Source organism: Culex pipiens, chromosome 3 (genome assembly GCF_016801865.2).
Source record: "Culex pipiens pallens isolate TS chromosome 3, TS_CPP_V2, whole genome shotgun sequence".
Lineage (NCBI taxonomy): Eukaryota > Metazoa > Arthropoda > Insecta > Diptera > Culicidae > Culex > Culex pipiens.
In genome coordinates, this window is record NC_068939.1 from 129,933,268 (window position 1) to 130,005,356 (window position 72,089).

The window sequence follows — 72,089 nt, forward strand, 5'->3', positions numbered from 1 at the left end:
TATTTACTGAAATGATTCAAGATGGTGTCAATTTTTCCATATGGTTCTTTAGAGCCCTCTCGTATACTTACACAGGCTGACTTTCCGGTTGGCTGTCTTCGTAGCCACACTCGCAGGACGTGGAGTGAGCAAACCGGGGTGTATCTTCATTGTTCCGAGAGTGTGGCCGAACTTGGGCCACATCAGTGCACGAGCAAATGTCCTTGATCGGGTGCAGATCGGTAGGGTTGGTCTCCTCGCAGATCTTGGTCTTGGTGAACCGACTCGGCGCAACAGTCGACGCTTTCAGAATTTTCCGCTTGCATTCGCACTCGTTTTTGTTGCAATCGGAACACTTGACCGGAGATCCGCTCACTAGCGCTAGCAGCGCAAGGCCGCATATCACCAGCAGTCCTATCCTCATTTTGTTGTTTGCGATTCTAGTTGCGCACTTTTCGATTCCTAACAAGAAGTTACCACTGGACTTAGAAGGCTGTTGAACGCTTTGACGCCTTGGCGTGTCCAGTACAAAGGCTTTATACTGGCTTAAATATGCCAGGTTCGGTTGTTTGCCCAAAACAAGACCACCAACGTGCCCATCCCGCCGATTCCTCAAATCCCCACCCCGTGATTAGGGAGGATTTTTTCCTCGCGCAATTTGTGTGCACATAGAATCACGGATGGTTTACAGTGTGACTCAGGCGGACTAGGATTGATATACTAGTTTGCGTTCTAACGAATTTGGTTTTTAGGCAATATTATTCTGTTTTGCAACGAGGTCTATGCACTTTTGTTCAAAAATGCATTGAAAAAACACCAACTGTTTACCGTAATTGAAGATCGTTGTTTGAAAACAAAACGGTCATTCACCTTAAAAATACTCAGTTGCTTAAAAAAGGCGAGTGGCTTCCACATGCATCATTGCGAAACGCAAGATATTGCGTGGTTTATTAGTCCAGGTTAATTTGATATGTGTCCACGTATTTTGTGGATGACCCCTTAGCTAAAGCTGATATTTTGTTACACCCCTCAAGTGCGACAACTAGCCAAAGGGATTTTAGTCAGAGGACGTTTTGTCACATGTCCGACCACTGTCTACACTTTTGATTGTAATTCGGGAATCCAACAACCAACTTTAACCCAATTGGGTACTAAAGCCATATGTAAATTTTTATGTACAACGGTAAAAAACACGATTAAAAACCATTTGTGATCACTTTTTATTCATTTTAATGCAATTTTTTTTGGCAAGACAACATTTTTTCGATGGATCAACTATGGTCCCCTTGGAACGAGCTGTCAAGTAGGAGCTTTTCTGTCAAGAAGGACCGCGAGGTTAATTTTTCAAAATTGATTTGAAAATCCATTTTAAACTCTTTGTGGTCGTACAAAGGGCCATTGTAAACAATAATATCAGCAATCTAAGCTTCATTTTAGGACCCAATTTGGGAAGATGCACGGACTGGCCAAAAAGGCTATTGTTTACGGAACGTCAAAAGGCGAGATAGTCGCTGCTTTCAAAAGCATCTTATAGCTAATTTTCTTAGTAATTGAATGGTTTAATGTGCAAAATGTGTAATCGAGAAATTTCTGAGGTATTGATTTTTTAGGTTTTTGTTTAGGATTCCTTTATTATTTATTGATTTTTTAAATACCAATTCAGCAAACTTATCAATGCTGTGTTTTATGTGCCAATTACTCATCAAAGTGTGCAAAATAAGACAAGAAACAACTCTGTAGAAGGTTGCGATTCGATTCATTTTAAAATAAGGCCGTTGATAGGAAGGCACGTCACCGGTTGAGTTCGTCGAAGTTTTCGAATTGAATTGAACCTTTCAATTTAAAATTAAGTTAGCATTATTTTTTGTTATGTCTCAGATTACGTTTTGGCCTAGGTTTTGACAAACTTTCTTGCGACTTATGGCCTATCTACAATCACTTAACTTAGAAAATTTCACTTAGCTTAGGAGTTTGAATCAATGGAAATGAATCTGATCTTCTACAATGAAAAGGAATAAAATTAGAAACTTGACGTATGGTTTGGAAAATTTCAAAATCTACGGTAAGTTGACGTTTCCATATCAAAGGTAAACAAACAACTGCATAGCAACGTATATCAGCCCAGCAAATTTTCTAAGTTGATTGTGGATGACGGCCGTAAGTTGTGTACATTTTCTAAGTTTTACTTTACTTAACTATTCTAAGCTAAGTGATTGTAGATAGGCCATAAGGCACTAGGTACTACTACTTAGGTATTAGATTATAACAAACCAACAAACTAAACAAGACACACATCTTATTGACTTCACTGAAAACCCAACCATGGTAATTTCAAAAACATTTCTGGAGTTTTTTTGAAAAGGTCCGATAAACCAAATTTTCAGTTTTTGCTTTTTGGGTGTTGTCAAAAACACCCCGGCGGTGTCAAAAACACCCAAAAAGCAAAACTGGAAATTTGGTTTATTGGACCTTTTCAAAAATAACTCCAGATTTACTGAAAATGCTGCTTTTTAAAATAACCATGGCGTTTTGGTAAAAGTAAACGCAAATATGGTTAAATGTAACATGCTTCAAACATGCTTCCTCAAAGTGGCAAGGTAGTTTTTAAGAAGTCATGATCATCCTCTCTTTATTGGAGGGTTAAAATTCCTATGCGTCCCTCGGCATCGTAACATTGACAACGTGAATGGATCCTAAAATGAAGCTTAAATTGCTTATATTATTGATCCAAAACGATAAAGTTTATTTTTCCTAGTACAATGAGTAAGTAAATCTTTCCCAGTTCCTGAGGGGAACACCCTTGAAGAGTATCGGGGCCGGCATTTACAAAGCGGATTCAGTGGCAGTTTCATTCTCAACATAATGTTAACATGATAAGGTTAATGTTAACATTCCATAGGGCGCCTACCTAAGGTGTCGTGATAAGGTCCAGTTTGTGACGATACACTACCTTCCCTTTACTAAGCAATCGATTCCAGAAGAGAAAAGATCACCAGTTGTGTTGGTCCAAGCCGGGACCACTGGGCTAGGTGGCTCGGTCGAGTACAATGAGTCTCAGAGTAAAATACTCTAATTATTGACGCCCGCAGTCATACATAAAAATACTAAAATTCGCAAATAAAAGTTGCTCGTAGTAAACACACTACACTTCGACAAACAAATAAACAAACTTTTTGACAATTTGCATTACATTTGGCATACATTTGGCTTTGTTTGCGAGTTAGCCGCTAACAAGTATGCGAGTTCGGCAAACTGTCAAACACAAAAAAGTGCGAGTTAGTTTGTTTGCCATAATTTTAAGGTGGCTATTACACTACGGCAAACCAACAAACTCGAACTTTTTGACAGTTTGCCTGCTGTGTTTGTTTGCCTGAATTTGTTTGTGCAACGTCAGCCTGCATACATTTTGCCTTGTTTGCGAGGTTGGCAAACTGTCAAACACGAAAAAGTGCCAATTTGTTTGTTTTGTTTGCGGTAATATAATGGCTTCTTAATAGCTCCTGAACTCCGGGACAAAAATATCGAAAAACTACTTTGGACAGTATGGGAACAGCATCTAACTCCATCGTGTCTCTTATGTTGCCATATCAGCACTTTGACGTTCAATTAAAGCTCATAAATAGCATTTTCAATTGAAATCGAGTGATAAATATCTCAATAGGAAGTGAGCAAACAAGTTTCTATAAACAACTTTACAAAATATATTGTTTGAATAGTGAAAATCAGCTGATTGGGTGGAGTTAGGAGCGAGTGCTTAACCTGCTAAACATACGAGAATTTTTCCTGCATAATTGCCTCATAAGTTTTTAAGGACGGATCTAGGCTTAATTTGTGATGATACAAAACATCATGCGTTTTCATTAGATCAAAAATAAAATGAGTTTATTTTTCATACAAAATAATTCAGTGCATAAATAACGTCCGCTGCGCTAGAAAAAGTCGGCCGCTTTCGGTCTCTTCGACGTCGAAGGAATCGCCAGCAAGTTATCAGTCAGAATAACGGAGGTCGTTGACGGTTGAGCTGCGTTTCCGCCACCTGTACTTCTCGGAGGACCAACCAATGGCGTCTTCCTTCTAACAATACTGGACGGTGACGGCGTGGGTCTCAATTTCCCTGCCGGATACGATCTTTTGGGTGTTTTCATCATCGTCGACGCCGGCGATCGCATCGGGCTGGGCGTGTTGATCAGGCCCAGTTTTGTGGACGCAAGTCTTCGAGCCGCCGGGGACATGCTGGCCAGCCGATCGATGGTGTTCCGGACCATTGGGGAACCGATGTTACGGCGAGCCGCCTCGATAGCTTTGGCCTTTTTCGAGCGGGACTGTTCGGCGGCTTTTTCAGCCAACGCAAGCGCTAGATTTTCACGCTTGGACGTTTCCGTTATTCGGAAGGAAGGACCGGACGATGCCGGATGCATTGGGGTGTCTCCGCCGTCCAGTCGGAACGGGGTTCCCTCGATCTCACCCCACGTGAAGAGCGGACTGTCTGTTACGCCGGGGCACGGGGATGGGCTTTTGACAAAGTTGAATCCGCGCACTTGCGGCGTGAAGGACGCTTCGATTAGCTTGCCGTCGACACCGATCTTGGTCGGCTGACACTTGGCTTGGTTCTTGGCGGCTTCCGTGATGGCTTGCTTGCTTTCACTCTCGTTGAACGGATTGATCTTCAGCCGGGTGTTGTTGTGCTCGATTTCTTGCCTCTTGTTGGCGAGTTCGATTTCCTCTTCCCGACTAAGCTTTACCCCGTCCGGAATGTACATGATGTAGTTCTTGTTCTTATAAGTCCACATGTCCAGCTCTTTAGGTTTCTCTTTCTGGGCGAACTGACTCTCGATGGCCGGAAGTGCCAAACTTCTACCAAGTGATTCCGCAGTACTGCTTTCAGCCTCGTACAGCACGGAAAACTTTTGTCTCAGCTTGCGATCCGCCGCTTCGATGATCTCCTGGAAGCTGTCGTTGTCCTCGCTGGTGTATTTGAAAAGGAAGCTGTCCAGCGAGTGTTTGTCTCCCAGGGTTTTGGTGCTTTTGCTGGAACTAGCCGTGCTCACCTCGGAACGCACCGACGGGGGCTCATCTGTGGCCAGCGAGGCACTCGGAAGGGGCGTTTCAAAGGTGGCAGGACTCGCTACAAACAGATTGATCAGTAATGGTTAAACAAGAACATACAGTGAGTCAAATATTTGTCCGTACCCCCCCGTACGGGAAATGTTTGTGATATAAAAGTACATAAAATTCGACTAAAGTGCCATGTTTTATACATCAATCGACGCGGCAAAATGTCCTCTTTAAGACATTGTCATTGGATTTGCAAAAAACTTTTTCTTGAAAAATACAAAAATTGTTTACTGAAAAAAGTTAAAAAAAGAGGTCAAATAATTGTCCGTACCCCCTAGTAAAAGTACAAAATCTGATCGATTTAAGTGAATTCATTTATGAAATGTTGTTTCAGTGTCAAATACTAGTACCTTTAGCCAGTTTGTGACAACTTTGAACTTCTGATAAGTTTGTTTAGTTAATTTATATTAAAAATTGGATTAAATTTAGTTTTTTAAAGTAAAACTTATCAAAACATTAGTTTATAAACAACTATTTTTATAAAATTGCTATTTTGTGTTGTAAGAGTCTCTATTGAACAAGTTTCAACAATATTTGTTCAAAATATACATTGTTTTCATCTTTTTTATTGACATTTTTCGACCAAAAATACTGTTTCGGAACAATACCGTTAAACAATCCGGATTGTCCCGGAACCGGTTCAACCCCTCGGAGGGAAATTTTGTGGTGATCAGATAGAGGACAAAAAAACCCACCTCTTGCAATTTGAAGCATCCAATTTCGTCCACTACAGCCCGATTACGAGTCCCTAGTCTGAAATTTGAAATTTTCACTTTCCGTGCTGAGAATTTCTGTACCGTTCTGGGTCAGAATGTTTTGCTTGGGGAATTTGAAAATTTCAAATTTCAGACTAGGGAATCGTAATCGGGCTGTAGTGGACGAAATTGGATGCTTCAAATTGCAAGAGGTGGGTTTTTTTGTCCTCTATCTGATCACCACAAAATTTCCCTCCGAGGGGTTGAACCGGTTCCGGGACAATCCGGATTGTTTAACGGTATTGTTCCGAAACAGTATTTTTGGTCGAAAAATGTCAATAAAAAAGATGAAATCAATGTATATTTTGAACAAATATTGTTGAAACTTGTTCAATAGAGACTCTTACAACACAAAATAGCAATTTTATAAAAATAGTTGTTTATAAACTAATGTTTTGACAAGTTTTACTTTAAAAAACTAAATTTAATCCAATTTTTAATATAAATTAACTAAACAAACTTATCAGAAGTTCAAAGTTGTCACAAACTGGCTAAAGGTACTAGTATTTGACACTGAAACAACATTTCATAAATGAATTCACTTAAATCGATCAGATTTTGTACTTTTACTAGGGGTACGGACAATTATTTGACCTCTTTTTTTGACTTTTTTCAGTAAACAATTTTTGTATTTTTCAAGAAAAAGTTTTTTGCAAATCCAATGACAGTGTCTTAAAGAGGACATTCTGCCGCGTCGATTGATGTATAAAACATGGCACTTTAGTCGAATTTTATGTACTTTTATATCACAAACATTTCCCGTACGGGGGGGTACGGACAAATATTTGACTCACTGTATAAAGTTCACTTACGTTCTCTTATCAAAGGCGATTTAGAGTTGTATTTGGAGAAAATCTGGCGCAGTTTGATGAGGTCATTGTTGGCGATCGCTTCCAGGTACTCGTTCTGGACCTTAAGTTTCTGCAGATCGGGGAAGAAGTCTCGCTCGATGATTTTGGACATTTCCTGAAAGAGCGTAAATTTATCTTACTATAAAATTCAACACTGTTGCACAATGTTTTGAACGGCCCACTCACCTCCAAGTAAGTTTCCTCGTTGAGAATAATCTTTTTCTCCTTCTTGGTTTTTGGCAGCGCTGGCTTCTTGAACATTACCACTGCCTTGTCCAGCTCCTTCATGGCTTGGAGAGCACCTTGGCCGGGTTTGGCCATTTTTTACCGATTCTAAACGACACTCAAAAACTCTGGAATGAAAACGTTTCGCGATGTGTCTGGTCTCCTATCAACAAATGATTGTTTTTGTTTTGCTTTTTTGACGGATCATCAGCAGAGTAATGACGTCACACTTTCGTTCTATTACATTTCACTAGCGCTTGGGAAGTGCTGCTCTCTGGTGACAGCTAGTGAAATTAATCTTGAGCTGCGTGTTGCATACCTCGAAGGCGTATTTTTTTCTAAAGAAAATTTGCAGTGTTGTCCAAATTATTTATTCTGAACTTCTAGCAGAGACAATGAATTTGACCAAAGAGAGCAGATCAAACAGAAGAGAAAGCGGAAGTGAGTTTTAGAATTTTAAAACTTAAGAATGTATGAATCTCAGAATTTTTCAACTTTAGAATTTAAGAAGTTAGGAATTTTAGAATTTGAGAATTTGGAGACAAACTAAGGAGTAGACAGTTTAAAGTCACATAATTTTGAATTGTAGAAGTTAAAATTTTGTGATTTTTAAATTTTAGAATTATAATTTTTGAAATTTAAAATTTTCTTTTTTTCCAATAAATCAATGCAATTTTAGACTTTTCCCTTTGGTTTACTCTGTTTTAAGCAAAAAACAACTCCAGCTTTGAATCGTTTCTATCGAAAACCATACAAAGAGAACAAAAAAATACAAAGAGAACAAAAAACTAAAGAACTCGTGAAATTGTATGGAGACTTGGATCTGGCCTACACGCCAATGATGTTTAAAATAAACGCTTCAGTGGCCAAAATGCCTCGGGTTAAATCCCATTTAAAATTCAAATGCAAAGCGCCAGCTTCTGTTACGTCCAATCAAGCTCATATTTTGGATTTGGGCTCAGTAGGCCCACCGGAACAAACCCTTGAATGCCCACCTAAATTCAAATTAAAAAAAACCCCAAAATTCAACATCTCGAAAATATTGCCAAAATTCAACAGAATTACTCATTTTACGAAATAGAAGAAGGTTTAAGCAGTATTAAAAATAATTCAACAAACTTATAAATTTTCGTGGAATTTTGAATAATCAGCATATGAAAGACATTTTCCTGATAAGTTTAGCACTTTTGAATACTTTTTGAATTATTCAGAATATTAGTAAAATTTCGATGTACGTTCAGTACTGCAAAACTAGTTTTTCGTTAAAATTGTTGATTTTATTGTTTCAATTTCAATTTCAATTAGGTTTTATTAGTGAATAATCATGTTACAATTTGTTCATTCGTAGTACATAACAGAGTTTTGGAGTTCCTTTCAGCTGTGTGTTAAATCTCAATCCATTTTGGGACGATTATTGCTTATCACTAAGAGATTAACAAGAGTAAGAAAAAAAATGGAAAAAACTTACTGAAATTGCAAGGGAATTTGGTTTATTCGTTGGGAGCACCATGCTAAGAAGGTTTGATACTCCGGGACCCTCTGGGATGGGACATTATATTTCTACGAATGCCCTGGACACTTTTGCCGTGATTAAAGCGCCACAACTCGCCCAAAAAGTGATCACAAAATTTGGGATTTGGCAAAAAATGATCAACTTTAATTTTGATATGAAACATATGTTCCGAATTTGATAAGCTTATATCGTATTTCTGAATTTGACATGTTTAAAAATTATCGTAACACTGTTTGAAAAAGGTATCGAAACAGTAAATTCCAAGCTAGACCTCCCACACTTTAGCAAGACGCAAATCGATTAGCCGCTCCTCTTCAGTTTCGTTGTAAAACAACTTTCCCTAGTCCTGTTTCGTTCACGAGTGGTGTCAAGTTTCCATGTATCATAGCTGGAGTTCGCAGCAAACCCATGTGCTTCCTAATCTATGGTGACAGCAAAAGATGCATAAATTATCCTCGAGGTCTCTCCTTGTGCACTTTCTACCTCCACGGCGAAGGGTTAGCAGAAGTGGCAGAAAGGTTATCCTTCTGGTGAAGAAAAATTACATTTTTAACACCACTTCACTTTCGTTTTTCTTGCAGATGCACTTTTTTTTTGGAAATCCAAACCGAAAACGATCCTTTTTCCTCGGGAGCGAAGAGTGGTAGCGGGTGGGTTGCACGGCTCGGGAAAATTTATTACCCATTTCCCATTTTCGATGGCATCCGGGAGTCCCGAACCCGGACTTAATATCGAATGATGATGGTTTAACGGTTCGGGTCACCCGGCGGGGCACAACCGGGTTTTTGTCGTTTTTGGGCCCCGGGAGCATGACAAATGGCCCGAATAAAAGTGTCAAAATAAACCATAAATTATGCGCGTGTTGGCTCTTTTGCGTCTTGTGGGTGAGAGCGAGTCTTGGGTCGAGTATATTTGTTTTTCTTTCTGTAAGTTTGTCATCTCAAGATTTAACTGCAACAGTTTTGTGATCTTCATTGCGGTCTTGCAGCAAGAATCTTGAGACATGCTGTCGATCGATGAGGTACCACCGGTGGTGAAAGTTATTTCCTTTTCCTGGGATTAACAAACACACGTTGTACGATTTCCAAAAAACGTACCATGGGATTTGAACACTTTATTCGTGGTTCCCATTTTCGTGATCGTTTGTTCACGATTTTGGAATTTCTTTTTTCTCCGTGTATAATGCAAATGGGTTTTCTTTAATCACATAATCAATACGGGCAACTTTCCAAAGACACCAAATCGCTATGAAAATGAGGTCCAAAAAACCTAAAAAATCTTAAAATTGCTCGCATTTCCGTAACACTTTATCAATTCCAACTCTCTTAGTTGCATTCGAAAGAACTTTTGAAGCACTTCAAAATGTGCCATAGACATCCAGGATCGGTTTGACTTTTTCTCATAGCTTTTGCAAATTACTGTTAAAAATTGATTTTTTTAAAACCTTAATATCTTTTTGCAACAGCCTTCAACACCCATACTCCCATAGGTCAAAAGTTAGAGAATTTCATGGAATATAAGCCTATGGGGTGTGCGTGTATACGGGAGTAAAGTCGTTCTCCGGACCGTTCCGCCGGTATTCGCCCAAAACTTGCGGTAAAGTGGTGATTCGCGGCGTAAAGTGACCGGATTCGTCGCAGGAACGTGCAGTGAATCCGCTACCGGTGAAATCCGATCCCGCCGGTCGTTAATTTAGGTGAATTTAGTGCGCGAAATTTCGTTCGGCCACGGGTCAAAGCAGCAGCAGCAGCAGCTGGAAAAAACAATACACCTAGCCGGGCCCCTTTGAACAGTCGTCGTCGTCGTCGTCCCTCGACCACGCTGTCCTTTTTGTGCGGCTGATAGTGTAGTGTGGAAGAAGCAAATACAACTTTGCGACACGGAAAGCGCGGACTGTGGAAAAAAATTTTAAAAGCAGTGAAGCCCAAGACCGAGTTCAGTGGCAGCGCATCTGGAGACAGCTCATGACCCGGGGGTTGTCTGAGCAGTAAAAGAAAAAAAGTAAGTAAGCCTATGGTATTAACTTTTTGGCCAATCACAGTATTTCTCATATATTTACGATTTTTCTATAACAAACTTTTTACAACGTTAGTTTTTGCCCTGTAGGCTTCCATAGCGCCACTTTTTGTCACAATTTTTACATATTCGGAATCCTCGGGAAATTTCACGTTAGCTTGAAGTATTGGAGTAGTAAATTTGATTGAAAAAAAATGCCACTTAGAATGAATTAAAATATTTTTTAACAATTTGTTGGAGAAGGGGTGAAACAGGATTTCGCCTCCTTGAAACAGCATTTGACGTATTGATCACAGGGTAAATAAGATCTTTTCTTTTTTCAAAAAATGTTTTATTTAATTTTTTTTTAAACAAATTTATAGAAAAATCGAAAAACTATGAGAAAAACTGCGATTGGCCAAAGTTAATACCATAGGCTTATAGTCCATAAAATTACATATCTTTTGACCCATGAGAGTAACTATGGGTGTTGGAGGCTGTTGCAAAAAGATATTAAGATTAAAAAAAAAAATTAAACAGTAATTTGCAAAAGCTATGAGAAAAAGCTAAACTGATCCTGGGTGTCTATGCTACATTTTGAATTGCTTCAAAAGAGCTTTCGAATGCAACTAAGAGAGTTGGAATTGATGAAGTTTTACGGAAATGCGAGAAATTTTAAGATTTTTTAGGTTTTTTGGACCTCAAACTTCGAAGCCCGTTTTACCCCGCTTCCCTTTGTCGTAGAGGGCTCATATTTGGCATGAGTTCATCTCATGAATAGACAAACAAACGCTGAAAGTTTAATCCAAATTAGAGCACCTCGATACGACCTGTTGCACATTGGTGAAAAACTCGCTGTTAAATGTACTTAACTGAAACATCATAATTGATGTTTGAAATGTTATTTTAGAATAATAAATTAATAACGGACATTTTTGAAAATAAAAATGCGTGTTTTAACTAATGGAGCAGTTCTCTCAGATTTCGGTAATTCTTTTTTTTTTCTATTTTCAATCTGACAGAAACTTTTTTGGTGCCTTCGATATGCCCAAAGAAGCCATTTTGCATCATTAGTTTGACCATATAATTTTCCATACAAATTTGGCAGCTGTCCATACAATAATTATGTGTGAAAATTCAAAAATCTGTATCTTTTGAAGGAATTTTTTGATCGATTTGGTGTCTTCGGCAAAGTTGTAGGTGGATATGGACGAAGCTGAAAAAAATGATACACGGTAAAAAAATTGTGATTTTTTATTTAACTTTTTTTACTATAACTTGATTAGCAAAAAAACACTTTTTTATTTTTTGATATGTTTTAGAGGACATAAAATGCCAACTTTTCAGAAATTTCCGGGCTGTGAAAAAAATCTTTGACCAAATGAATTTTTGAATCAATACTGATAAAAAAAATCGAAATATTGGTCGCAAAAATTTCAGCTCCTTTTTTCGTTGAAAATCAAATTTGCAACCAAAAAGTACTTCAGTGAAATTTTGATAAAGTGCACCGTTTTCAAGTTTAATCCATTTTTAGGTGACTTTTCTGAAATTAGTCGCAGTTTTTCATTTTTTTAATTAGTGCACATGTTTGCCCACTTTTGAAAAAATATTTTTGAAAAGCTGAGAAAATTCTCTATATTTTGCTTTATTGAACATTGTTGATACGACCCTTAGTTACTGAGATATTGCCATGCAAGTGTTTGAAAACAGGAAAATTGATGTTTTCTAAGCCTCACCCAAACAACCCACCATTTTCTAATGTCGTCTAGAAATAGATTTAACTTGAAAACGGTGCACTTTTTAAAAAATTCACTGAAGTACTTTTTGATTGCAAATTTGATTTTACACTGAAAAATGAAGTTGAAAAATTTTTGCGACCAATATTTCGATTTTTTGAAAAAATCAGTATTGATTCAAAAATTTATAACTCGGTCAAAGATTTTTTTCACAACCTGGAAATTTCTGAAAAGTTGGCATTTTATGTCCTCTAAAACATATAAAAAAAATATTGTTTTTTTTTTGCAAGTTTTAGTGACAAAAAGTTAAATAAAAAATCACCAATTATTTTTTACCGTGTATCTTTTTTTTTCAGTGTAGTCCATATCCATACCTACAACTTTGCCGAAGACACCGAATCGATCAAAAAATTCCTTCTAAAGATACAGATTTTTGAATTTTCATACATCATTTTTGTATGGACAGTTGCCAAATTTTTATGGAAAATTATATGGACAAACTAATGATGCAAAATGGCTTCTTTGGGCATACCGAAGGCACCAAAAATGTTTCAGTCGCATTAAAAAATACAGAAATTAAAATTCTAAAATAAAGACCGATTTCCTAGAGAATTGCTCAATAAATGTAAACAAATGTATTGTTTTGTTCAGGTGAACTATTTAAGTAATTAATATGGAAAAATTTGCATCAATTTTACTTTTTTTAAATCATTTTATGTTTACAATGGTTTTTGAAATGTTTTTTTTTTATATATTTAAGAAATAAATGTGTTTTAAAGTCTGTTAGGTTTTCATGTTGTTTCAAGCCATATCGGTCAATGAAACATATTTGTTTACTATGTAGGGTGAGCAAATGTCCTCTTTTATTCTTTATATCTATCATTAGACCCACACCATGCATCAAAACATCAGGTTAAATTTGATATAAAAATAACAGTTTTCCTATAAATGACCCGGGTCCACAATTGCATTATGATCCTGGGTCCACTATTGGAAAAGGGGGTCTATAACAAGCAAAAAGATATGTATTTGTACAAAGGGTTATGCAATAGAGCATAAAAAATTGAAAACTTGTGAAAAATGCTCGTCGCCTCTACTGGGGGGTCCACTAATGGTTAAAATATCCTATAACATATAAGATGGTCTAGCTGAGCTGATGTTATAACTGTGTAGATTTCAAATTCTTTATCAACTAATTATCGGAATTCCGTAACAGTTCAAACTTTACACAATGACTGCGGTCTCCGTCTTCATGATTGACTGACACTGATGGGGATCTTTGAAGAAGATCATCGTCGTCGGCTCGGCGGAACTAACAGCTTCCATTCCCTCAACCAGACTTGAGCTCACAGACCGTGACAGAAGGAGTAACGATGATACACTCGGCATCTGGTTACCGTCACCGAGCCGCCCCGGGTTTGCCGGTAGACGCAATCGGTTTAAATTTTGGTCCAAAAGCATAACAAACAAGCGCCCACCGGGTCGGAGTGTCTTTTTTTTGGGTTTTTAGCGGCGGCGGCCAATCAATAACAACTTGACAGCCCGTGTGGCGTGTGTTTGTGTGTGGTTCAGGTCACACACACACACGCAAAACCCACAGAAGTTCTCACGACCTCTCACGCGACTCGACACCCATCACGATCAGAGTCGGTTCTGAGTGTCACGGTTAAGGTACCGCGGTAATGAACACTAATTAGAGTTTGATCGCTGACTGTGTTCGTGTGTGTGGGTAAAACTGCAACTGTTGGGGGCTGCTGCTGCTACGGACTGAGCGATTTGTACAAGTTAGCATTGGGAAATTGTGTTGGTTGTGATCTCGCAAAACTGGTCAGAAGGGAATGCGAGGTGTGACCGGTTGTTATTATGTGATGATGGGGGGACCTGCCAAGGAAATGCCAATTACCACGTGTCATTTGGAGAGCCTGATAACGAATCCGTACATCGTGAACAAAGTAACACTCGTTACTGAAACGACAGTGCTGGATCGTGATGTTGTAGTTCAGCTAGCAGTTTTACGTGCAATAAACTTGCATCGAATTATTAATCTAAACTTGTTTTTCGTCATTTTAATTTTTAATTGAAAGTATCGTGAAATACGGGTCATACTATTTCGGCCAGGGAACCCCTCAGACAAAATATGAGTCAAAGATAAGGAATTTCATGGACTGTAAGCCTACGGTATTAAATTTTTCGCAGTTTTTCTCATAGCTTTACGATTTTGTTTACAAATTTTTTTTTAATGCTTTTATTGAATCTTTTAAGCTCGACAATCAAGCAATCGGATTTTTTTTACCAAACTTACAAAATCTTCGTAAACAAACTTTTCAAAAAAAAATAAAAAAAATGGCGGATCACTCAAGCTGTCAAACGCCAAAAAGGTGCGTGCATTGTTTATTTTTTTTGTTTATGTTTCATAGTCTTTACGAAATTCACTACTCACGATCTGCTTATGGTGAACAAAACACAATGCTAAATAGTTTGTTATAGCATTCATTTGGGTGCTGAAAACTGCAACTTTTCAGCATTTGTATTGAATGGTAATGCTTTTTCGACACTGTTTTGATTTTTGAGTTGACCAACCACATGAACACCAATCAAAGTTACGAAGTGAGGAAGTTCAGCCGAGACTTTTGCTGAAAAAATAATCATTTTACAACTAAATATCATTCGTTTAAATAAAAATAAGGCAGATATTTCGGATGTATGATTTAAAGAGCCAACAGGAATTTCTAATAAGATATTACATTTTTATGAAATTGTGATTTGGTGTATAAATAAGATGACAGAAATAAATTACATTCTACACAGTCTACACTCTAAATATGGCACTAAAATTGGCAATCCTCTCGTGAAGCCAAACTTTGGTAGATTTATTTATGGCACTGGGTTTTTTTTCTTCTTCATATTTACACTTCTCTATTCAACTCTGACTGATTAAACTTGCCGACACGGGAGTTCATCTTTGCACGTAATCAATGCAGCTGTTGGTCTGGCGCATCAGCTGGTGATGACCCGGGGTCGGAGATCCGTAAAAGCCCTGGTAGTGGCCGGTGTAGCCCGTCGTAGCCGCTGCCATCACCGCCGGGTGGCCACCACCGGACGACGTGTGGTGCGGGGGCGTCGTCGAGGCCATTTTGTACTTGTCATACTTGTCGAAGGAACTCACGTATCCGGCGTGATGCGAGCTGGACAGCGGGTTGTGGTGATGATGATGGTGGTGGTGGTGCGGGTGATGGTAGATCGGACCGAACCCGCTGGCGTCGGTGCCGTACGGTTGCGCTAGCATGGCCGGGTTGGGGACGTACGGGGACCCGAGGCCACCGGATGGGCTCATCAGGGACGGTTGGAAGGCGTTCGAGACGATCGCAGTGCTAGCGGTACTGCTGCTGCTGACGGCCGAATTGGGTGACAACGAAGGACCTGTCATCGTTCCGGGTCCCGAGCTCGACGTTGGCGTCATCGCCGAAGAAGTTGCTGCCATTTCGCCGCCGCTGCCCTCTTCTGGAAAAGACATCAAAGAGAGAACAAAACACGCACATTTGCGCACTCGTTAAATGTGTCTTCAAAAAGGGATTCACACATGCGCTACGTTTATTGGAAGGAGAAAAAAGTGATTCTTCAGAAGGTATGAGGGTAATTTTAAGTACCAGCTACCATTCATAAACGAGAAGTGCATCTTTCAATGGAACCAGGAAGGGTGAGAATGAGAAGTTTATGTTTTCATCAGTGAGGCGTGGAGTTGCAGCAAGTACAGATAAAAAAGAACTCGAGAAAGCACTTCATAAAATCCGAAGCGCATTAAACGGATTATGGTCTGTCAACAAAGTGGTATAACGTAGAATTTATTTCGCTCTTTTTTCCTCATAACGACAACAATGAAGTACTGCCAGAGGATGACTCGAAAGGTTAAAAAAATCATATTTGCCCACGCACTAATTGGAATGAGTTATTGCAGTAGTAAAACTGATTGTACGCCCTTTTTAAAGGCATTTTTGAACTAAGAATTGTTGTAATCGTATTTACAACCACATAAAAATTAAATTGGGTTCGCTAGAACCAAAACATAAAAAAACGATTTTTTATTGAATATTCCTGGTTAATATCCTCAACATTCCCTGCCTGCTCTTGTGGAATCGCTGGCGGCGGTTGGACTCGCAATCCAAAGGTCGTCAGTTCGAACCCTGGTGGAAGGTTCCTTCGAGTAAACATAGGTTTGGGTAGGAGAGCACCGTTGGACTCCTAGGTTCGAGCGGAAACTTGCAATAGGATGGTTTTTTTGATCTTCAACTTTATCCAAAAAACGCTGACAAAATTGTATGAAACTTGGAGACTGATGCAGATTAGCTTCATTGGACATGGGAAGGCTCTAACATAGATAACCCAACTTTGATATAGTACACCCAAAGTTAAAGATCGAGGGGATAGTCCTCCCGAAAAGAAACGTGAGGAAAGTACTATTTTGCGAGAGTATAGACCTCTCGCGTGTTCATTCGTTCATTGAAACAGTTCATCCTATTAAGTGGTTTATATATGGACAAATGACCGCCACTTAGTCACCGAACCATGGAAGGACTTGAGTTAATTTTACTACCGAACCGTGCTCTTTCTCCTCTCGTATGCCGATGCCCAGTTCTGGGTGTAGTTTATGCATCAAGTTGTGAAAAGAAGATTTTTTTCCAGAATGAGTTGAATTAATTTTGAAAAGTGTTACTATTCGATTTTGTTATTTTTGGTTCATAAAAGCAGGCTTTTACGTCGTTCGAGAATGACAAAAAAAGTAAGCAGTTTCACGTGATTTCACGACGGAATCGGAAAAAAATCTTTTTTGCAATTCCGTCGTGAAACTACTTACTTTTCCTGTCATTCTTGAACGACGAAATAGCCTACTTTTCTGTACCAAAAATAACAGAATCGAATAGCAACACATTTCAAAATAAATGCTGAAAAGTAACACTTTTCAGCACTCAAATGGGTGCTGAAAAGTTGAACTTTTCAGCACTTGTTTCGAAAAGTAACACTTTTCAACATTTTGTTGATTTACACGATTTATTGACAAAATACATGAAAATTTTACATAAAATTTCACTCAGTGTGTGTTTTTTGGAATTGCAAAAAATGTTGTATGGAACTCGTTGCAAAACTTGATTTTTTCAGCACTCTTCGTATTTATCCAACTCGGTGAACCTCGTTGGATAAATGCACGACTCGTGCTGAAAAAATCCTCTTTTTGCAACTTGTTGCATAAACTACTATTTTGGGATCTCGTAAAGAATTGCTTTTTTGTAAAATAGCATATTGTTTTAGAACTGTTCAGAATAGTTTTTTATCAACAAAGAAAGCAAATTAACCTTTATTTTTCTGAATAATAAATGCATCCGCGCCCCACATACAATCAGCTTTTGGACCACGTTAAGAACCTTGTCAATACCACTTGAAATTTAGATTTATTATTCAAATTTCACGTTCATTCGCCCAATTCACTGTTAACTAGCAATGCTTCTGTTTCCGCATCCAAGCTGTAAACTCCACAGAAAGCCTCATCCTCCAGCATATCCGAAATCTCGTCCTGCTCGTCGTCATCCCTACCAAGAAAGATCGCCGTTGCCCTAGGAATGACCCACTGCTCCAGGTACCGTCCAACCTCAAAGTCCTTCTTCAACTGGAACTCGTGCTTCTCGGGATCACTGGTCTCGTACTGCGTCGGGTTGAAAAAATTGAAGAAACTGTCCGCGCTCTTCCTAACCAAGTCAACACCCTCCTTCCAGTGGATGTCCTGACCAATCGCTTCATAAATCTCGGTACCACTCGTCAAATACCGCTTCTTCAATACCGAATCGCTGAAGAACTCGTTCGCCTCAAACTCAAACTCCAGCTCAAATCCGGGCGAGGGCTCCCCCAGATCCAACGACCGGACATCCACCAACTTCCGCAGCGCGTCCTCGTCCTCCTTCCGTATCATACCCGGCAGCAGATCACTCATCCGGAATACGCTCAACCAGAACTCCGGAACGCCGCCGGGCTGTTCCGACGCACTGTGGTCAACCATGCCGAGGTAGCCCTCGGGAAGGTCGGCCAGCTTTGGCACGTACGAACCGGTCACAATCTGGCGCCGTTTTTCGCAGGAATCTTCGTACAGCCGCCGTAGGTCCAGTTCCAGCTTGTTCTCCCGCCGGTCGTTATCTACCATGTCCAGGTGTAGTTTTCGGAGGGCGGCCACGTTGGTGCGGATGTTGGCCGGAAGGGACGCGATCCGCTTGAGTTGGGTGATCTTGGACTCCATGGTGTGAGATTTTTTTTTTGCAATTCCGTCGTGAAACTACTTACTTTTCCTGTCATTCTTGAACGACGAAATAGCCTACTTTTCTGTACCAAAAATAACAGAATCGAATAGCAACACTTTTCAAAATAAATGCTGAAAAGTTCTACTTTTCAGCGCTCAAATGGGTGCTGAAAAGTTGAACTTTTCAGCACTTGTTTTGAAAAGTAACACTTTTCAACATTTTTTTTTGATTTAAACGATTTATTGACAAAATACATGAAAATTTTACATAAAATTTCACTCAGTGTGTGTTTTTTGGAATTGCAAAAAATGTTGTATGGAACTCGTTGCAAAACTTGATTTTTTCAGCACTTTTCGTATTTATCCAACTCGGTGAACCTCGTTGGATAAATGTACGACTCGTGCTGAAAAAATCCTCTTTTTGCAACTTGTTGCATAAACTACTATTAATCGTTGATTAATCGCCAAAAATAACAGTACTGAAAAGTATAGTAAAAAGTCGTATTCAGCAATCTCAGTGTTTAATACTGTTAGAAAAAAGTTTAATTTAAAAATCCAATTGCAAGGGTGTTTCCCGAATTGCACAATTTTTTTTTGTCTATCTACAAAACTCAGTTAACGTTTTGACAAATTCCTGAATAATTTTGGAATCCGTTAATTTTTCACACCCAAAGCAATCATTTCTACAGTGCAATGTAATATCAAAGTGATGACAATTATATGCAGCTCTACTTCAAATGAGTGCTGAGATCATCTTGCCATCCGTGCAAGTTCCACTCTTAGAGAGATTTAAAGAGAGCGTGCAAAAGATGATAATCAGTAGGGTTGTAATCTAAAGTGCCATGGATCTAATCTGGATTTACGGATAATTTTTTTTTTTGCATTTATCAAACATTTTTATGAACTAGATCGATTGCAAATTTTGTGGGACTGGGGATTTCAGATTCGGCTTGCGTGTAGTGAAGAATTCCATCATTGACATGATTTTTGTTCAAGATTTAACAAATTGTTTACTGATTTGCTGCTTTAAAGCTTTAAAAAATGGCTGTAACTTACTTTTGTATCCCGGCCCACGATCCGATTTCATACGCTCGTTCATCGTGGAGATTCTTTCCTGGGAGCTGCAACGAGAGCGAGAGAGGCGCCACACGAAAGTGTCACGATTATTAACCTGTTTTAGTGCACGATATTCTAAGTTGAGCCCAAGTCTAAGTCAGTCAGTTACTTGGCGTATGATTACCATTGGAAACGGGTTTGATAAGCCGAGCTGCATTAACATCACGATTACATTTGATCACGGTGGTTGAGAGTGGTCATGGTATGTTTTGAATGGTTAATTTATTTTGCATTAGGATAAGGTAAAGAAGTTGAGTTGAGTTTAATTTTATAACAATTGCAACAAAATATCCATTTAAAAAAAATGTGCTTTTTTTATTAATACCCATGTGCTGTGGGTTTCCTGTGCAAATAACATTTTAAAAAGTACACTAGAAAAGAATCTTAAAATAGATTGCAGAAAGAAGTGGACAAAGGAGATCAATTCCTATAGCTTATGATATGCATAAATAAACGATCCCAAATGTTTGATTTATCTGTTGTTTACATTAATTTTTGTGGCCCAGCTTGTGGAACGTCATAGTACAAGCTGCTAGTAACTTTTTTTTGCCGGTCTAAACAGGTCCAAACCATTCACCTCCAACGCAACGGTCCAGATGAGGCAAATCATAAGTCAAGCATTGTTTGGAAAACTTGCACTCTCGTCTCGGGAAAGAGGTTCGTGGGTTTTGGTTTTTATTTGTTTACAAAGGTGGTCAAATTTTCCGAAAGAAGTGGGTCGAAGAAGGAAAAAAAGATGTTCTTGTCATTGTGTGATGGAATACGGACCCCCTTAAGAAATGGTCAAAATGTAGCAGTTTTGCTAACTGGCCTTTCAAATATCACGCGGTTGTGGTAAACAAATGCAGATGTTTTCGGTCAGATGGTTTGATAAATTGACGCTAGCGATAATGCGGGGATTCAGCAGATGTAACTTTTCCGAGATGTTAAAAGTTCAACAGAATGAGACATGAGTTTCCAAAGTCCATTTCGATGTCCTGTTTGAAATTACATTTATACGCTGCATCAATCAGTGCGTTGAATGAACTTCGATTATTTATAACCTCAGTAATTACCGATCACCTCAAAGTTATTTTGACTGCACGTCGTTATCATCAATGCAGCGAGAATACAACAAAGTCTCCACCACCTGATCAACTGTTGCTAGCAGCGGATCACCCAACAGTGGTTATCACCTGGACTACGGAAGATTACGCCCGAGCATAAAAGCCTGGCGCCGGCATCCTGGCAGCATCAGTTTCGACGATGAGATCGTTCACGGTACTAGCTCTGGCAGCAACCTTGGCGGTTGCTTCGGCCGCCTTCGTGCCGAACACCAGCCAGGTCAAGTACGCCGACAAGGAATGGCTGCACAAGCAGGAGGATCTGCTTCTGCTGTTCCGTCACGTGTACCAGAAGGACTGGAATCCGCAGCTGGTGGCGTACGCCAAGAACTTTAAGTTGCAAGGAAACTTCCAGCTGTACAACAACGTTGACGCCGCTAAGGAGTTCTGGGCGTACTACGAGCATGGATTGCTGCCCAAGGGTGAGGTGTTCTCGATCTACGACGAGGTGCACCGTGAGCAGGCAATCGCTCTGTTCCACATGTTCTACTACGCCAAGGATTGGGATACCTTCTACAAGACCGCGGCCTGGGCTCGTTACTACGTGAACGAGGGTATGTTTGTGTACGCCTTGACCGTTGCCGTGACCCACCGACCGGATATGGCTGGATTCGTTCTGCCGGCTCCGTACGAGATCTACCCGTACTACTTCATCAACACCGAGGTCATCCAGAAGGCGCAGCAGTACAAGATGCAGGGATATTACAACATGAAGAAGGTCGAGGGAGTGTACCAGTCGGTCATTACCACCAACTACACGGGTTGGTATCTGCACTCGAACCCGGAGCAGAAGATCACCTACTTCACCGAGGATATTGGTCTGAACACGTACTACTACTACTTCCACATTGACTATCCGTTCTGGATGGGAGGCAAGGAATTCGGCCTGTACAAGGACCGTCGTGGAGAGCTGTACCTGTACGAACATCAGCAAATCTTGGCCCGCTACTACCTCGAGCGTCTGTCGAACGATCTTGGTCACATTCCGGAATTCTCCTGGTACTGGCCAGTTAAGACCGGATACTATCCCGATCTGCAGTACTACAACGGTCATTCGTTCCCGAACCGCGACAACTACTACTTTGTGAACCGTGAGGAAAACTACCACGACATCCAGGAGGTAGATGATTACGAGCGTCGTATTCGTGAGGTGATTGATCGCGGCTACCTGCTGATGGCCGATGGCAAGAAGATCAACTTCACTGTGCCGGAAGCTGTTGACTATCTTGGAAACCTGATCCAGAGCAATCCCGACTCGTACGATTCCCGCTTCTACAAGTACTTGAGCATGTTCTCCCGCATCCTGATGGGTGCTGCCGTTGAGCCCGTTGAGCCCCTGCAGGTCATCCCAAGTGTCCTGGAACATTACGAATCGGCGATGCGCGATCCTGCCTTCTACCAGATCTACAAGCGTATCATCCACTATTACTACCAATTCAAGGATCACCTTACTTCCTACTCGTACGACGAGCTGTACTTCCCGGGTGTCAAGGTCGAGGACGTTTCCATTGACAAGTTGGTCACATACTTTGACCGTTTCGATGTGGACGTTACCAACGCTATCGATGTTGAGCCAGAGGCGTACGTTGAGGGCAAATACGACGGATTCGGTGAGATTGAATACAAACCAGATCCCGTGCTGATCAAGGCTCGCACCATCCGTCTGAACCACAAGCCCTTCACCTACAAGATGACCGTCGCTTCGGAGAAGGCCGTCAAGTCGGTTATCCGCGTGTTCATTGGACCCAAGTTCGACGAGTTCGGAAGCCAATACCTGCTGAACGAGAACCGCGAAAACTTCTACGAGCTGGACTACTTCCTGTACGACCTGGTCCCCGGCAAGAACGTCATCACGCGCAACTCGCTGAGCTTCAACGGATACGTCAAGGACCGCACCAGCTTCTACGAGCTGTACAAGAAGGTCATGCTCGGCTACACCACCGATGTCAAGTTCCCGCTGGACAACACCGAAGCGCACTGTGGATTCCCGAACCGTCTGATGCTGCCCAAGGGCAAGAAGGGCGGTATGCCGTTCCAGTTCTTCTTCATGGTTTCGCCGTACACCGCTCCGGAAGTCCAGCAGTACACCGGATTTGATCCGGTTCTGTCCTGTGGAGTTGGCTCCGGTGCTCGCTACTTCGACAAGCTGCCCTTCGGCTATCCGTTCGACCGCAAGATCGACGAAACTTACTTCTACGTGCCGAACATGTTCTTCGAGGATGCCATCATTTTCCACAAGAAGGAGGGCGATATCAACACGGTTGTGTAAGCCCCCAGCGCGCTCGGATTTAGACATTAAGTCTACGAACTTAGATTTTCCACATTGCGCCAGCCCCGCTGCTATCTTGGGAAATCTAGATTCGTTCATACTAATGTGATATTGGATGTAATAAAAAGAATGATCGAGTGAAACGAGAGAAAAAAAAAACATTTTCTTTCATGTGCTGCGATTTCAAACGCTGCTGCCAGTGCGTGCGCGATCCAATTATGGAATTGAAATTGTTTATTTGGGAAAGTGGTTACGGCCACAGATTCCGCACCCACATAGCGCAGCGGGACGATGTCCAGGGTTTGCGTCGTGCGTCGACGAATCGAATCGAAGCTGCTCCGGTGTTTATTTATGTTTCCAATTAAAGATTTGGAGTATTTTTGAAGTCGTTTGCTGCGTGGCGGGTTGATGGTTTCGGCATCGGGTTCGATCTAAACTTGCAGTATGGACACCATCTGTTGCTGCGAAATTTTGTGCTGGTACTTGGATAGCTGAAATGTAAACTGTATCAAAGCCCCACGATCGGACTGCATATGGTTTCTTCTGTTTGAAGATATGACTGTGGTTCTGCTGCTCAGTTGATCAAACTCTGCGTGTTTATTTACGTAGTTTGAATATTTATAGTGATAGGAATCGTGAATCAATCCTGACAGAATATCGATTTCAGATTCGATTTTCCTTTCGTGTCTTCTAAAAAAAATCATTTCGGAAATCGAATAGGTAAATTAAGAATATTTCTGCAGTTTTTCGATTTTATTTAAATAGTGCTCATGGACCCTCGGATTTTTTTTCGTTAAATGCGAAAAATTTCCTAAAATTTTATATAAGTAACATTAAAGATTAAACCTCTGGTTGCTGGGATACAGCGAATATTAAAAACAAACAGTAAAATTGAAGCTTTTAAAGTCTCATCCAAACAGCCCCCAATTTATAATGCCCATATCTCAGAAACAAATGATCCAATTTTAAATGTTAAAAAATTAAACATTTCTATATCTTTTGTGCTTTGTTATGCTACCTAGATAGGAATCCCAGCGAGCTTAGCATAAGAGAGCACAAAGACGTCAATTTAAAAAATTCTAATCTCTCAAAAAAAAAAAATATATATTTAGAAAATTTTAGAATCAAGTCTAATATTATAAAGTGATAGCCAAATCAACGCGGAATTTCAGTTCAATCCGCTGAACTTTACACTGCGGTAGTCAGGCGGCTTTTACCTACTGTCAATAAAAAAAGTGACGAACTGCCACTTTTTACACGGCGCTTACGCACACTATCAAAACAAACGTTTGGTAGAGTGTGTGAACTCCGTGTAAAAGGGGTGTCAAACTATAAAGTGACTCCGTTCGTTTGACAACAGTTGGTGTCAAATCATCGGGGTTCGAATGTACAAACATCAACAGACGTGAGCAGGATAGACTCGGTGTTTACACTATTTGCTTGATATCTTGGAACGGACATACCGTAAACGGTGCACTTTATCAAAATTTATGTTAAGAACTTTTCGAATGCAAATTTAATATTACTTTTAGTACGAGGAAAAACAGTTTTTTTTGGGAAGCATTTCTATTTTTACAGCAGCATCTTTAACACTCAAACGCTCGGGTAGTCATTTGACCCCTATTTTTTTTCTTAGAAATCCCATAACTTTTGATAGAATTGACCAATTTGGATGCTTTCGGTTGTAAAAGATCCAGATTTGTCTATATTTTGAACTGCCAGATGGGGGACAAATGTGGTCCATTTTTACCGGAGATATTCCGGATTCTGTTGGGGTACCTCGGCCCTCCTATATGGGTATTTGGCCAATATAATAAAAACTATTCAACAGAAAAATTTTGGAAATGATGCAAAACTACAAGGCATCATCCTAATACATCATCCTGCAAAAATAATTGACATGGTTAAGTCCTATGGGGCAGCGGAACCGGTTCCAGTTGGGCAACAATTGACATCAGCTCAGTGAACCGTTTCCGAATAGAACCTGTTCCGGTGCCCGAAGGTCTTCAGCATGTCATGTATCTATGCAGGATGATGTTTTAGGATGATTCCTTGAAGTTTTGCATCATTTCCGATTTTATTCTGTTGAAAAGTTTTTATTATATTGGCCAAATATCCATTTAGGAGGGCCGAGGTACCCCAACAGAATCCGGAATATCTCGGGTAAAAATGGACCACATTTGTCCTCCGTCTGACAGTTGAAAATATAGACAAATCTGGATCTTTTGCACCCGGAAGCATCCAAATTGGTCAATTCTATCAAAAGTTATGAGATTTTTAAGAAAAAAATAGGGGTCAAATGACTACCCGAGCGTTTGAGTGTTAATAAATATATAATCGACGTCAAAATTTTACCCAAAAAATTGACAATATCAAAAATTTAAAAAAAGATTGATTTTTGGAAAATTTTTGGAGTACATTTTCAAAACAACCTATTAGTCATGGGTTTCCTATGCAGATAGGACCTTTTGAAAATTTAGTCTGATTCAATCTATATGAAAAAAAAAGTTAATTTAAAAATATGAAAAATGGTAAATCAGTGTGCCCTTTTTTCTTAATTGTCCTCATCAATACTTACAACTTTGCAATACAAATTTTCGGATATTTGCTTTCCATTTTCGTATGGACAGCTGCCAAAATTGCATGAAGTGTATGCATTGCATACCAATGACATTGGCTTCATTGGTCATAGGAAAAGCCCAAACAAAGTTTGAGCCAAACAATAAAAGAAAATGCCCGATTTCGTATAAAATTTCTGAAATCGTTTTTTTTCATGATTCGATTATTCGAATTATTTTGATTTTGCAAGGACTTCAGATAATCGGTACAAGATTATCAATGTTGGTAATGGTTCATTTTCATGTTGATTTGAAAGCTGTGAAACATTTAAATCTTTTTAAAATATACATTGGAAAATTCAATATTTGAAAACAAAAAGAAACCTCAATGCTAATCGTTTCAAATAGTTTTAAATTATGAGAGGGAGTTTGTAGAATTATTGCCCCCCGTGTCTTGTCGTGTAGTCCACAAATTGAGATGCTTCCAAGTGCAACGGAAGCACTCTCATAAATACTATAAATAATATAAAGAAATTAAAATATGGCTTTTCTGCGCCACACCGTGACTGGCCGGTTCTAGTGGGAAAGAACAACGAAAAACAAGAAAAACTGCTATTCGGTGGGGAAATTTCGAATAATTTACTGCGATTCTCTCTCCCCTCCCCCCACTCCGAAAAGTATTTCGTCTGGCGCTGCAGATGCATTCTGAGCTGCATCCGAGAAGAAGTCGCACGCGTCCGCCCCGGGGTCATATTGAACGAGCCAAATTAAATCGCGTGTATACAAGACATGGGGTAGCCCCTTAATGAGTTGATCCGGAGCGGCAGAATTATTGTGTTTATTGAGTCAGCTTGGCCGTAAAAACAAACACGGTGACAGCGGCTGTCAAACAGGGCGAATTTCGCAACTCTCCCGATCACGAGATCGTGGAAATGTGCTCAAGTGGGCAACATTTTATTAGTAGGGAGGTTCGCAACCCACCATCAAGTGCAACGAATGGCGTGAGAAAATATTCCTGCTTGATGTTTTATTAAGAGAAATAAAAAAAAACAGCAAAAAATAAAAATATAAAAAATAAAATCATGTACCTCGTCGGAAGGGGCCCCCGTATAGGAAGTAAGGGAAGAACACGAGATTTTGGGCCGATCGCTCTGGTAATGAGGCCAATTAACACGCTTTATGGCCCAATTACGGCCAGAGGTTTGTTTTGATAATAAACTGTGCGGTTCGCCTGTGTAGTATAGTAAATGGGCGCTTCTGTAGTAAACAATTTTGACGAATTGGGCTTGGGCTTTATTGATATGGCACTGTTCATTCATCTACTAGTTTTTTTTGTTGGATTGAATCCGGTTTTGGGTCAACGTTCGGTCAGTTTTATGGAGTCATTTCGTCCAGGCTTCGAAAAAAGATAAGATAAATGCTACTTACTCTTCGTTGGTTTCATTGTCGCGGAATCCTTTGGCGAACGGATTGCTCACGATTTTCAACTGGGTCACCTGTAGAGAAGAAATCAAATAAATATTTCTATTTTAACAACCAATTTACCGAAAGATTTTCTCAAGAGACTTGACCAGAAAGTCAGATCTTTCGAATTTGAAAATATTGCGAAAATGATTTAAATTTTAGTACATAAGTAGGCAACAAAAAATCCCTTCTACGCCTCCAAGCTTAATTATCAAAACGTTCTGATGCTCTCTCGAGCGTAATCGTTTTCAATAAATTAAACTAATGTCCCATTCTAGCCCCCACCAACATGCATTTGAACCATGCATTCCGAATCATTTTTCATTGCATTTTTCATCTTTCTCATGATGGCTGGGGAAATTTATGACATTTCGTTTACTGCTGGTGCGACACGACAGTGTTGCCGGTGGCGCTGCACAGAAGTGGTTCTGCACGATTGACTTCACTGGCACTTGGATTGCGAGACCAGGCCAGAACTCATTAGAACAGATATATTTTACATCTTGGGCGCATGGTGTAGCTTCTCCAATTAATCTCTTTTAATCCGTAATATCTGTCATTACATTTATTTGCGGAAATCCACTTGTAATTTTTTAATCTACAATTTCCATCAGTCTTAAGCAATGTGTTGCTAAAATGCATTTTAAGATATTTTCTAGTGTATAAATACTGTCTAAACTCGACTATGCGAAGTCTCGCAAAAATTTCAACTTGGATAATCGAATCAAAGCGTCGTTAAAAAAAATCAAAAATCCTTTGAAGTGATTTGGTAAAATAGCAATTCCACGTCAAACCAGCAGATGGTGTACTACAAAAGAGCTCCGATTCGGCTCAAATTTGGTACAGGAGTTCTTTTACCAAAACAATCCAACCCGGATTTTTCTTTTGTTTGGCGATTTTGGTTCTCTTATGTGAAATAGGTTGGTCCAAAAATTGAATATTTTTAACGATTTTCGCTAAAACCACATCATATCTTCGAAACGGCTAAACCAACGAATCAGTGAAAAACCACGCTCCATACAGAAAGTAGAAATTTTGTATGGAGAAAAGGCCACTCCACGTGGGTTGAAAATTTAGAAATAACTTAATTTTGCAAGGTTGAAAAAAATAATGGTTGAATATTCTCTTTTTTCAGATGTAATTTTACCCCAATTTATATGGAATAAGTAAAATCACATTACATCATCACATGTTAATTGATGTTAATTTACACATTTCTAGAGGTAATATTTTACATTTTTTTCTGACACAAAATCTGTCATCATTCTTAGGTGTAATATGATTGTTTTTACTGTGTAATTTCAGCTATCTTTGAAGATGTTTTAACATTCCAACGCCCAAGGCTCCAAAAAAGTTGGAACGGTAACTTCAACTCAATGATTCTCGGGCATAACTCAACCAATAAAGATGATTCTTCTTTCCAGTGATTTGTTAGGATGTCTAGATGATTCTAGAACTTTGCAGAACTTAATTTGATCAAATCTGTGATTTTCGCGACCAAAAACATCGTTCCAACTTTTTTTTTCGCGTGTAAAAAAAAAATTCGCCAAAAATTCCGCGGAGGCAGTTGTTTTAAAAAAGGTGGAACGATGTTTTTGGTCGCAAAAATTACAGATTTGATCAAATTAAGTTCTGCAAAGTTCTAGAATCATCTAGACATCCTAACAAATCACTGGAAACAAGAATCGTCCCAATTGGTTGAGTAATGCCCGAGAACCAGCGAGTTGAAGTTACCGTTCCACCTTTTTTTGGAGGCTTGGGCGTCCGTGTAAGTTAAACATGCGTTGGGCGTTCCAGTGTTAATGACAGTTAATATTTGGCTTGCGCATATCTTTGGCCAGTGTTGGTATTCTCGCGCTCTTGCGAGAAACATTCCTCTCTCTCTCTCTCTCGAGTTTTCTCCGCGAGTCCCGAGCTGCCGAGAGCAACTCGCCGATTCCCTGCGCTCTCCTTTGCTCGCGAACGGGCCAGCTCGCGAGCCAGAATTGCCTGCGAGCGAGAAGTTAAAATGAGTCTACAGTCATCCCTCATATTCGGAACAGTTTACAGATCGGCAATTGTTCAACAAATCATGGAAAATCGATAATTGAACATAATGTTTTGCTTTTACCTTCATGTGAAAGCTTTTCTTACGATCTTTCGATTGATGTATAGACCGGCTATATATGTTTACGTTTTATATCAAGTTTTTAAAGAAAAAACATTGGCCCTTGAAATCCACAAATTCGGAACACTTACGATGTAAACAAACTTCTTTTTTCTCTCTCCAGGAGTACTTGTTTTGCCTTCCTCACCTTACTGAGGAAAGGCTATAAAATCACTTGGAAATTAAACTTCTTAATTTGACGTCCTAGACCTACCTTCATGTATACCTATCGACTCAGAATCAAATTCTGAGCAAAAGTATGTGTGTGTGGTGGGATGTTGATCAAAAAATTGTCACTCGATTATCTCGACATTGGCTGAACCGATTTTGTCCGTTTTGGCGTCATTCGATCCGTCTTGGGGTCCCATAAGTCGCTATTAAAAATTATGCAGTTTAGTTAAGTACTTCAAAAGTTATGCTAAAAAAACAATTTTAACAAAAGTCCGGAAGATTGTAAAAAGGGTGGTTTTTGTAAGAAAACCCGTCATGCTATACATTTTTAGAAAAGTATTTAAAAGACCTTTCCAACGCGTCCAAGACATTGAAGATCTGACAAATCTATCAAAAGTTATAAGCACTTAAGTGTTATTTATACGCTTTTTGGAGGCCGGATCTCAGATATGTTGATGAAAACGTTGTCCGGATCTCTCATGCGACCTATCGTAGGATGGGTATTCAAAAGACCTTTCTAACGCGTCCAAAACATTGAAGATCTGACAACCCTATCAAAAGTTATAAGCACTTAAGTGTTATTTACGCACTTTTTGCATTTTGGATAGCACCCTTTAAATGTGAGGAAGGCGCCAACCACCTAAGGGTGGATTCATTAACGTTTTTTACAGAATAATAACTTCACATTCTGAAACCAATAAAACTCATGCTTAGTAATGTTTTATGAATGGTCTGATAGCTTTTTTTGTGAAAATATCACTTAAATTCAGGTGTTCCACAATTGTGGGAGGCACAATAACATCCCACAATCATGGAACAGGCAATTTGGAGGCAGTATTTTGCTGCTCTGGATAAAATAGTCTTGAAAGGCAGGTTTTTGTTTGAAAAGTACTACTTTTACTAGTGAAATAGCAAGAGAATGTCCAAATAAAGGTCCTAAAAATAGTAGGGTCGACAGAAAAGTTGCATTTTGCATCCTATTGACAAATAAGCACAAAAGTGTTCCGAATATGTGGGATGACTGTACATATTTTTCTCTCGCTCAAATTCCAACACTTTTTTTTTTGCAGACTAAGTGCGAATATCATAATAATTGAAACATACTGTAAATAATAATTCTGAACGTGCAAAAGTGTTAAATTATTGAAGATGAACAGGAACCTAGTACTACGTTTTGTTCAGAAATTCATGCCAAACATTTTGCTTTAAAAAGCTCATGAAAAGATGATTTCTATAAAGAGTTATATAACAAATACTATTACGAAAATAAAAAAGGTGCAAAAAAAGTTTGTACACTTTTCGAAAAATTAACATAAATAATGTTATTTGTTGACAAATCACCATAAATCCAGTCTCCCAACTCCAAATAGGCATCCTTGACTGATTAAAAAAATAGTTTGGATTGAATATAAAGTTTACTAACTACCTAGTATAAAAGTTTATATAACTCTGGAAATTCTATATAAAACTTATCTAAACTTAATTTTGCAAACTTTTAATTCAACTAAATGTCAATATATTACCATAGAATTGCTAAATAAACATTTTGGAGTGGGTATAACACCGTTTTGGGGGTATTTGTATCGATAGAACAGATTTTTCGTTGGAATTTCGAACCAACCCGGAATTACGTCGTCGGAAAATCCGCCGGCATCTGAACCGGTCCACAATTCTTCAGTCAACCTATATACCATCGGAAAGGGCATAAAATTTCCGATCTATTGATACCCATACATCCAGGTTTTCTATTAAACCCACGTTTTTAAATACCTAAGCAAAAACGTTGTTATGGTTTCGTTTGAGCAACCTGAAATTTCGGAATTTTTGTTCTCGTGGATCAAACTTACTTTTTGCCCAGGTATTTAAAAACGTAGGTTTTAAAGAAAACCTAAATGTATGGGTATCAAAAGATCGGAAATTTTATGCCCTTTCCGATGCCACATAGGTTGACTTGTGAATCGTGGACCGGTTCGGATGCCGGCGGATTTTCCGACGACGTAATTCCGGGTTGGTACGAAATTCCAACGGAAAATCTATTCTATCGATACAAATACCCACAAAACGGTGTTATACCCACTCCAAAATGTTTATTTAGCAATTCTATGGTAATATATTGACATTTAGTTGAATTAAAAGTTTGCAAAATTAAGTTTAGATAAGTTTTATATAGAATTTCCAGAGTTATATAAACTTTTATACTAAGTAGTTAGTAAACTTTATATTCAATCCAAACTATTTTTTTAATCAGTCAAGGATGCCTATTTGGAGTTCAGAGACTGGATTTATGGTGATTTGTCTACAAATAACATTATTTATGTTAATTTTTCGAAAAGTGTACAAACTTTTTTTGCACCTTTTTTATTTTCCTAATAGAATTTGTTATATAACTTTTTATAGAAATCATCTTTTCATGAGCTTTTTGTAGCAAAATGTTTGGCATGAGTTTCTGAACAAAACGTAGTACTAGGTTCCTGTAAAACTTTTAATTTTTTACATGTTTCATCACAAAATGTGCATAGTGCCCAAGGGGTGTAAATACTTTTTTTACATACTGTAACAATCATTTACGCCTTATTTCCCCCACTTACCCGCTGGTTTTGGTAGGCCGTCACCGCCGTGAAGGACGTCTCCGGAAAGATGAACGTCCGGTGGGTCAGCGTGTTCTTCTCGTCTTTGACGGACGATCCGTGACTGGTGCCGCGCGAAAAATGGCAGACATGAAGGCGCGGCTGATACCGGTGCATCGAGTTCAGGATGATCTGTGAAGTAACAGGGGCGGTTTGGGGCGAAGGGAGAGAAAAGAGTGAGAGTGCGAACAAAATGGAGTTCGATAAGTGCGGCGCTAAGTGGTCTGTTGTGGATGGGATTGATGAAATGTGAAACATTTAGGGAAGGAGGGGGAGGGTGAGCTCTAACTTACGTGTCCGTTATCGTCAAGCTGATTGTTGGTGAGTTTGAGCTTGTCGAACGAGATGGTTTGCTTCATCCAGGTGGCACCGGTCGCTGGGGAGTCCGGGTGGACACTTATCCGGGGTGGGGAGACGGGGTCGGCTTTACCGGCGACCACCCAGCTGGATCTGTAGGGGTGAAGAATCGTTAGAATTTAATACCCTTCCAGCCAAATATTTGCATACCTAATCAGTCAATTTCCGAAAATTCTCACAATTTTCGGTAGCTGATAACACAGAAACCAACAAAAAAAAAAACTCGATAAAGAAACTTACGTGTGAAACGCGTACCGATAGCGCTTATCGTCCAGCGGGACAAAGTCCATGATCATGAGGTACTCCGCCGTCAGCTCCAGCCCGACCACCTTCACCTGGAACGTGGGAAACATCCGGCGGCCGGCCTTGGTCACAATCATTTCCGTGCCCTGCTCGTGGAACTTGTCCCACAGATGCTTCCCCTCCAGTATCACCATCACCGAGGCCAGCGACGGGTGATAAGCCTTATCGTCTTCGGCGGGGATGCACTTTTTGGTCGGTTTGCTGTTGCCGTTTGTGCTCGAGGTTTGGTCACTGTTGTGCGGACTCGAGGCGCCACCGTTGGAGCTCGCTTTGTCGGCCAAAGAGCCATGTTCACAGGAATTTATGTTTTTGTTACTGCTTAAGGTGTTGTTATTGTTTAAGGTGCTACCACTATTGTGCAAACTATCACTATCACAGTTTATGCTGAGCTGTTCGACCTGTTCCAGGGGGTTGTACTGGTGCTTGTGGGCGTTCTCTATGCAAGCTGAAATGAAGAAATATGGTGTTAATGGAAAAATAAGTTGAGAGTTGATATTCAGTTTAAATTTGAATGTATGAATCAGACGAAATTCGTCAAAAATCATTTCTAGAGTTTTTTTTCTCGAATAGGTCCTAGAAACATATGAAACACAATAGTTTATTGCAACGGTGTTCAACCTTTTCTTGGCCAGGTACCCCTTTTCGCTTTACAAAATCTGCTGGTACCCCTTAGTATTCATAAATGAAATTTTTCGTCTTAAGATATTTATAAACATTCTAAATTTCAACACATTTATTGTAAGAAATTTTAAATTAGAAAAAAATGTGTGATGTGTGCGGTAATGTGTGTTTCAATGCTCTGTTACCGTAAACTGGGGGACATTGATAGAATTTAAATTCAATATTGTTGAACCGGTAGGGCTTGTTTCTTGAGATTGGGTCCATTTTTTTTGAATCAGTTTTTTCTTCAAATGGATCTTTATAAAAAGTTGCGTTAAAATATGTTACTGAAAAAAATCTGGCCGGCAATGTGCTTCTGACAAAATTTCAGATGACGTCAAACGGATTGCAGCAAAAATGCGTTTAATGTTTTATTTGATAATCCACAATTACGTTGTTTGAAGTTTACAAGATAGCATTTTGGTAAAAAATCATAAGAAAAGGATTTTTCTTGAAAATTCAAGTTTTAATTTTATTAAACGAAGTACGAGCGAAACCGTGCCGGCAGCTGGTCATCGTACGGTTCCAGCGGACAACTCAGCGTTCCCTCCTGGATGGGGGCAATCGTTCGCCAGCGTGGTCGCTGCCGGCAGTGGCAATACGGCCCAGCAAGAAGTTACCGGAGAAGATCTCTTTACCCTGCCAGAGTTCTTTGCTCTCGCAGGGGAGATGATGACGCGGTTTCGGACCTGCCGTAACAAGGCGGAGCAATTCCTGGCCCTTGGGGAGCTGATGATCAAGAACATCTATAAAGGATAAAAAACTGTGATCTAGTTTTAAGCTTTTTCTATTTCTATCCCCTTTCCCTTGCAATTTTAGCAAGTTTTTTATTTTTATTTTTTTCTTACTCTTGGTGACACCTTTACACCCTAAACTGGCAGCGCTAGTCCGAGAGAATGATGGTCTCGAGTCGAGAGAATAGTGGTACCATTCACGGACGCAGAGAACACAGCTCGAGATGGGCGATAGAACTATTCTCTCGAGGTTCATTTGCAAAAAAAAAGTTCATCCGTCAAACAAAAAACCAAAAGTGTCGACAACGGGAATCGAACCAGAGACCTTTGACAAACCAATCCAATGACTTAGCTGCCTCGGCCACCACAGCTTGGTGACCATAGAGAAGTCAGAAGTCGATGTATGACACTTGTTGGAGATTTATTGATTCAACTAACGAATGAAGTCATTTGTTATGATGGTGTGAGTTGGTACCATTATTCTATCGATTTTGGCACTGAGCCCTCAATAAATTTTGAGAGAACGATTATCTCGACTCTGAATTTTGGATGTATGAAGAGTGACAACAATGTACGGAGTTTTTTTCGGTTTTTATTGAATATCTCAGGATCCAAAAATTATTCTTAAATATAAAAAAAATCCTGGGGAAGAAATCAAGATACACATATACATACATTTTTTTTACCACAAATCTTTCAGCATACCCAGATGTAAAATTACCATATTTTTTACTGTGTACTTAAAACATTAAAAAGCAACGACGAATTCACTAAATCTTCAGTGGTTGGAGTCGGAGACACCAGAAGCCGGAGTCGGAGTTGATTTTTGAGTCGCATTGAATTAGAAATTCTAGTTAGATACAATATCGGTTGTTATTTTTTTGCTGTCCCATATCTTATCTGATCCAAATGCTGTTTAAATATTTACTGTGGAAATAGTTTTATTCCAAACGACTCTAAATAAGATACCACAAGGCACTCGTACGTCACCAGCTCATCAATTTGGTTCCCCTTGGACAGAAAATGATTTATCAAACTATTAGTACATCAACGACTCCTACAGCAGTGACCCGATCTCACTGTGTGTAAGCTCCCAGCCGTGATTCATGCCAGTGAGAAAATAAAGATCAACGCCCATTATTCATCTATCGGGGACACTTGCTACAAATGAAGATTAATTTATTTGTTTGACAATTCTCTCGGGTATCCGGCGACGCCCTCGGACTTCCCGGGAACCTCCCAGGTTCTTCTCTTCAGGAAAACCGCGGTGGTTCCGTTCTGTACAGAAACAAAAACTCTCTCTCTCTCTCTGTTCCTCCGGAATGGAAACAATTTCGTCGAATTAGTTCTTGTCTTGCTGTCGACAATTTATCACGGAACCCAACGCGAACAGGGCAAGAGTGAAAAATATGTACTTTGGGTGCTGCGACACTCTCGAATGATTCATGGAATGTTGGGCTGCCGCGCTCGGCTCTGGAACATTAGCATTAGCATTAGCATTTGGAGGACGCCCCACCACCGGAAGGCTCCACAACGCTTATCCCACTGTTTGGTGTGGTTGTGTTAGACCCTCATCCGGAACAATAATCCAACACGGGAGATACCATGTCTTCATCTTTTGATGAGTGTGTAATACAACCCAGGGCATAAGGGGGTCCTGGCCGGGTCCAAGCTATCCTCAGGGATTGGGAAGGATCGTTAGTAAACACCTATCTAAAGTGCGCAAGGACCCCTACGTCACCTTAGTGGTATAGATGTTTGTAGGGAGGTTTTGGACTCAATGTTAGTTGGAGAGGTAGAACCCTAGGATACACCTCGAAAGGCGTTGCGGGTTGGTTGTAACAGTATTCCTAATTCCAGTCTATGCTCACCAAGTCGTCATGGCCTAGTGGTTAGCATTTTTGCTTACCAATCCAAAGGACGGGGGATCGAACCCCGCCTCGAGCGACTTTGGTTTTTCGTTCATATTCATCATTTCAAATTTTCTGTGTTCTTAACTTTCTCGTTGGGAGCAGATGGGAATCGAACCCAGAACCATTTGCTTACAAAGCAAACACCGTAACCAGTCAGCCACGGCCGCTCCCTTCGCTTGGCTCTGGAACATGTGGAAAAAATAAAAGTGTGAACCAACACGAATTCCAGCTGTGCCCATGAGCAGTCTCGTCCAGGAAAAGCAGGCAGTCCTGCCGGGACGGGCTGCGGCCCGTCGAATCCGTAGCAATTCCGCATCGAAGGAACCTGTCAGCAGGTTTCATTCAACGATCACGCTGGGAATTGGAGTAAAACAAAAAAAAAGGTACCGCGATAATTCTAAATTTACAATTGCCCCGAACTAATTTGGGCAGTAAAAAGCTGTTCAAAATGTGCGCGCGGCTCTCGTTCGTTTGGAGCGGGAAAACTGTGAATGAAAAGTGCATCCAAGTGGAAAAACATAAAAAATAAACGAAAACACAAAGCAACGCAACGAATCCAAACATTTAGAATCAAACAATTAGTTCGGCTCAATTTATGGCGGGTGTCGCGCGCAAATGAAACGGCGATAATTTTAAATTAACAAGAAATAAATCTTGTCTCATCATCGTCACCCCACATCGTGGTGCTGCGCTTTCTGCATCGGTGCATCGTCATTGGGAGACATTCGGGAGACTAATTAACTGCTGCTACTAAGGACCAACATCGCAACGGTTGCGAATTTAGTAGCGTGCATTTCTGGATCTGGTGCTGGTTCTTCGGGATGAGCGAGCTCGAAGAAGTGGTGCGGTTTTGCTAATTTAATGTAATTTTGTTTTTAACGTGTTGGTTCCATGTTAAACGCAAGTCAAAAGTCACTATAGATCATGACATCATAATTAATCCAGCTGACAAGGGGGCTGTAAATTATGTCGTACGAATTTTACAGTGATCTTTTGGAGTTTGGTAAAAGTTTTGGAAATGAGTTGCGATTCATACAGAAACGTCAATTTATTCGGTTTAAATATCTAAACAAAGGAAAAAAAGTGGTAGGGGAGTGTGGGGTAATTTGGACACCCTAAGGAAATTGCTCTGTTACGGGCTGTATGGATATTTTAAAGGAATGTGGATGACAACAGAGGATAATAGAGACCATATTTGATGGAAAAATGTCATTCATTTCGATAAATTTTGATGAAAAACCCATTTTTATCGCAAAAGTTAAAAGGTGTCCAAATTACCCCCACATTTTTGTGTGGGGGTAATATGAACACCCCTATGGGGTAATTTGGACATGCCTTGTGGGGTAATTTGGACATGCCTTGTGGGGTAATATGGACATACCTTGTGGGGTAATATGAACACCTTTTGTGGGGTAATTTGGACACATGTTGAAGAATAAGTTCAACATTTGATTTTTTGAGCATGTTTTTTATCCTTCAACCTGGTTTTGTAATTGCTTTATGTTTTGAAGTGTTGCTCACAATATTTCATCAATGGTTTAAATAATGATTTTGTGATAGAACTATAATTCAATAGGAAGATAACAAAAAGTTCAGTGTAGTATACATAATTTAATCATTAATACTGAAATGATTTAAACATTGATGCTGGATCAGGCACACTATACTTGTTTTTAGTGATTAAGGTATCATTTATGTTTATATAAATCAATCTTTATATAGAATTTATTAGCCTGAAAATATCATTTTTTAATTTTTACATTCTGTAGCCCTTCAAATTTAAATATTATTGTAAACCGGCATAGAAATTAGAAATGTCAAAGAAGTTAATTAAAAGCAATCAACATTAGAATCTTGTTGAACGCCAAATGTACAGTAATCAGATTTTCATCAATTCGAATATTGGAATAAATTTATCTAAATTAAAAAATAGGGGTTTTGTGAAAGTTCTCATTGCTCACATTCATTTTTGATTGTTTTGACATATTAAATCCCACTAAATTTATCTAAATCTCTTTAAAAACTCATCCAACCATGAAAGTTACTTTTTGTTGCCTGACAGGTAGACTTTCAGGTATGTCCAAATTACCCCACAAGCCATGTCCAAATTACCCCCATAGCATATTCTATCATAAATTGCGATTTTTGATGATAAAAATGGATAAAATGCACAATTTTTATGCGTACATATCTCAGGCATCGTCCAAGCAACCCCCTTAAACAAAAAATGTCCACTTTTTTGCCATATAACCCCTGCAAAACCTTATTTCCTAACCTTCAAATATTAGAATTTAAGGCAGTGCCAACCGGCCTTTGGAAACTTTTACACATTATACCAAAACTACTTAACCTATTCCAACTTTTTTGGTTTGTCCATACTCCTAGGCCATTACTAGTACTAGCCTTATCACTTAAATTGCCGTTTTCACTTTATATCCGAAGAAAACGTGATTTTTAAAGGGGTGTCCAAATTACCCCCACTGTCCATATTACCCCAAACTCCCCTATGAGTAAAATATAAGCATTTTTGTCATAAATTAAATTCTTCTTTTAAATATTAGCCAATTCAGTTTGCATGAGAGCAATTCTCCACCAAAACCGGAGATGGAATTTAATTATATATTTTGATTTGGTTCAAACTTTTTGGGGTCCTTGTCTATCACCAAAGAAGCCATTTAGTGTCATAAGTTCACTAATACATGGTTCATACAATTTTGGCAGCTACAAAAATAGTACACAAAAAAAAATCATGGTAATATTACATCTGGGAAGGGGTACATCTTTTATGTCAGAAAAAAGATGTAATTTTACCTCTGGAAATGTGTAATTTTACCACTTTTCTGGTGTAATGCCACTTTTTGAGTCTAAATTGAGGTAAAATTACATCATAAAAGAGGTAATATTCAACCTTAAAAAATTACAGCTTCCAAATTTACATTATTTTTTTCTGTGTACGTAAAATTTCTAAATTCTGTTATTTTTGAAGGAACTTTCTGATCGATTTGATTTCTTCGTTTTCATCATTTTTTTTTCAAAATCAATTTTGAAATCCGTATTTTGTATGTGTATTTGTATTTGTATTTGTATTTGTATTTGTATTTGTATTTGTATTTGTATTTGTATTTGTATTTGTATTTGTATTTGTATTTGTATTTGTATTTGTATTTGTATTTGTATTTGTATTTGTATTTGTATTTGTATTTGTATTTGTATTTGTATTTGTATTTGTATTTGTATTTGTATTTGTATTTGTATTTGTATTTGTATTTGTATTTGTATTTGTATTTGTATTTGTATTTGTATTTGTATTTGTATTTGTATTTGTATTTGTATTTGTATTTGTATTTGTATTTGTATTTGTATTTGTATTTGTATTTGTATTTGTATTTGTATTTGTATTTGTATTTGTATTTGTATTTGTATTTGTATTTGTATTTGTATTTGTATTTGTATTTGTATTTGTATTTGTATTTGTATTTGTATTTGTATTTGTATTTGTATTTGTATTTGTATTTGTATTTGTATTTGTATTTGTATTTGTATTTGTATTTGTATTTGTATTTCTATTTGTATTTGTATTTGTATTTGTATTTGTATTTGTATTTGTTTTTGGTTTTTGTATTTGTATTTGTATTTGTATTTGTATTTGTATTTGTATTTGTATTTGTATTTGTATTTGTATTTGTATTTGTATTTGTATTTGTATTTGTATTTGTATTTGTATTTGTATTTGTATTTGTATTTGTATTTGTATTTGTATTTGTATTTGTATAAAGATTTGTGAGAATTTTTAAGCTGGCAAAAAGTTTTTTTTCGCAAGTTCTGTCATTGAAATGTAGACATTCTGGCTTGTTATGCAATTATCATATTAATAAATTATCATATTATCACAGCGGCGAAAAATATGATGATAAATTACAACCGTAAATTTCAATTTCAAATTTGTTTTGACATTGAAAACTGAAAAAAAAATTGACTAATGTTTCGAACTTAATGGCAAAAAAATAAAGCAGTTTCTTTTCCCCATACTTTTTGACGATTTTTCCCATACAAACTTCAAGCAATTAAGACTAAAAAAATATAAAACTAAAATGTTCAAAATCGGCTGATTTTATAAAAAAAATCATGACGAAAATCGTAAAATATCGAAATTGTGTAAAAGACAGTTGCCGTCCTTATTGTGTCGACCATTGCCAACTTTGTCGAAGAACGGTAAACGATTCTAGGCACTCAAAAAACAAAAATAGTTGTTCCATCAAGGGTTATATTAAAAAATTTCGTGAACAAATCGTAATTTTATAAAAGAAATGTTGTCATCTTAATTGTGTCGAACATTGTCAACTTTGTCGAAGACCATTCATGGTAATAAAAAAAAATAGTGGTTTGAACATCACACAAAATCTACATAATTTTCTCTTAATTGTTGATTTTGACCAAGTTTACTTCGTAATTTAAAAAAAAAGTTTTTAGAGGGCAAAAAGTGTCATGAATTTTCAATTTATTTTGTAAAATTGCAAAAACGTATGATATCAAAATAATAATAAAAAAAAAACATTTCAGAGATGTAAAACCTTTTATTTATTGACTTTTTCCAATTGATTTGCCAAATTGGTTAAGGTTTAGGTCGCTATAGTCCGATAAAGTTGATGAAAAAAAATCTTTTTATACAAAAAGATCGTCTTCAAACCGCTAAAATCTCGTCAGGGTTTACTCAAATCGTTTTGCGGTCTTCGCCAAAGTTGCTTAGCATAAATTTTTTTATAAAAAAAATCACATTTGACAATGATCCGACTTATTTAACGCCACCTTCAGGTGGAATTTTGATTTTTTTGCTTTTCTCATACATTTATTTTTATTTTTCCATACAAACTTCAACGATAAATAGCGACCCTTAAACCTTAACCAAATCGGCTCAAAATTGGCACAGTTATTTATTTTTACCTGAAGAATCAAGCCTAGGGGTATCTTCCAAGTAGAGCGTCCAATTTCCCGGGGTTACAAAATTCCCGGGAACCGAAATTTATTGAAAATTGATCTTATCCTGCTTCTGATTGATATTTTGCAACAAAATTGTATAGAACTGCAACTTTAATGTTCAAAATGAGTGTAGGGGTCAATTAATGGCTTGACTGCTCATAAAAATCATACAACTTTGTAAAACAAAAATTCAATGTATCTATTGTTTTTTTTTTTTTGTTAAGAAGTATTTTTTTTAAATAAAATATTGAATCAGTGAGTAAAATCCATGCTTCTTAACCATAAAAATGCTTTTAAATTTGTCTCTGTTACCATTTCATAGGAATATGTTTAAGAATAACGTTGACTCATAAAACAAAAAAAAAAGCATGCAGAAATTATGTTTTTCATGGCAAATAACTTGTTCTAGACCGTAATTTTATCAACAAAACTCAGTTTAAGGATTTTTAGGTAAAATTTTGACTTTTTATCAATTTCACCAAAAATTTATAGGTATATTGTTAAAAAACTTATAAACTATGTTAAGTAAAATTTATACATTGGTTTTCTTTTTCTTCTTAAAAACTTATCAGCAACCTTAGTGATTGTGTAAAATTTGAACACATTAAATCTGATTTTAACAACAAATATTTTGTACAAAGTCACTCCAATATGCTAAATACAATTTTCAACGCCACTAGTTTTCAAATACTATTGAAAAACATTTTTTTCCAACAATAGTGCATGGACCTTGGGTGGCCTACCCCAGTACATGTTTTACAAATTAATAATCTTGAGACAAACCTTACCAGTTGGAAAAAAATATAAAAGCAGAATGAAATCCTATCATTGATACCCCGTTTTTCCTATAAGTTCAATATACACAGTAAATTAAAATGAATAAAATTAAGTTAGGTTCTTTCATTTATATTTTTGCAAATAAAAAAAAAAATTAGGACCAACAAGTAAGGAAAATGTATACTTCCGCTTGAATTTCGAGAATTCCCGGGAAATTTTTAAATTTAAAAAAACGGGAAATATTATTTTTTGGGAAATCTCGGGAAATTTTTTCCCGGGACGGGAAATTGGACGCTCCAAGATTTCCATTTTTTTTTAAATATTTCCTTTTCAGGAACGTAACAAAAATGTAACAGGCAAAAACATTTTTTCTGCAATAGGTACCGTAAACTGGGTTCAATCGGGACACATGGGGCGAATTGGGACAGCAGTTTTAACCATGTTGGAGCACAATATTTTGATTTTTCTAGTTGGTTTCGGTTAGAACAGACTCAGGCCAACAAAATGTGTACATCCATTTCCAAATTTAAAAGCTTTAAGTGCTCTAAAACTGCTGTCCCTATTAAGACTGTAGTCCCGGTTCACCCCAGATTACGGTACCTATGGTTGTAAAACAACTGGATTTTAAAACAATTTTTCATACAAATGATGAAACTGTGTTTGTAGAAGCATTTTACGTATAGTGATTATTTTTTCATTTCAATTTATTATATCTGGACCCTGAATTCTGAACCATCATTGACAGTCATTGCCCCAAAAAGGAAAGACACCATCTACCTCCTTAGTTGTTTCAACTTTTTTTTATTTTGAAACAAAAAGAAAACGTATTTCTGTTACTATTTGTGTTTTTTAAAACATGAAAAATGCCCAATTTCGCATATGTGTCCTTTTAAGATTATGTTTATTGCAGTATATTGTACACTTTCAAACTTTAATATTTTCAAACATGACATGATCTAAGATATTTTGCATTAAAATTATAAAAAAAATAGTTATGCTTTAGTTTATACTTGTTGACAGAAAGTACAGAGAGACAGATAGGTTAACTGAAATTAAGAAACATTCTTGGAACATTGATTATAAGCAAAGGAAAGTGCTTTCCTTTTTTCTCGATCCCATTCCGTCTTCAAACACTTCTCGGATTAGTTTTCAAAAAGCCGTAAGAGCCATTGGTAAACAAAGTTCTTTTTGCATCGGTATTCGACCTACTTACGAAAAACCAATATCAAAAATGCTCGAGATTGTTCATCTACACGTCCTTCAAGTGCCCCATACTTGAAATAAATGAAATTTTGTTTCATTTTCGAGAAAAACGAAAATTAGTGTCAGAGGTCACAGTGGCTCTTACGGCTTTTTGAAAACTCACCCGAGACTTCTTGGAACTCTCGAACCCAACCTGCGAACGATCCCCATGTGTTGTTGCATCAGCTGGACAATCAATTAGGCATTTCAAACAGCGTCTAATTAATGATTGTTTGTATCGAAATCGCAGTCCTGTGTTTAAGGCGATCCATCGCCATTCGGAAAGGTACCCTCTCTCCGGCTCCTCCCGGGCCACCGATATGGATCAACTCTATTTGGAGTTCCAGCGTATAGAGGGTGTCTCAGAGCCCGGCCCTGTCCGGGTGGATTTGTGTGATGCGCGCTGCTACTGGTCTTGGACCGGAGAAGACGACTGTTTATTTTACCGAAAGACTTCAAGATATATACAAAGTGTGAGAGCCAACGACGACCGAGACAAAATCAGTCGGAAGGCAGCGAGAGGAAAAAATCCTCTAATTACAACATAAATATTTGCCCGAGACATGACATTGTAAATTATGAGCCTTTGGCAGAAAAAGAAGAAAACGACACTAAACCACGGAGCGCTTGGTGTTCTGAACCCTTGAAGTGGTGTAGCTGATGACTTTGTGACTACGATATCGATACACTGACTGCTGCTGTGGACAGCATCGTAGAGGGTCACAGCGTGACGACTGCGCACGCAAGACTTCTGGTCTAGTGTGATATGATGGGTAAACATTGGTAATTAACACTCTACCTGGGAGGAAGCATTGTAAACATATTTTGGGTTAATTTGGGTCGTTTTATTGACTTTTATTAAGTAGATGATAATTTACTAGAAATTGACAGCAACTCGCAAATTCTTCAATAGTTTCCAATAGTTGGATTCCATTCACGAGGGTACAACATTGTACACAAATTCCTACCACTTTGGAATAATTGATGATTTGTTTCCGTTGTTGGTGCCACTAGGTATACTTTGAATTGCGGCAAAGTGCTTCCGTAAGTGCGCTGTTGATTTAATTGCAAAACAAAATAATCCAACGGGATGATGTTTGGTTAGTAGTGTCTGGTGATGAAAGTTGCAGTGATTTTAAGAAGACTACGGTGAAAATGCAATTCGATTGGAATTTTAGTGCTGGACGTACCAAATCTACTATTTTATGTTTTAAAATTTGATGATGGATTTCTAGCTAAATCTTTAGGTATTTTTAGTATTGCATGTATTTTTTTTTCGTAAAATTGAAAAAAAGAGAAGTGGGCAATTATTTGTCTACTCACAAAGGCAAGGGTATAATTCTGATCTAAAATTGAATTGGCTCAGAATCAAAAACTGATCAAATGTGAAATGTCATTAATATCCAGTTTTCTCATCACAGCTTTTCATTTTTTTTTGTAATGAGCCATAAAGTAAAATGATCTGGCAATTCCATCTCAAAATTTTGAAAGCACATACCAGTAAATTTTATGAAATTGATGTTCAATGGGATCAGCAAAGTACCTTGAAAAATTAAAAATTCTCAAAACGAGAAACGTAGAAAAAAACACTGGCAAATCGTTTGTAGGGTATCAAATTGTTCTCCTTTGGACTTATTTTGTAGACATTTCAATGCTGGTTTTACAAAATGCCATATTTTTTTGGTCTTCATTTGTAGGAATTTCAATGCTTTTTTTCAAAAATGAAAAAAGCAACATGTTTGAAACTTATTTGGAGATCTGCGAGCCACTTTTTTTTAAATGTCAAAAAAATGTGATCAAATTGCCCTAATTTTTAATTTTGTCTATGCTGGACGCTCAAATTTTTGCGCATATTATTTTGGATGAATAGCTAGCTGATAATGTCGTGTTTCAAGAATGACGGTTGCATGCTATGTTGTAAAACGACCATTCAGTACTTTTCGTAAAAATTGATTTCAAAGTTTGTTGGAAAATATTTTTAAAACTTTGAATGATGGAGTCAAACTTATAGATACAATCGGTACATTAGATTCGTTGAACTGGTTACACCAGTTCAAATATACAGTTAATAATTGGTCAATAATGTAAATAAAATCTGCAAAACACGTGTCACCAGTGTTTTTTTAAAGCGAAAAAATAACAACGCGTCAGAAGTGTGCACATAAATCACATGCTAACTAAATTAGAGTAACCAACAAAAACAATATATTTTCAAAATCAAGAGATCCCATTTCCTTAAAAAAAGTATATCAATATAAATTTGAGAAATGTTAGTATTTTTTTCTCATTTTCACGTCAAATGCTTTGAATTAACAGTTCAAAGCAATGTTTTTTTATTGTGTTGATAGTCGACTGTCTAGTTGTCAATATCGAAGAGACCATCAAGCAAGAGAAGTGTCATTTTACAAAACGAGGCAAAATGAATACTCGATTCACTTTTTCTCTAACGCCCACAGACAAAAACAACAAACAAAAAACAAGATTTAGGGGAGAGTGGGGAGACTTGATCCCCGGGACACTTGATCCCAAGCCTGTATCTCGTCAGCATGTGGGTAAAACAACTAGCTTTGTTCTAGAAAGTTGTGCGAAATTGACTAAAACTCATTGTAGAAAACAAAGAAAAAAATTAAAAAATGTTTAGATTGAGCTACACACATTTTTCTAAAAAGTGCTGCAAAAAACTTTTCTTTGTTTTGATAAGGCTGGTACAAATATTTTTAAAAGTTTTTGTCACCCCCCCCCCCCTTCAAAATTGGCCCGAAAAATCAGGGGGCAAAAAAAATATTTTTACAATAAACTTCAAAATTTCAATGAAAATTCAAGTGCAACCAGCTGAAATCAAATTAAAATACATTCTTCTGCGTTTTAAATCATTTTTAGCATGTTTGGGTTTATTAAAAAATCTTAAGATTTTTTGAAAATTTTCGATGCAAAATCTTTTTTTTCGATACAATTTTTGTTTTTGTCAGATCTTAGATTTTTTGAAAACTAATGATTGCAAAACAACTGAACAAGTGTAAAATGCATTTTAAAACACATTTTTCATTTAAATGTGTAGACTATGGCTTGTTATTTAAATTTTTATATATTTTTTTATTTTTTTGCCCCCCCCCTTGACCTCGGCCAGGGCCGAGGGACAAAAACTTTTTTAAATATTTGCATCGGCCTAAGTATAGAAAGCACTCAAAAATTGTTCAAAAAAATATTTTTTATACATGAATTGATTGATAAACATATCAACTCCAAAACCCTTACGCATTTGACGTTAAATTTATCGTCATACTATTTTTACAATCAATTGTTTAAAAAAGGGCGTTTAGGGAGACTTGATCCCTGCATTTTTATATTTACTGGAATTAGCCTCAAGTTTAAATAATTGGGCTGGGTTTTCGTACATAGTTTCCTTAAGTATAGTTGTACATAACTTACTGCAGTTTGAACCATTTTTCAAAAGTTTTGTAAACAAAAATTACCAACTTTTGTAAACATGCTCAATTTTGGTCTGAACAAGAAAATTTTAAGTTTTTAAATATTTTGCATGCAAAACTTGTTATATTTTGAACACAAACGTATAGGTTTAATCTTAACTTGCTCTAACTTATAGAAAATTAAAAGTTTGGATGAATAAAAAACATGTTGCTTAAGATTTCTTCAAAATGTTGAAAGGGGGATCAAATTACCCTCAAAATTTTGAAAATGCCGGTTTAAAATATTTGTTTAAAACGCTTGGCATGATTCGAAGAGTTTATTTGATGAAATACCCTTATCAGCCAAACAAAGTTGAATGTTTAAGCTTTCAATTCACGCAAAAAGATCCTAGTTTTGTGAGAAATTGACAGAGTTATGTACGATACAAAAAAGGGGATCAAGTCTCCCCACTCTCCCCTACCCCTGACTCAAGGAGGTTTTAAGAACGGCAAAAAAGCAAAAATTGAAAATTAGTTTAATGAACCTTTTTAAAAACAAAAAAAAATTAGACGTGCAAGTCAAATTTCTTTCAAAGCACCGCTTCGCACAGAAAAATGTATATGCAAACAATGAGTAACCTGTGTACCTATTTTTTCACAATAGTCCTCAACAATACCTACAACTTTGCTGAAGACACCAAATTGATCAGAAAATTCACTCAAAAGTTACAGCTATTTGAATATTTACGTACCATTTTTGTATGGACAGCAGCCAAAATTGTATGGAGACTTGTATGGGTGAACCAATGACACAAAATAGCTACCTTGATCATAGGAAAGGCCCCCAGAAAGTTTTTGGCCAAATCAAAAATACAAAAAATAAAAATGGTCGAAATCGGCCGATTTCGTAGAGAATTGATCATATACTGTCACTGATAAGATATCTGGAGTTTTTTTTTGAAAAGGTCGTATAAACCAAATTTTCAGTTTTTGCTTTTGGGTGATTTTTAATACCCCTGACTCAAGGCGGTTTCAAAAACACTCAAAAAGCAAAAACTGGAACTCCAGATATTAACTAAAGTCCGGGAGATTGTAAAAAGGGTAGTTTCTGGATGGAACCACATCATTTTGACTATTTTTAGAAAGGTATTTGATAAAGAAAATCTGACAACCCTATAATAAATTCAATTCTCGTAATCGTAAAATAGTTTACGAATGTGAGAACCACGAAGGAATATATTCATGAGTATGGTGAATTTGCGCTATAAACGTGAAGATATTCCTTCGTGGTTCTCTCATTCATGAATTTAATTCACGATTTCGAGAATTGGTTTTTCAGTGTTCTATTTTCCTTTGGTGCCGATCTCATAATTTTTTAGAGATATGATGCCCGGATCCATCTTGCGACACGTCGTTGGATGAATAAAGAAAGATTGAAGATCTGGAAACCCCAAGAGAAACCCCTTTTAATCGACCTTCCGTGTGCAGATCGCCATAAAAATCCTTTATTTCCTATCACCAAGTATGCGCCCAAAATTTGGTGTTGTATCCAAGGTCACAACAAACAGCTCCATTATTCACCTTCCATTTCCTTCATCGGGGTGGATCCATTTTTGTACGGTGACGCCGTGTTCCAGTACTCGGGCGCCGTTGTCACAGAGGCCGTCGGCGCGTAATGGTGGTGGAAGTCACCGGCCATATCCACCGTCGGCCCCGTACCAGTGTCGTACGACGAGGCAAGTCCCACCATACTGGGACCATGGCCGCCGTCGGAGTGTCTCAGGCCGCCAAAATCCAAGTGGTGCATTGTGGAAGTAAGCACAGACCACGTGGCGGTAAATCAATCGACGACCGTGTCACAAATTTTCGCACTCTTTAAGCGGCTTTCAGCACCACCCGTGGATGTTATCACGAAACGATTATTTCCGTTGAAAGGTCGCGGGACTCTTCACGGGACACCCCTGAACACAAAACACAGGACAGATCATAAGGCACTTCGTTTCACAGCTAGCCGGTGATCAACACCTAATTGTCTCGCACTTTCACAGAAATTTTCACACCTCGCGGCGGCGGCGGTCGTTCCGCGGCGCACATAAAGTACACGACGAACTAGAACCGGCCCCAGGCCAGGGCGGTTTCTTCAATTGGAAATTGGTCTAAGCACCGATCCGATGGCCGGCAAATAAACACAAACACAGCAGACTTTCCGGCCGAGAACAATAACAATAATAATTAAACGCTCAACGGATTAGCAGTGGCCAACCCCCAACCCCCTTGGAGAATGGTTCCGCCGGAGAAACGGTCATTAAGGTGTGCCACAACTACTGGCTGGGAAATCACCCTAATAAAATTATCACGTCTTAGAACGATCCGCGCGCGATCCCGACTGACTGACTAATTTTTCTGACTTGCGAGATTTCGACGAGGAAAATGCGCCCCCGAGGCCGTTGAGGGATCGTAGAGGGATCTGGGAAAACGATCACGCGCCAGCACAGACTGAGTTTTCCCGCGCGCACCAACACTGTGAAACGATCGCCTTCTTCTTTAGCTCAGGATGATCGCGCGAAGAACAGAGATGATCGGAGAGATGGGCGAGGAAATTGCGGGTGCCAAAAAGAGAAAGATGAGATCGGTTCGTTCTGTGTTGAAGACGAGGGCGAATGGGACAGACTTTGAGGAGAGGGCACTGTGGGAGAATGTTTCTTCAAAGTTGTCAGGCTAAAATCTGAATTTACCGTTCGAAAAATGGATTTTTATTGTTTGGATTGAAAACACAAAAATTGATAACACATATTATTTTCAATTTCATATTTTATTTGATTTATCTTTAAAAAACTGAGGCCTTCCCTGAAGACCTTGCAGGTGATAAGTTTTACGACCCTATTTTTATCAATCAACATGGAAAAAAATCAATTCCCCTAATCGTGAATTGTGTTTATGGATTTGAGTATGGTGCATTTACACTATAACGTGAATATATTCCTTTCGTGGTTTTCAAATTCAAAAGCACAATTCATGGTTTCGAGAATTGACTTTTTTTCCGCGAAGACCCAAAAAAGATGAACTATGAAATTTGTAGAGGATTTGATCATTAGCCCAACAATATTATTAAAAAATAACCAGAATTAATCAAACATGGCCAAAGAGAACTTTTCAAGCAAAAATGTCTTTCATGTGGCTATACAGTGAAGACTCAATTATCCGAAGGCCTCAGAAAAATTTGATTTTGAAACCTCGAATAATCGAGGATTAAGATCGTCGCTGCCGTGCTAACTTTTTTTTTCTTAACTTATTTTTATTAGGTCCTTTTAGGTGCTGTGACCAGGTTGGGACCGAGGATCAGTAAAACAATATATAATAACAAAAAAAAAACTCCTTAAATTCCACACTTGGAGATCATGTAACTGACGAGGGTTACTTGGTCCAAGCGGGTCTTGCAGGTCTTGAACCTGCCGATGTACTCGGAGAAAATCCCCCACCGCTCAGCCGAACTGTAGAGTACCTCCCCGGCTTCCTTCTCCGTGGCTCCACTGTCTCGGGGGCCACCTTGGCTGCTTCCTGCGGGACGAGGGCGATTCTTGGATTTTCCGTCCGGAACTGCGCCCGGCAGCGGAGGGAACTCCGCCGGCGTAAACGCCGGAACTGCTAGACTCTGCTTCTCCGCCTTCCTTGCCGGCGGTTTCGGTTTCGACGCCTGCTGGCGCCTCCGGATGAAGTCCGCACACTTAGGGCAGCTGCGGTCCGTGGCTTCGTGGGCTCCAGAGCAGTTGGCACACCGCTTCGGCTCGGCTTCTTGGACTTTGCACTCGTCCGTCTTGTGGGGACCCCCATAGTTGTTGCACCTGCCTTTCAGGTGACAGTTCCTGGTTCCATGACCCAGCTGCAAGCAGTTCCTGCACTGGGTCACGTTCAGCCGCTTGTTCCGGCAGGCCTCCCACCGGATGATAGTGCTTGCCACAACTTTCATTGCAGAGAGCTTCTTCAGATTGGTGTATCCCTTGGGGAAGACCACAATGTACGGAGTTTCGTCCACGGTGGACTTTTCCTTCCGCTTGATGATATGCACCTCCAGCGCGTCCAGCTTGAGATCCCTCTTCAGAAGGTACTTGACCTCGTCCGGTTTCAGTTCATCAGGAAAACCACGAAGAACCACCCGATGATTTCGTTCGCTCCGCCGATCGTGGGTGTAGAATTCCACTTTCTTCTTCTTGAGTAGCTCTTGCAACTTGTCAAAATCTTTGACAGAGAAGCAGGTCACCTTGGTTCCAAATCGGGTTAGTTTGTAAATCGGTTTGAAACCTAATTTACAACTTTCCACTATCGCCACGAGCTTGTAAAAATCCGTGATGTTCTTCACCACCAAAGGTGGTTGCTTTTGTTTACCTGCCGACTGGCCGGGTGGTGGAACCGCCGGGGCGTCCCCTCCTCCTGCTGAGCTGGCATTGTTGTTGTTTTTGTTATCCGCTAGCGGGCTGAACTTGTTGTTGTTGAGCAGGGTCTTCTCAACTTTTTTTCCTTCGATGCCGATTCCATTGACCTCGCTGGACTTCTTCCGCTTCCGATTCCCGCGGACGGGACGAAAATCTTCCTCCTCGGAGGATTCCTCCACCTCCATCTGTCAAAAACTTCCAAGAACGCGAGATGACAACACGAGCAAAACACGTCTTAACTTGTCGCTGGCTGGCGACTGAGTGCAATCGAAGGCCGTGCTAACTTGTCGCACGTGCATTTTGGGCCAAATTGAGTTAAGATCGCCATTTTGTGCAGCTCGCAATGCCTACCCTTTTGACATTCACAGATCCCAAAAACTCGTTTTCAACCCTGAGATATTTAATAAAAACCGAAAAAAGCAATTTGTCACTTTTCATTTGAAAGAAGTTTCAATCTTTTCGTGCTATCTTGACACAACCTGAAAATTAATGTAAGTGCGACAATTGGCCAAAGGAATTTCAGGTCAGAACGCGTTTGACACAGGAACGAGCTTGACTACCGTAAACATTATTAGTTATTATTCGGGACTCCAGCAACCAAATTCAAACAAACTTCAGGATGGTGCACAGAATGATCAAGCACACAAAACGTGTTTGTTATTATTTACATTGCGTGCTCTCGTTTTTGTTTATTCAAGGTCAAACATTAAAACATTAAAGATAGCACGACTGCGTCGAAATCCGACAACGACGATAACGATAAACTCATGCCTTAAAAATGTTGAATTATTTCTCTTCTTTTGACCACGAAAAACTCGTCGCACCCACTATTCACATTCTACCACTAACGCTGGTACGGTCTGTGCGCGTCGTGATCAGGGAAAACAAATGTGTGAAAAAGAGTGAAAGTGGGAAATCTTGCGCGCTAGGCTGGCGCGATCGAGATCATCTGCTTGTTTCTTGCGCGAGAATGTGACACCGTGAGGGAGTGAAACGCAGCCAGAGATTCAAATGTGAGAAAGAGCGAGATAACCACAGTATCTTCACTTCACACCCAAAGTCGTGCGCGAGGGTATTATTGGAATGACGAAAGATTCTCCTCGCTGGTTTTTGTTTTGCTTTATTATTATAGTTTATTTTTTTGGGTGGCAGTGTGTGTGCGAGGAAAAGTTGGCAAACGAAAGGGTAGCCTCTGGGAAGGTGACAATTTGAAATAATTTTGTTACGGTCGTTTAGAAGTGTGAAGGGATTTAGATGATTCTCATTAAGCTTTTTTGGTTTATCAAATGTTTAAGAAAAGAGGAAAAACAGGGAAATATCAATATTACTAAATGATTGATTACGGTTGATTAGATTTCCACGAACCCTCAATTATTTTTTATATGATTTTTTATCTTCCTCGCTGAAGGAGCGAGTTGTGGCGCTATAACCATGGCAAAAGTGTCCAGGGCATTTGTGGAAATACAATGTCTCATCCCAGAGGGTCCCGGAGCACCAAAACTTCTTAGCATGGTGCTCCCAACGATCAATTGCCTAAACAAACAGGAACGTGAGCGGGGGATCCCCACGTTTCTTCCTCCCCTGTAGATTCAGAAATGTACAGTGAGTCAAATATTTGTCCGTACCCCCCCGTACGGAAAATGTTTGTGATATAAAAGTACATAAAATTCGACTAAAGTGCCATGTTTTATACATCAATCGACGCGGCAGAATGTCCTCTTTAAGACACTGTCATTGGATTTGCAAAAAACTTTTTCTTAAAAATACAAAAATAGTTTACTGAAAAAAGTCAAAAAAAGAGGTCAAATAATTGTCCGTACCCCTTGTAAAAGTACAAAATTTGATCGATTTAAGTGAATTCCTTTATGAAATGTTGTTTCTGTGTCAAATACAAGTACCTTTAGTCCTGTTTGTGAATACGTTGAACTTCTGATAACTTTGTTTAGTAAGTTTATACTAAGAATTGGTTTAAATTTAGTTTTTTAAAGTAAAACTTATCAAAACATAAGTTTATAAACAACTATTTTTATAAAATTGCTATTTTATGTTGTAAGAGTCTCTATTTAACAAGTTTTAACAATATTTGTTCGAAATATACATTGTTTTCATCTTTTTTATTGACATTTTTCGACCAAAAATACTGTTTCGGAACAATACCGTTAAACAATCCGGATTGTCCCGGAACCGGTTTAACCCCTCGGAGGGAAATTTTGTGGTGGTCAGATAGAGGACAAAAAAACCCACCTCTTGCAATTTAAAGCATCCAATTTCGTCCACTATAGCCCGATTACGAGTCCCTAGTCTGAAATTTGAAATTTTCAAATTCCCCAAGCAAAACATTCTGTCCCAGGACGGTACAAAAATTCTCAGTACGGAAAGTGAAAATTTCAAATTTCAGACTAGGGACTCGTAATCGGGCTGTAGTGGACGAAATTGGATGCTTTAAATTGCAAGAGGTGGGTTTTTTTGTCCTCTATCTGACCACCACAAAATTTCCCTCCGAGGGGTTAAACCGGTTCCGGGACAATCCGGATTGTTTAACGGTATTGTTCCGAAACAGTATTTTTGGTCGAAAAATGTCAATAAAAAAGATGAAAACAATGTATATTTCGAACAAATATTGTTAAAACTTGTTAAATAGAGACTCTTACAACATAAAATAGCAATTTTATAAAAATAGTTGTTTATAAACTAATATTTTGATAAGTTTTACATAAAAAAACTAAATTTAATCCAATTTTTAATATAAACTAACTTAATAAAGTTATCAGAAGTTCAAAGTTGTCACAAACTGGCTAGAGGTGCTAGTATTTGACACAGAAACAACATTTCATAAATGAATTCACTTAAATCGATCAGATTTTGTACTTTTATTAGGGGTACGGACAATTATTTGACCTCTTTATTTTACTTTTTTCAGTAAACTATTTTTGTATTTTTTAAGAAAAAGTTTTTTGCAAATCCAATGACAGTGTCTTAAAGAGGACATTCTGCCGCGTCGATTGATGTATAAAACATGGCACTTTAGTCGAATTTTATGTACTTTTATATCACAAACATTTTCCGTACGGGGGGGTACGGACAAATATTTGACTCACTGTATTATTGTTTGAACATTCGTGTTCAAACTCAATCCAATTTAACGATTCATCTTTGCGGTTAACTTTACGCAGTTGGCCTGGCCGCTTTAACTTCTGTGATGTTTCAAAGCAATTTATTGCATTGGGGCACTGCAATTGTTAATAATGACAAGAGGATGCTAGGCGTTAATCAACCTAAGGCATTTTCCAGGATGCCCTCGAAAGACTGGCTGCGCTAGGGTTAGATTAGATTAGATTAGATTAGATTTTTTATCTTCCTCGCTGAAGAACTACACAATCCTACACAGAGAAAAATCAATTCTCGTAATCGTAAATTATGTTCACGAATGTGAGAACCACGAAGGAATTTATTCATGAGTATGGTGCATTTGCACTATAAACGTGAATTGCACTAATTTCGCATTCGTGAATTTAATGCACGATTTCGAGGATTGGTTTTTTTTTTCAGTGTACTATCTCTAAACAGGCATTCGCAAACACATGTACTAGGGATAATTGTTATTAACTTTTTTGGTGCCTTCGGTATGCACAAAGAAGCCATTTTGCACCATTAGTTTGTCCACATAATATTTCATACAAGTTTGGCAGCTTTCCATACAAAAATTCAAAAATCTGTATTTTTTGATGGATTTTTTTGATCAATTTGGTGTCTTCGGCAAAGTTGTAGGTATGAATAAGGACTACACTGAAAAAAATGAAAAGCAACTTTGTAAGTGGAAGGTGATGGGTTCGATTCCTGTCTGGCTCGGCAAAGTCAGATCCCTTCAAAGAGTAAATCTACTCACTGGGAATCCTGACCGGTAGGGGATGGGTTTCGACTTGCGGCGTACTGGATTTCCAATCCAGAGGTCGTGAGTTCGATTCTCGTACCGGGATGATGAAGTTTAATAAACCGGACAGGTGTATTAGGCATTTTAAAACACTTTTCTCTATTCAAATATTGAAACCGAGGCTTGTATTTTTTTAATATTTACCTCTTATCAGAGTCGTTTGGCATAAATATAAAAAAAACTTAACCTTTTTTTGTCATGCTTTTGTCTCTATCGATCCCATAAAATTTTCATCATGTTTATTGGCCATTGTCTAAAACAAACTCTTTTCTTCTATCAAAACCAAAAACTTAGTTGATCAATTCTCTACGAAATCGATCTTTTTTGTTTAATTTTAATTTCTGTAATTTTTTAATTCGGCTGAAACTTTTTTGGTGCCTTTGGTATGCCCAAAGAAGCCATTTTTCATCATTATTTTGTCCATATAATTTTTCCACAATTTTCAACTAAATCGAACCAACTCATCCTTTTTTTTTTTGAACCACAGTTTTGCCTCAATTTTCTAACTACAATATCTCTGGAATTACAAATTGTAAAATGTTGATCCAGGTTGATAAGATTAAAGAAAATCAAAAGTAGTATCGATCGGAGCAGTCCATTTTCCGATTAAACACTGTTTCAAGTGTGTGTTCTGCAAAAGAGACCATGTTGTATGATTTAACTTTGAAAGCAGTTATAAAATGAAGGTTGTTAAAAAAAATCGCGACAAAGACGACACTTTGGAGTGGTGTCTTGAAAAAAGGGGGGTTCACAATTTAGTATAAATTTAAAGTGACATTTTTGCAAGAAATTCAATTTATTGATCCAGGACTGTACAATGCATTGTATGATGACAACCTTAATTTTATTGATAAATAGTTTATTTATTGATTTTTCAATATTAAAGATGCTAGCCGTATGTAAAAATCTATAAATATGTACCCAAATGTTACAAGGTAGTGTGCCTAACACAAATGCTACCATTGAGCAGCACGTGTTATCGTTACTGCAAGCTAAATTTCACCGCTCACAGCGGTGGGCGCGTTGTGCCGACAAAGCAAACCAAAACAGGACTTTCGGCAAACGGATTTCCTTGAACCGCTCACTCAAAAATCTATCGCCATATTCCACCGCGATAAAGCAGCGGCTTATTACAATACCGCCACGAGAGAGCAAAACATAACCCCGCCGGAATTTCGTTTCGTTTTTCAGAAGCACCAGAAAATAAAATTAACTACCGTTTGGTATAAATATTTAATATTCCTCCCAGCAGTCCGAAAATAACACTCGGCTCGTTACTGATGGTTTTAAATTTTTATTATGAAATATAAAATATTACTTCCATTATGACTTTTACAAACTCGCTTCCCTCGCGCGTTCCCTCGTCACTCACTCATCACTACCCTGCTCTCTCCTCTCATACGCTTACTTTCCCTCGCGAGATGCTCTTCCTCCTGATGCTCATCTCCCTGATTATTACTCATCAGTTACGCGGCATTTGAGTGCTTCTGGCGGGTGCGCGCCTTCGCGGCATGTTCCCGTGGTCCCCGGTCACAACTTGACTTTTCCGGCCTGGGCCGCTTATAGGTGTTCGATCAACTTGATCACTTTCGGTGGCGTTGGCCCAGACCTAACGCAAAACCCCAATCGAACGCGAGCATCACCTCGCCAAGATCATCACTGAGATACTCCGATCGAGCCGCCGTCGTCGACGTCGTCGTGCATTCAACAAACTACGTCACAGGAAGACTCGTACGACCTGCTGAAAGATGGCTTTATTTCACACTTTTCATTTCATGCATTTATACTTAGGAATATTTTCGTTCGTTTGAGAACCGACTCGTGTTCTTCGTTGGCCTATAGCTTGGTTTTGGCTGTCTGTCTGTCTGTCTGTCTGTCTGGATGGATCTTTGAAGAAATGCTTTGCCACAGACTCGCTACTAATGTCTTTAAATTTTGTATGAGGTTTTATAGTCCGTGCTTGGTTGGCTTAACTGTTCAAAACATGACTCCAAAAGATGAGAATCCTAAAACTCAATTAAGTGAAATGAGAAAAAAATTCAATTCCACTAATCTTACTGAAAAATGTTTTTAAATTCATAGAAATTGTGGACGCGGACGGCAAAGGGTTAAACCAGAAGCCAGAAGCAATTGAACGAACGGGCCTTTTTGCGGTCCCTGGAATACGAGTAAATATCGGCAATGGGATGGGATATAAATATTTATTTTGTGAACCACTCCAGAACTTGGAGACCTCGTTGAAAAGTAAACCATTCTGACGCAAACGCAAAAGACGACAGTGAGGACGACTTCTAACGGAAAAAAGGGCGTCCCAAGTTCAAAGGACATTCCCAAGTATCAGCTGTCTAAGCTGGCATATTTATAATTTTGAGAAATTCCTGACATCAGCCACAAATGTTCATTGAATTGAATAAAATCAGAACAAACTACCATGAAACCAGACTACACCAACGAAATTTTCCTCATTTTACTATGGATGTCATATTTACGGTCTATTTGACAAATTTCCTTTCTAAAGTTGCACAAAATTAACTAGTTTGACTGCTACAAGATTAATATTTTCTAAAGCATTAAAACTTTTAAAAAGAGTACACCTACAGATTCTGAGATAAAATAAAACCGTAAAACATTACTATGGCCAAGTCTCTCCTCCTATGATAAAAATAAAACAATTTTCTTTATAAAAATATGGCTCAAAAACGATGACTATTTAGGCATCGTAAACTGCAGTGACATTGATAGGTTTTTTGCCTTCCTCACCTTACTGAGGAAAGGCTATAAAATCACTCGAAAAATGAACTTCTTAATTCGACCTCGTAGACCTACCTTCACGTATACCTATCGACTCAGAATCAAATTCTGAGCAAATGTCTGTAAGTCCGTGCACCGAAAAATATGCACACGATTATCTCCGGACTGGCTGAACCGATTTGGACCGTTCTGGTCTCATTCGATCCGTCTTGGGGTCCCACAAGACCCTAGTTAATATTATGAAGTTTTGATAAGTACTTCAAAAGTTATGCTAAAAAACGATTCTGGCTAAAGTTTGAAAGATTGTAAAAAGGGTGGTTTTTGTAAGCAAACCCGTCTGATCATACATTTTTAGAAAGGTATTTGAAAGACCTTTCTAATGAGCCCAAAACATTGAAGATCTGATAACCCTATCAAAAGTTATGAGCACTTTAGTGTCATTTGTACACATTTTAGAGGCCGGATCTCAAATATGTTGATGAAAAAGTTGTCCGGATCTATCATGCGACCCATCGTTGGATAGGTAATCAAAAGACCTTTCCAACAAGCCCAAAAGATTGAAGATCTGATAACCCTATCAAAAGTTATGAGCACCTAAGTGTCATTTGTACACATTTCAGAGGCCGGATCTCAAATATTTTGATGAAAAAGTTGTCCGGATCTATCCGGAGATCTGGCTCCCGGGATTTTGTTGATTTGAAACTCCCGGGAAAAATGAACAGATATATTTTTTTACTGCCTTAAGGCTTACAAAACTTTAAAGTAATATAACTATTGAAATTGAACAATTTTCTTGAAACAGCCCCGTAGGTGTTGTTATAATATTACGTCCAATGATTTTTGGGATTCTAGACCCCATACTCCATGTAGATATGTTGTAAGAAGTAAAATTTAGATAAAATTGGTAGGTTTAACGTTCTTACTACAGAAACAAATATGTACATAATTGTGAGGAAGGCACCAACCAACATCGGTGGATTAAGTAACGTTTTTTTTACAAAATTGAAACTGCGAATTACAAATTATATTATATACAAACGGAATGGTACAAAACCATGCTGAGATTGTAGAAATAACATCGAAAAAAAAAATCTGAGGAAAAAGATTCAGTATTACGTTATTCTCAATAAAAATGGGTTTGAATCGAAAAACAACAATACACTAAAACCCCGATTATTTGACACCAATCGTTGATAAACGAACGGGGTCACTTTAAAGTTTGACAACCTATTTACAAAGAGCTCACACTTACTACACGGAGGAAAAAGAGTTCCAAAAATCGTTAACAAGTATTCATGAAATTGGAAACCACTATCAAAGGGTTCAAATCTCATGATACGTTTTTCAATAGAATTTGAGCACTTCGTTCGTGGTTCCCATATTCATGAACGCTTGTTCACGATTTTCGAAACTCATTTTTCTCCGTGTAGAAAGTAACAGTTTGTCACCATTTAGTTTGACTTTGACAAACCAACGGGGTGCAAACTAAAAAGTTTCTAACGAAAAAGTGACCAACCACTGGGGGTTGAGTTTATCGGATTCCTTGAACAATTTAACACTGAAAACTGTTAAAATAATTTTCCAAGTTACATGTTTTATTTTATAAGCTTTCTATGCAAATTTGGGAAAAAAAATCATGCTACAAAATTGGGGTCGGTTGCAGCAAAGCCCGATAAATTTAAATAAAATCAATTTCTGATGAATTTTGAAACAATGTAAGCTAAAAATGTCCTTAACATAACCCTTTAAGAAGTTTTGAGATTCTTTTTTTTTATTCTGCGATAATGTCAAATCCGCTAAAAGCCATTTAAGCCCAAACGACATGGTGAATGCTTTAACAAATCTATGCTGTTAGTCATACAAATCGATCAGATGATTTTTGATCTTCTCGGAAACCGATTCGATCGTAAAGTTCAAATTATTTTTAGATTGCAAATGTCGTCGAGCGCGATGCAATCCTCCGCAGTCCAACCGCTAAACCAAAATATCAAAAGTCATCGGCATCACACGTAAACACGCTTTGCTAATTTCCCCTTAAATCAGTCTCAGTCCCCAGTTCATTTGCTCTAGATTTTCCTAAATCAAGTTGCTCGCCCGCCGACACTGCCAAAAGGGCGGAGTTTCCGCTGCGACAAACCCATTGAAAAACGCGGCGCGCGCGACATTGGACATCTCTTTTTCTCCTACACTAAATTTCCCGCTGTGCAGCATCAGCATTTTGGTTTGTACAGAACAAACGGCAGTTACAGATGATGTACGATGGACCAATGACGTTCTGGATGCTGGCTGGCGGTGGTGCTGCTGCTTCTGTGTCTACTACAAGTACCGTTGGAATAGTGAGAAGGCGCTCGGAGCGAGTGTAAATTATGTAAACAAAACAGCAAGGGTACGTAGAATTTCTTAAGAAGATATGGCGTCATAGAGAAAAGAAAGTTCATCCATAAAAAAAGTGTAGATATCGAGATTCGAAGGGTTTACCTTCGACATACCGAATCCATGGCTTTACCGTATTGGCCATCCAAACTTCTTAATCATCCCGGTATGAGAATTGAACTCACGACCTCTGGATTGTAAATGCACTACGCCGCTAGTCGAAACTCATCCCCTACGGCGGCACGAAATCTACAACGATTGTTTGACGCACGAGCGATCAAAACTCCCGGATACGCGACGATTGAATCACGATCCGACAGGCTTCTGCCAACCACTTTTCAAAACGTTGCGTTTGACAGTTGTCAAAGTCCCTGGGTCAAAAGATGATTGAATATTGTTTAATATTCATCAAAAAATAGGTAATATTACACATTTTTTGTGTAAAACCTGTTTGACAAAAACAAATTTCGTTATTCAACAATTATAGAGGTAAAATTCATCATTCTTTTTTTCAACATTCTGTTTTTAACCTTCCATTTTTACATTATTTTTTGCTGTGTAGCGTGAAATTTCCCGAGGAATCCGAATAATATAATAATATTGAATGTTTGGCCCTTTTGAAATGCTAGTATTGGTTTAAAAATTTTGAAAATATTTTTTTCGAAAAGATCGGAAAATTTCACGAATGTTTCATATTTTAACATTGAAAATCGGACAATAAGTTGCTGAGATATCGACATTAGAAATTGGTGGGTTTTTTGGGTGAGACTTAGAAAACATCAATTTTCCTGTTTTTAAACCTTTGCATGGCAATATCTCAGCAACTAAGGGTCGTATCAACAAAGTTCAAAAAAGCAAAATATAGAGAATTTTCTCAGCTCTTCAAAAATATTTTTTTCAAGGGTGGGCAAACATGTGGACTAATTTGAAAAATGAAAAACTGTGACTGTTTTCAAAACAGTTACCTTAAAATCGATTTAACTTGAAAACGATGCACTTTATCAAAATTTCACTAAAGCACTTTTTGAATGCAAATTTGATTTTAAATCAAAAAATGAATTGAAAAATTTTTGCGACGAATATTTCGATTTAGCATAAGCATAGGTGCCCACCCGATTTTTGCGACGAATATTTCGATTTTTTGAAAAAGTAGTATACTACTTTTTCAAAAAATCGAAATATAAATTTTCAATATATTGATTCAAAAATTCATAACTCGGTCAAAGATTTTTTGTACAACCTGGAAATTTCTGAAAAGTTGGCATTTGATGTCCTCTAAAACATATCAAAAAATGAAAAAAAAAAATAAAAAAATGTGTTTTTTTGCAAATCAAGTTTTAGTGACAAAAAGTTAAATAAAAAATCACCAAACATTTTTTTACCGTGTTTCATTTTTTTCCAGTGCAGTTCGTACCTATACCTTCAACTTTGCTGAAGACACCAAATCGATGAAAAAATTTCTTCAAAAGATACAGATTTTTGAATTTTCACATATCATTTTTGTATGGACAGCTGCCAAATTTGTATGGAAAGTTATATGGACAAACTAATGATGCAAAATGGATTCTTTGGGCATACCGAAGGCACCAAAAAAGTTTCAGTCGGATTAAAAAATACAAAAATTAAAATTGAAGAAAAAAGACCGATTTCGTAGAGAATTGCTCAATTACAAATGTTTACGGTAGTCTAACTTGTACGTGCGTCAAACCGTTCTGACCTGAAATCCCTTTGGACTAAGGCTACCAACTGTACGGATTTTTGCCTTCCTCACTGAGGTCAGGCTATAATCCTGCTCTGAAAATGAACTTTTGATTAAAAGCTCCTAGACCCACCTTCATGAATACATATCGACTCAGAATCGAAAACTGAACAAATGTCTGTGTGTGTGTATGTGTGTGTGTATGTGTGTGTATGTGTGTGTATGTATGTATGTGACCAAAATTCTCACTGAGTTTTCTCAGCACTGGCTGAACCGATTTTGACCAAACCAGTTGCATTCGACTTGGTTTAGGGTCCCATACATCGCTATTGAATTGTTTGAAGTTTCGATAAGAAGTTCAAAAGTTCTGTATAAAAATGTGTTTTCATAAATATCCGGATCTCAATTATATGCATGTAAACGATGTCCGGATCCATCATCCGACCCATCGTTGGTTAGGTAATTGAAAGGGCTTTCCAATGAGTACAAAACATTGAAGATCTGGCAACCCTGCCTTGAGTTATTACCACATAAGTGATATTTATGTACTTTTTTGAAGCCGGATCTCACTTAAATGTATGTAAACTATGTCCGGATCCATCATCCGACCCATCGTTGGTTAGGCAATTGAAAGGGCTTTCCAATGAGTCAAAAACATTGAAGATCTGGCAACCCTGTCTCGTGTTATGACCACTTCAGTGAAATTTATGTACTTTTTGAAGCCGGATCTCACTTAAATGTATGTAAACTATGTCCGGATCCATCATCCGACCCATCGTTGGTTAGGCAATTGAAAGGGCTTTCCAAAGAGTCCAAAACATTGAAAATCTGGCAACCCTGTCTCGAGTTATTACCACATAAGTGATATTTATGTACTTTTTTGAAGCCGGATCTCACTTAAATGTATGTAAACGATGTCCGGATCCATCATCCGACCCATCGTTGGTTAGGTTATTGAAAAGGCTTTCCAATGAGTCAAAAACATTGAAGATCTGGCAACCCTGTCTCGAGTTATTACCACTTCAGTGAAATTTATGTACTTTTTTGAAGCCGGATCTCACTTAAATGTATGTAAACGATGTCCGGATCCATCATCCGACCCATCGTTGGTTAGGCAATTGAAAGGGCTTTCCAAAGAGTCCAAAACATTGAAAATCTGGCAACCCTGTCTCGAGTTATTACCACATAAGTGATATTTATGTACTTTTTTGAAGCCGGATCTCACTTAAATGTATGTAAACGATGTCCGGATCCATCATCCGACCCATCGTTGGTTAGGTTATTGAAAAGGCTTTCCAATGAGTCCAAATCATTGAAGATCTGGCAACCCTGTCTCGTGTTATTACCACTTCAGTGAAATTTATGTACTTTTTGAAGCCGGATCTCACTTAAATGTATGTAAACTATGCCCGGATCCATCATCCGACCCATCGTTGGTTAGGCAATTGAAAGGCCTTTCCAATGAGTCCAAAACATTGAAAATCTGGCAACCCTGTCTCGAGTTATTACCACATAAGTGATATTTATGTACTTTTTTGAAGCCGGATCTCACTTAAATGTATGTAAACGATGTCCGGATCCATCATCCGACCCATCGTTGGTTAGATAATTGAAAGACCTTTCCAATGAGTCCAAATCATTGAAGATCTGGCAACCCTGTCTCGTGTTATTACCACTTCAGTGAAATTTATGTACTTTTTGAAGCCGGATCTCACTTAAATGTATGTAAACTATGTCCGGATCCATCATCCGACCCATCGTTGGTTAGGCAATTGAAAGGGCTTTCCAAAGAGTCCAAAACATTGAAAATCTGGCAACCCTGTCTCGAGTTATTACCACATAAGTGATATTTATGTACTTTTTTGAAGCCGGATCTCACTTAAATGTATGTAAACGATGTCCGGATCCATCATCCGACCCATCGTTGGTTAGGTTATTGAAAAGGCTTTCCAATGAGTCAAAAACATTGAAGATCTGGCAACCCTGTCTCGAGTTATTACCACATAAGTTATATCTGAGTTCTTTATTTCTGGATCTAAAAAAATGCTGAAAGGCGTCATCCATAAAGTATGTCACGCTAAAATCGGCCAAAATTAACCCCCCTCCCCCCTATGTCACACTTTGTCACACTTTCTCCAACCCCCCTTCGAAAAGTACGTCACATTCTGTCCCCCCCCCCTTATCCATATTGATTTTTTGAATAATTATTACATGATTTATAAATAGGATTATTTATAAATTCGGAGTTCAATCGAGAAAGTTTTTAATTTTACAGGTTGTGTTTAGATTTTTATTTGTTAAATGTTGTAGTGATAGAAATCACCATCAACAGTTTTTTTTAATCTAATGATTTAATCATATTAAATCTATCATCAAAAATTCTGTTTCTTAAAGCCTTGATATATTTTACTTAAAAAAAATTTTTTTAGATAAATTCTTTGACTGAATTTTCAGTACATATTCAGGAAATAGTCTAGCGTGACGTCACAGTCTCACGGACCCCCCTCTCCCCCTTGTCACACTTTGTCACGCTTGCGCCTACCCCCCCTCCCCCCCTAGAGCGTGACGTACTTTATGGATGACGCCAAATGTGTGTCCAAACCACTCATATCACCCATTTTTGGTAAAAAGTGAGGAAGGCATCAACCACATAGGTGGATTAAGTTAGTTTTTCCTTACCATACGGATTTTCGAACCTCTTCGCGGATTTTTAACAGGCCGGAATTTTTGTAGGGAATTTTACGCATAATACGGATTTGTACGGAATTTAAAAAAAAACCTTTTAATCATTGAATTGCTTTTTTGATTTGGTCGAAGCTTTTGTTAACTAGAAATTTTTGGTTTCTGTGAGTTTGATTAAAAAAGGGAGAGTTTCCGGGGTTTTGTTCAATTCAAACTTGATTATCAATAATTCTAGAGTTTTTAAACTATTGTCTTGCTTATGTTGATAGGACCTTTAAAAAAAACTCTAGAATTGTTCTTTTAGAAATTCCTTACTAAATATATTCCATTTCTAAAAGCTTTCTAAAACTTGTGAAAACATTTGAACATTTAACAAATCTAGAGTTTTTTTAAAGGTCCTATAAACTGTTGTGTTTCACATGCTATAGGACCTTTTCAATAAAAAAAAACTCTGGAAAAGTGTTCGTGAAAACACTAAGAGCGATATTATTCGTAAAAACAAATCTTGACATTTCGTAAACTTTCAAACGTTTAACAAAACAAAATTGAAGAACATAATTATTTGATTCAAATCACGGTTTATTTTATGAATACTTTTAAACGTGCAAGTTATAAGCACTCTGATAGCATTTTGTGAAATTTGTTAGCTGTAAAAACGACACAGTTTTATATTTTTAATTCTAAGATTAATTAAATTTAATTTATCTAAATAATTCAATGACAGTTTTTGTTATACCATGGTGGCATATCGGCAAAGTGTACGGATTTTTGCTCAGCAAGAGTTGGTAGCCTTACTTTGGACAGTTGTCGCACTTACATCAATTTTCAGGGAGTGACAAGGTCAAAATTGAGGCATTGTGAGCTGCACATAATGTCGTTCTCAACTCAATTTGGCCCAAACTGCATTTGGGACAAGTTAGCACGACGGCAAAGAATTGATTAATGTGCTTGATTCAGGCGTTTACTAACCTAGATGTACCAAGCATGATTAAAAATTCATCTAAATCATCGCCATCATGTGAATTATTAATTTATACAAACGGCGATAACGCTTGCCGTCACGTGTCAGATGGGAGACCTTCGACTCCATAATTCCAGTCAGTCAGTGGGAACTTTTCTGACCCACGCGCAAGCCACAGATCGTCATCTCCTAGGAAGCATAGATTTAGAGACCCTTACAAGGTCGCGTGCGTCGAATATCTGCGCGTGCGTACTCGGAATACCGGTTCAGTGCCGGGTATCTTGCTTGCCGCTTTGTTTTGGGGCTGAACTTTATGCGTGTTTTCACAACTTCACTACACACCTATTGTGCATCTCATTGTGGTGTTGCGTGTTGACTAGCAAAGATGCTGATAGTGCACGGTTGATGGGTTTGCTACTGCGTGTAGTTACTTCCGCAAACCGTGAACTTCAGAGCAAGGCAGGTTAAAGCAAACGTTAGCGGGTGTGGCGAACCGTTGAGATCTAATAGCGTAGTTAAACATATTCATTTGTTTCAAAATAAGACTGTTTCAGGATACTGTTTGATCAAAATTTCTATTACATATCGAAAAACAGCTGATTAGCTAATGAATGTTCAACGTTCAACAACCTGAGAGGGACTTCGGTTTTGTTTGTTGCACCGGTTGCATCTTTTTGAGCTTGAGGGTCAACCCGACAGCAACAACAAAGATCTGTTGACTGCCACCCTTTACTACCGCATACCTCAAACCTGGCAACCTGATGTTTTGTAAACCAACCAACCGACCATTGCTCGTCGGAAGATCGTCATGTTTTGAAAACTGCGCCGAACTTGGTTCACCGCCAGACACCTTAACTGACGCAACATCGCCAGCGTGGTCACACGGTGGTGGTGGCGCGACTAAATACCAACACACTGGTCTTGTTTGGCTAGCCCGCCAGAGATGGTCATGATCCGATTGATGCGGTGGATTGACTTCGTGGTGACGCAAAGAAAAATAATGGCGGTTTCGGTGAGTTTTCAAAATTTGTGCGAGTGTGCGTTGGAAAATGTGGAGGAATAATAAACTATTCCATATACATATGAAGGATGTAACAAAATTTATTTTTTGCGCAATTCTCTGAGATTTCGGTCATTCGATTTTATTTTTGTATTTTTTAATCGGGCTGAACCTTTTTTGATGCTTTCGGTATGCCCAAAGAAGCCATTTTGTGCCATCAGTTTGTCCATATAATGTTTTAATTTCACTTAAAACTTGATTTGTAAAAAAACACTATTTTTATTTGTTTTCATTTTTTGATATGTTTTAGGGGAAATCAAATGCCATTTTTCAGAAATTTCCAGAACGGGCAAAAAATCTTCGACCGAGTTATGAATTTTTGAATCAATAGGGTAGAGTAGTCATCAATGAGACACGGGGAACAATGATAAAATGGCACTCAAAAATCGTAGTTTCAATCAATCATTCTCATAATTGTGGAAAAAGTGTGGCTTTGGTTATGGACGCTCCCTTGCAAAGTTATTCAGAAATGTTTGATTCTGGGGTGTAAAAGTAAATAATGGACAAAAAATACTTTTTCGCTCGTAGGCTGCCATTTACACCAAAACTAATATTTCTTCAAATTTTTTTCGACGTTCCATAGGGATTAAGTTGGGCTACAATGTCCTTTCATTAGATTTGGCCAAAATTTAGAATAAACCCAGAATCCATGGCTGTCTCATTGTTCCCCACTCTTTTTTGCCCATGGGTAACAATGAGACTCTTTGATTTTTCTTCATTAAACTTTTCATAATCTATGAAAATCTTTCAAAACATGAATTGAATGTGATTTTTGGCATATTTATTGAGTTTTAACTCTATTTTACCAAAAATATAATGCTATTTGGTATAAATAAATGGATTTTACAAAATTTAAATACTTTTAAGTATAACTTTTGTTAATTAAAGTTTCAAGTTGACAAAATTGATTTAAGATGTTCTTGAAAAGTTACCTGCAATGGAACAATGCAAAAACATGATGTTTTACTAGAAAAGTATTGATTTTCGTAGAGTGTCTCATTGTTCCCCAGCAGTCTTATTGTTCCTGCCAAATGCGTCTACAATGAGACTATTGTAGACGCTAGATCGATCTCATATTTTAGTCAATGTTAGAACATATTTAAAGAAAGAAAATGCAACAAAAAGCTCGTTAAAACATGCTGATGATAAAATTAGAAAAATCGCAGAAAGTTGAAAACCAAAAGTGTCTCATTGATGACTACCCTACCCTACTGATGTTTTCAAAACATCGAAATATTGGTCGCCAAAATTTTTCAACTTCATTTTTTGATGTTAAATCGATTTTGCAATCAAAAAGTAATTTAGTGAAATTTTGATAAAGTGCACCGTTTTGTAGTTCTAGCCATTTTTAGTTAACTTTTCTGAAAATAGTCGCATTCATTCCTTTTTTTAAATAAGTGCCCATGTTTGCCCACTTTTGGAGATCGAAGCAATCCGTGCGCGAGACTGGACGTAATTTTTTCAAGGTGTCATTTTTCAATCCTAAAATATTTGATTAAAAAATACAAAGTTAGAGAAAATAAGGATATTTAGCCGGTAAATCTGTTGGTGGCCAGTGATAGCGATAGCAGTGGAAGATCCTCGTGACGCCCAGGAGATGGCGATTGCGGACAATATCGGCGGATAAGCAGCAGCTGGTGCACACCACCAAGTTACCATCGGTTTAAACGTCGTGTGGTTCCAGTCCTGATGTTCAAGATTATCAGCCAGGCCAGGATGGGTAGCTTTCACCAACATCTTACTTGTCCCTCAAGATTTCACCGGAATCCAGGAAGTTGTTTGCTGTTTTGGTTCCGTACCAATTTGGTTGCCGGTAGTTCAGCAAATAGAGGACAGAATTCCAAGAAGATTCAAGTGACATTTCAAGACATTTTGAAGATTCCGGATTTGGTGAGATCGCTCCTTTTCTTATATCAAAATATACTGTCACTCATTCTAACATTCATACATTCCATTTAAGACTAACCACGCCAATTTACTATATACGCGGTAGGGTGTTCCCTTGGTCGTTCGCTGTGAGTTGTGGATTGCCTGCTTCTCTAATGAAGGTTCGACTGAGGGGGCATGCTTATTAATTTCTCGTCGCTCCATACCCTCAGTGACGTGATGGGAGCAAGGGCGTCTATGCGAAGTGTCCCTACACCCGCTACAGATTTCCGGCGCTTGGGGAGGGAAGAGGGAAACCATTTTGTTCTATGCGCCGGTATTTGTAGCACTAAAATTCGTGCAAAAAAACTTATGCACGTGGGTGTACAGATTACGGAGTAAAAGATGATCGAATTGTTCACCTAGCGCTCACATGTGTTTCAGGACCAAGTTGCCTGCGGGTATGGGGATCATACATACATACATACATACAAGTGCCCATGTTTGCCCACTTTTGAAAAATATATTTTTGAAAAGCTGGAAAATTTCTCTATGTTGGGGCCGCCCCCCGTTTACCACCTTCGATAGCTCAGGTTCAGTGGTCCATCCGGGGCGGCTTCCAGCATCGAACCGGATTTCGTTACCACCAGCTACCAGGAACGCAGCACCCTGCTGCAGTACATCTTAACAGGCTCGGTCATCCTTTGACCAGCCTTCAAGAGAGCTTCGGGATCTTCCACCCAGTGCTGGCCGACCCAGCACAGTAAAACGCGCGTAGTTAGTTAAACACGGATTATAAAAACTACGTTTATTCGTACTAAATACTAAATACAGTAAAGTTAATAAAAAAGAGTGGCGTTATCTCGCGGCGGTGCCGCGCCGTTCGCGGCGACCTTCCTGGCCGACGGCCAATTTCAACTTAGTTTGTAGTTTCCTACTGATCTTGCCTGAACCCTAAAGAGTGATCGGTGGTGAATATATATCCCCAAATCCCTTGTCCTAGTGTGTGTTTCAACCCGATCCACTATCGTAGATCGTTATCGCCAATTTCTCCATTCCACTGCCGATCATTGTTCGGTCCAGCAGGTAGAGATCGAAGTGTCGCAGTACGCATGGTACAGGGTTGTAACCAAGATCCTCTCAGTCTCAAACATTCTGCCCCACCCTGAAATTACCCAGCTAATTTCTGAACGAAAATTGGAAATGGTAGAAGGAAGGGGGTAAGGAAGAAGTGGGTGGTTAGTTCCAAATTGCGAATTGCGAAAATTGGAAATGGTAGAAGGAAGGGGGTAAGGAAGAAGTGGGTGGTTAGTTCCAAATTGTCCAAGTCCTAATAGAACACCTGAGTTGTGGACGATGTTCTCCTTCCAGCGTAAAACCTCCAGCCGTGACTCCAACACTGCTTGACCTTGAAAATTCCCGTGTGGTTGTAGAAGATCTGCCAAAACCGAAGACCTCCCTGCCGGCCTGCTCCCCGCAGTGCCTTCATCATCGGAGTGTTGTGTCCATCAAACCATAGTAGACCAACGTTTGGTTGCTGGTCACCAATACCTCGAAACCTTGATAGTGTGTGACACCGTTTGATTGGTTCCATCCCTGGTGCCTTTGGTTGTCGTGGAAGTCCTACTCCTCGATCATGTACCCCTGTTTGGTCGTCGTTGCGAGCAGAAGCGAGTCAGCTGCCCTTGCAGAAACCTTGGCTGGCAGCGTCCAAACTGTGCAAAACTGCTTCTGGTTGTTATCCTCTCCTGGTTGTGGTTGATCATCTGCTCCTGCAGTGACCGGAAGTTCACTTCCTTGATTACCTGGCCAGTCGCCCTTGCGATGATCGTGACCTTGGTACCTGGCCGTCTGCCCTGCAGTGGCCGAACGTTTCACCGCTTGGTTTGAACAGGTGAAAATCCTTGGTGGTTTCTTGCGGTGGCATGATCGACTGCCCTGCAGTGATCGTAGTCCTGGTTCCGCCCGTGGGAAAGCTTTACCAGCTGCCCTGCAGCGGTCGCTTGATCTGGTTTCGTCCGGTGACCAGATCGCCAATTGGTGGGTTGAGTCCAAAATCCTTCCATTGGACCCTCCAGGTGTGCACGTCTCAGTGACACAGCACTCACGTTGGTATTGGAGTTAAACGGTGTTGATGACGCCTCATCAAAACCACAGCCTAGTGGCAACCGTTTTCCGGAACCCTTGGATGACGTCCCGATGACGCCAGCTCGCCTCTGAAGTGTCCACTCCAGAGGTTGCAGTGCTCCTGACTGCTTGGGATGGGAGCCCAGTGCTCCACTTGTCCAGGTTGGTCCCTGAACCCTTGGGTTGGAATGTGCAGCGCGTCCTTGGCCGCTTGGATGGGAGCCCAGTGCTCCGCTTGTTCAGGTGGGATCCTGAACCCTTGTTCCGGGAATGTGCAGCGCTTCCGTGGCCGCTTGGGATGGAGCCCAGTGCTCCGCGTGTTCAGGTGGGATCCTGAACCCTTGCTCCGGAATGTGCAGCGCGTCCTTGGCTGCCCCTACTTGGTTGGATGGAAAACGAACTCCTTTCGCTCCGTGGGCGTACAGCGTACCGGTGACCGAACGTGGCATGCGGGCTTGTCCTCTGCTGACCTGTTGTCTTCTCTCCGCAGGAACCGTTGACCTTCACCGTGGAAATTGCAGCTCACCTTAACTGCACCTTGACCTTGTCCGAGTTGACCTTGGTTTGGATGGTGGTATCCCGTTGACACCACGCTGGTTGGATTGGTACGTCCCGTTGACGTGACCCGTGACACGTGGCGACCTCTCGCCGATTGTGGTGGATGATGACGTCCCAGTGACGTCCCTTTGGGTTGACCTGGTTCAGCCTTTCTGAACCCCCATTGCGCCCCAACTCCGAACCCTGCCCAGAGTAGCGGGTGTGTGTGTGTGTGTTTCCTGCCATATCGCGGTTGAACCCAAAGCCCATGCTCCAGATGTTGACTTCGTCATGCTTCAATTTGGTCCATTGAAAAGCCCGAATGACGAAGGTGACTTGGGGAGAGAACCGAATGACCATTCATGTTCTCTTGATGCTGCCCAGTTACAGCACAGCAGTGAAACGGATACCCTTGCACAGCCTCCCTGAGACTGCGCCCATTGATAGTGGATTGTTAAATAGGTTCCTACACGTGTCGAGTGAGTGATCGCGTACAAAAATGTGTATCCTAGCTTGGCTTTAGTTTGTGTTCACCCACGTTAATTGCCATAAATTGCCTAACCGCCTACTAGCATTCATAATCACATTTTCCTTGACCATAGATGGACGCAAAACCATTTGACCTTCCATCAGTACTACTGATCCTCATGATTGTTGATGTCCTTGCGACTGACGTCAGCACCGTAGCCAACCTGCTAACGCGATGCGGTGGTTGTTTCCGGGCGGCCTGTTAGAAGTCCTGAATCTCCACGACGCCACCATGACGTCATGAAGTCGTCCGATGGGGTGCCATCGGAGCCGCTCGTTAAACCGTGGATTTGTTGCAGGTGTGGGTGTACGCAGTTGACACATGGAAGAGGATTTATGGGTTTAATGTGTGTAGTCTCTGGCGTCCTGCCTCGGCGGACATACACTTTTATAATGTGTTACCTGTGGAAACATGATTCTGCGCTGCCTCTTCATTTGCCAGTCAAGTCCGAGCCGAACAGCGACCGAGGTCTTTCGTGGGTGAGAAGCCAATCAGCAACACCCGATGTGTCACGTGGTCCAAATTCTGACAGCCGACGAGTCACATGTCTGGGATGAGCCGACCGATCGCCGATGATCGTTGGGTGAGACTTCCTTGAACCTTGGGTGGTGGTAGCATGGTTGGTAGCGATCGCAAGATCGTCGTCCTTTCAGTAGGACGAGCTACGCACACTCGGAAGTTTGGTTGTGTGCATTCCCGTTCGCCGTTCGTTGTACTTCAAGCCATTGCAGCGGTTGCTGCCTTGATGTTATTCGAGCCTGGTCGATCCCCTGACCAACCGTAGGAAAGTGGGTGGTGGGAATTGCGTCGGCAGATGGCGTTGCCGTCGCTCCGAGTCCATTGATTTATCGGGGTTGATTGAGATGAAAA

General features: G+C 38.9%; 4 protein-coding genes across 4 annotated transcripts; 1 reads left to right on the forward strand and 3 right to left on the reverse strand.

Annotated features, from left to right (window-relative positions):
- Positions 1 to 3,832: 3,832 nt before the first annotated feature.
- On the reverse strand, positions 3,833 to 7,106 carry LOC120414844 (splicing factor ESS-2 homolog). The gene is made up of 3 exons (XM_039576169.2): positions 6,887 to 7,106; positions 6,662 to 6,815; positions 3,833 to 5,104 (listed from the first exon to the last, which is right to left on the reverse strand). The coding sequence occupies exons 1-3, from the start codon at positions 7,019 to 7,021 to the stop codon at positions 3,909 to 3,911; spliced, it is 1,485 nt and encodes a 494-aa protein (XP_039432103.1). The 5' UTR covers positions 7,022 to 7,106; the 3' UTR covers positions 3,833 to 3,908.
- Positions 7,107 to 14,895: 7,789 nt separating this feature from the next.
- On the reverse strand, positions 14,896 to 48,709 carry LOC120414835 (T-box transcription factor TBX1-B). The gene is made up of 7 exons (XM_039576161.2): positions 47,855 to 48,709; positions 32,501 to 33,008; positions 32,197 to 32,353; positions 31,865 to 32,035; positions 26,924 to 26,991; positions 19,506 to 19,570; positions 14,896 to 15,670 (listed from the first exon to the last, which is right to left on the reverse strand). The coding sequence occupies exons 1-7, from the start codon at positions 48,078 to 48,080 to the stop codon at positions 15,126 to 15,128; spliced, it is 1,740 nt and encodes a 579-aa protein (XP_039432095.1). The 5' UTR covers positions 48,081 to 48,709; the 3' UTR covers positions 14,896 to 15,125.
- Positions 17,489 to 18,461, reverse strand: LOC120414836 (nucleosome assembly protein 1-like 1-A). Its single transcript, XM_039576162.2, has one exon. The coding sequence runs from the start codon at positions 18,447 to 18,449 to the stop codon at positions 17,634 to 17,636; it is 816 nt and encodes a 271-aa protein (XP_039432096.1). The 5' UTR covers positions 18,450 to 18,461; the 3' UTR covers positions 17,489 to 17,633.
- On the forward strand, positions 20,796 to 23,156 carry LOC120414834 (hexamerin-1.1-like). The gene has a single exon (XM_039576160.2). The coding sequence runs from the start codon at positions 20,811 to 20,813 to the stop codon at positions 22,935 to 22,937; it is 2,127 nt and encodes a 708-aa protein (XP_039432094.1). The 5' UTR covers positions 20,796 to 20,810; the 3' UTR covers positions 22,938 to 23,156.
- Positions 48,710 to 72,089: the final 23,380 nt, after the last annotated feature.

Bases quoted from the DNA above. Each gene is read 5' to 3' on its own strand.
- LOC120414844 (XM_039576169.2), bottom strand. From the start codon at position 7,021: ATGGCCAAACCCGGCCAAGGTGCTCTCCAAGCCATGAAGGAGCTGGAC. The intron at 6,816-6,886 runs GTGAGTGGGCCG...ACGCTCTTTCAG, and splicing joins ACGAGGAAACTTACTTGGAG to GAAATGTCCAAAATCATCGA. The intron at 5,105-6,661 runs GTAAGTGAACTT...ATCTGTTTGTAG, and splicing joins ATCGCCTTTGATAAGAGAAC to CGAGTCCTGCCACCTTTGAA.
- LOC120414836 (XM_039576162.2), bottom strand. From the start codon at position 18,449: ATGGAGTCCAAGATCACCCAACTCAAGCGGATCGCGTCCCTTCCGGCC.
- LOC120414834 (XM_039576160.2), top strand. From the start codon at position 20,811: ATGAGATCGTTCACGGTACTAGCTCTGGCAGCAACCTTGGCGGTTGCT.
- LOC120414835 (XM_039576161.2), bottom strand. From the start codon at position 48,080: ATGCACCACTTGGATTTTGGCGGCCTGAGACACTCCGACGGCGGCCAT. The intron at 32,354-32,500 runs GTAAGTTTCTTT...TCACCCCTACAG, and splicing joins TATCGGTACGCGTTTCACAC to ATCCAGCTGGGTGGTCGCCG. The intron at 19,571-26,923 runs GTAAGTAGCATT...CTCTCGTTGCAG, and splicing joins GACAATGAAACCAACGAAGA to CTCCCAGGAAAGAATCTCCA.